Raw genomic sequence first — 61,570 nt, 5'->3', positions numbered from 1 at the left:
CTATTAAGAGGAAACCCGCAGTTTTCTTAATTTCTTGATGTCTGAAGAATATTGGGAAAGATAATGTGTTCTAAAGTTCTTTTAATTGCTCATATTTATCCTTTGTTAGGCGAGGTATCCAACCAAAATGCATCTCAAAGGAGCTATTTTTGAACTGACACGGTGCCAGTTCAAAATCTAATACTTTCTTCATGTAGTTAATTGTTCCCAAAACAGTAAACAGATAAGGAAGCTGAGACAGCAACAGCATAGGAATCTGAGCCCTGAATTTTCAGTTCATTTGCTTTATTTTTTAGTGCTACAATGTATGAGATTAAGGCAAACACAATGCCTGTATTTAATCAATACCAATTCCTTTTTTTTTTTTTTTGGTCTCTTGGGCCACCAATTCTTTGTTTTGTTTTGGGGGCACACCCAGTAACACTGGGGTTACTTTTGGTTCTGCACTCAGAAATTACTCCTGGCAGGCTCAGGGACCATATGGGATGCTAGAGATCAAACCTGGTTCAGCCATGTGTAAATTAAACACCTACCGGCTGTACTGCTCCAGCCCTTCAATACCAATTCTAATATAATACATAAACTATTTCTTCAAATACTTTTTCTTGGTTTTGGTGCCTGGGGTCAAACCCAGGGTTTCACGCATGCAAAGCAAATACTTAGCTTCTAAGTTACCTCCCAGTACTTCAAATATTCATTATTTAAAACCTAACTGGGGGAGAGAATAAGAGAGAAAAAAGAGATATGACGTTTATAGGCCACATTACAACAGTTGGCTGTTACTTATCAGATTCCCCCATGGTCTTGAACCTAATAAGAGAACTAAGAGATAAAAAAAGGTCTGGACAGTTAAAAATCTGTATTTAAAAAATCAAGTTGGATCTCTTGGTAGATGCCATATTATTCAAATAACTCATGAGCGTGGGAAATTGTATGTGCTGTCTTCATTAAAAATATAGCATTGGTTTTGAAAAAAAGAGGGAAATGATCAATTGTCAAGGCATTAGTGAATAGTTTATACAATGAAAATTTTTAAGTGTATATGTATTTTTATTAGCATGTATATATTATAGGTTTATATATTATATGTGTTATAATATATAACATAATTATATATTATATAATGGTTATACCATTATTTCTCCTATCAGCAAATCAATTTTCAGTTACAATGATAGTAAGAAAAGGTTGAGCCCCTAATACAAGAAAACCAAATATTTTTATGGGGGTTAGAGAACGAGGGGAGAGTTTAGGCCATAACTAGAGGTGCTCTAGCTATTTCTGGCTATGTGCTCAGGGATTTCTCCTGGCAGCATATGGAAGACCAAATATGTGATACTAGATCCTTTCAGAAGCTGAGTTACATGGAACATCCCTTCCCCATATAGATAGTGACTCTCTCATATGTGATAAATAATAAATACATATTTGAACCTACCACTTGTCAATAGCTCTGAGAAGGCTAAGAGAGCATCTGAGCCCATAGAGTAGAGATTACTAAAAGGAAATGATGGAGTCAAAGGAAAGGAGGTAATTTGAAAAAGAAAAGAGAGAGATTTCACTACAGGGAAAACAAGAAAGAGGGCCAACACTTTGGAAAGAGAAATAAAAATAGGTTTCTGAGTAATATGAAGCTGATGAGATTTTCAATGCCTTCTGACTCTGTAGGCATCTCTAGATCCTGTTACCCCAGGAAAACCAGAGTAATGGCAATCAGAGAGCTACAAATAGGCCAAAAGTACAGCAAAGAAAATAATGGCCAGCATAAACCTGCCCATTGTGATGACTGAATTTGTAGAAGTACTGCATTCAATTTTTCTTGTCATCATAGGCTTCTTGATCCGTTCATATGTGGTGAGAATAGCTTTTCGGGCTCCAGACCATTTTCCAGGACCTTGCAGACGATAATGCATTGGAGTACAGGGTCCAATAAATAATTCTAATGCTAATTTGGGGTCGGTGAAGGCTAGAGATAGGATGTTGGGCTTGGCACCCACCAACTCAGCAAGATCTTCCATGGTAGTTATATAATCAACCTGGATGGTGTGTCGTTGGGTGCCCACATACCTGAAGCAGAGAAGACAAAGCCACAGATTAGCTTCAATTCAATGAGTCATTCAACTATTCAGTACTTTTTGAGCATGTTATAGTCTCACTGTTAGGCTAGAAACTGTGGAAAATAGGAAAGATAATACATGACTACTCTTCTGAACAGACTAACATTCACAAGGAGATAAACTAGATACATATGAAACAGAGAATAATAATATTTATAGTAGAGTATGTGGCTTTAGGCTGCTAAGTAGACATATAGAAGAGGGTAAATAGAGCTATCATAAGTCCTCTGGGACTTAATAGAAATAAAATATAGGGGCCGGGCGGTGGCGCTGGAGGTAAGGTGCCTGCCTTGCCTGCGCTAGCCTAGGACGGACCGCGGTTCGATCCCCCGGCGTCCCATATGGTCCCCCAAGCCAGGAGCGACTTCTGAGCGCATAGCCAGGAGTAACCCCTGAGCATCAAATGGGTGTGGCCCAAAAACCAAAAAAAAAAAAAAAAAAAAGAAATAAAATATATAAATAAAATGAGAACAAAGAGGAAAGTATTACAAATAAAAGTAAAGGAATAGAACAAGAATGGTTGGAATATGAACAACAATAACAACAAAACTGTAAGCAATGTCTTCAGGAGATTCTAGAAATCAAGAATAGGCTGGAGAGGAGTGGAAGAGATAGCATAGTGGTAGGGCATTTGCCTTGCATGTGGCCAACCCAAGAGACAGTGGTTCTATTCTGGGCATTTCATATGGTCCCCCGAGCCTGCTAGGGGCAATTTCTGAGCTCAGAGCCAGGAGTACCCCTGAGTTCTGTTGGGTGTGACCCCCAAAATTAAAAAAACAAAACAAAACAAAAAAGAGAATAGGCTGGAGAGCTAGTATAGTGGGTAAGATGCTTGACCAGTATGCAGTCAACTTTGTTTGATTCTCTGTACTGCATATGGTCACTTGAGCAATGTCAGGAGCAATCTTTAAGCAATGAGCCAGAAAGAAACCCTGAGTCCCACAGGGAAGGCCAAAAGAGCTAGGAAGCAAAGATAGATTACAGAGAGAAAGGAGTACAAACAAGGATACTTGAGGAGTCTGATGCCACCACAAGTTTTCTCAAGTTCGGGAGTCTTGCTTGTTTGATCAGGGCAGGGGTGAGTTAGTTATACAGCACAGAGCATCTTAGAATCACTGAAATCCTAAAGTAAAAGAATAGTAATTTACCACCATAAGATTCTTCCAAATAGTCAGATGGAATGATTTTACTACATATAGATTTGAAACATCAAAAGGATTTTTTTCTGGGGAGTGGGGAGGAATATGGTCCCTATGATACCTGCCTGGATATAGTGGGATTTAAAAAGATAACAGCATAGGTGGACTTACTAGAGAAATCTAAAAAGCAAGATGAATGTCTAAAGAAACTGTGGTACATATACACAATGGAATATTATGCAGCCATCAGGAAAGATGAAGTTATGAAATTTTCCTATACATGGATGTACATGGAATCTATTATGCTGAGTGAAGTAAGTCAGAGGGTGAGAGACAGACACAGAATAGTCTCACTCATCTATGGTTTTTTTTTTTTTAAATTAAAGACATTACTGTAATAAGGCCCAGAGACAATAGAGTTAAGGGCTGGAAGGGCGAGAAGGACCGTCTCACAATTTGAATCTCACCACAAAGAGTGGTGAACGCTGTTAAGGAAATAACTACACTAACAGCTAGCATGACAATGTTAAAGAATGAGAGAAGTAGAATACCTTTCGTGAATACTGGCAGGGGCGGGGGAGAAGGGGTGCATTGGTGGTGAAAATGTTGCACTGGTGAAGGGGGGTATTCTGTTTATGACTGAAATCCACCTACAAACATGCTTGTAATTATGGTGCTTAAATAAAAATTTATACTTAAAAATTATTTAAAAGCAAGAACAGGAACAAAAAAAAATGATAGACAAATTTGAGGTAGAGCTTGTGAGACACAATTCCAGAGGAACTGACAGATGGTCAAATAGGAATGTTTTGAGATGGAACTGAAATTTGCAAGAGAAGACAAGACAATAAAGGATTTGAGATCTTCTCCTCTGGACCATAGGCTGACCCTATGCTGGTTCAAGAGCTTTGTGGCATTCATGATGGTTGCACAAAAGAGGACTTGCCTGGTAGGATTCTTGCAAGGATTTAATAAATGCATGCATATACTTAGTGTGTGAACAAAGATGACCCTCCATAAAGGTTAACTTATATCCTTGGGGACTGCCCATAACAAGAAGGTGGATTAGACAAAAATGAGGCAAAGGAAAAAGAAGAAAGTGGGAATAGGAGAATTAATGCCAGACAAACAAGGAGTTGAAGCACTCTCAGAAGAAATATTTAAAAATACCAACTCAAGATCTGAGGGAAAGGAGAATAAAATTGGTTAGGGATGATTGATCCTCAAGAACATTTTCAAAAGTAAGCATGAACACTGCACTGTAAAGAAACTTAGAAAGAAGGAAAGTCAAGAAGCATGCACTGTTTTCCCTATATGCTTTAGTTTGCAGAGGTTGGTAGCAAAAGTAAAGAGGAACATAAGAGAATATCTAGAAGGAATAATGGTTCAATAGAAAGCTCTCAGAAAGAGGGGTGTTATGGTTGGTAAAATTTGAAGAAAAATCACCTACCCCTTTAGGCTCAGAATTACTGTACCCCTGACTTTTCCATATATATTTAGAGACTTACCATTAGTATTCTTTTTTTTTTTTTACATGATTTTGTTTTTGAGTGGTGTTTAGGGTTTACCCTTGGCTCTGTGCTTAAGCATTACTCCTGGCAGACTCAGGGGATCATATGGGATGCCAAGGATTAAACCTGGGTTGGTCACATACAAGGCAATCACCCTATTCATTGTGATATTGCTCTGGCCCCCATTAGTATTCAATTAAATACTGAATATATTTAATTGTCCCAACTAAATGTTACCAAGAGATTTTCCCACAGTGCTAAATAAATACTTTCCACCTCACATAGACTGTGATGCTTTCACTAGCTGTGTTCTGAGGGGGTGTCATGTAGGCACAGTGCCCTCTGGCCATACACCCACAGATCTGTGATCACCCATGTATACCTTGCACCAGCTTCATTACAGCATGTTCTCTCTGCCAGCTTTATTAGCATTCAAAGAAATTCTCCCTTAAACTTTTTTTTTCTTTTTGGTTTTTTGGGTCATACCTGGTGGCACTCAGGAGTCACTCCTGGCTTTGCGCTCAGAAGTCACTCCTGGCAAGCTCTGGGGACTATATGGGATGCCAGGATTTGAACTGGGGTCTGTCCTGTGTGGCCTTAGTGCTCTAGCCCCTAAACTGGTTTACTTTACAAGTGATTTGCTTTACCTTGCTTATCTGGTAGGACAATAAATTCTCTTTTTATAAAGCCCTTTCTAGAATTCTTATTTACACCACTTGGTGCTATCTCTTTTTCCTTGAAAGTGTAATCTAAATCCTTTAGCTGAAGGAAGAGAAATACAGTACATGGTTGCTCTCACTAAAAGCTAAGTAAGTACACAACCACTATCTTACCTTTTTGAAAGTTCCTCTTGAACCTTAGCTATTTCTGACATCATTTCACTTTTGGAGGGCAACTTTTTTATCCCTAAAGAGAAAAATAAAAATGTTAAGTATAAAATCAACTCAGCAGGAATAACAATCCTATTAATAGTCACTATGCTGTGGAGATTCAAAGAAGTGCAGTAAAACTTTCTGGGCTTAGAGTGGTTCCATTGGCAACAATGATTTCCTCTACCACAAAAAAATGATAGTAGCATCAATATCTTACTCTGTTTAATTTGTCTTTGAAAGGTATTTTTCCTGTTCTCAGCCAACATCTTCCTCCACACTACAGAACACTTCAATTGCTAAATGAAATACAGGGTGAAGAAATGATGTGTTCTTAAAAAGGTATGTGGAAAAAGAGATAGGAAGGAAAAGGGAGATCTGGTAGAAAAAGGTACCCACACTTGTATAACAACAAAGAAGCCTATGTCACAGGGAGAAGGAGGTAAAGTCTTTTGGAAAACAACGTTCACAAAATCTTTATTTGGACAAATGCAGTCGCCATGTCTGAACCTATCAGCTCCATAGACTCACTCTGCTCTTGAAAAAGATGTAAACCAAGCCATGAAAAATTATGGGTACATTGGCCAAGCAGCAGAAAGCTGGCAATCTCAGGAGTGAGAGATCCAAGTCCCTGCCTTGACAAGGCCATGCCTGTTGCATCCATTACCCATAATCACCACTTTGCCAATGGCTCTGCATCACCACTTCTCTATAGCTCTATACAGAGAGACCAATCTGACCTAAACTCCAGATATGCTGTATTTGAGAAGATATCACCAGGACTTTTTTGGAGTCAGTGCAGGTATCATACCCCCACCATCTCATATTTCTGGATGCATATGACCTAAGCAAATGATTCCTTTATTATGACTAGAATTAAGCCAACTTAATGGTTACTTGTATTTGACTGTTGGTATTTATTTTTCAAGGAATATTGACTGGGGGTAGAGTGGTGGCACAGTGGTAGGGTGTTTGCCTTTCATGCGGCTGACCCAGGACAAACCTTGGTTCTATCCCTGGCGTCCCATATGGTCCCCCAAGCCAGGAGTGATTTTTGAGTGATAGCCAGGAGTAACCCCTGAGTGTCATCGGGTGTGCCCCCCCAAAAAAATAAAGAAATACCGACTGAATAGAATAGAAAGGAATTGAGAAAACATGGAAAACTGAAAGGTTTTTTTTTTTTTTTGATATTTTAAGTGTCATAATGTTATCATAAAGATGTTCATTAGAGGAGAAGAAACTGCAACTGACAATAACTCTGTGGGGCTTATCACATATTAGTAGTGACAGAAACTTTTATGCCATTTGATTTCTCTCTCTTTTAAGGCTTAAATCTACTGTACATTACCTGGTCAAAGAGCCATTCATTCATTTATGTAATTTTTTTTGTTTGTTTTTGGGTAACACCTGGTGGTACTCAGGGATTATTCCTGTTTCTGCATTCAGTGATCATTCCTGGTAGGACATGGGGACCATGTGTAGCGCTGGGAATCAAATCAGGGTTACTGTGTGCAAGGCATTTTCTTCTCTTTTTTCTTTTCTTTTTTAGGGTTACACTTGGCAGTGCTCAAGGGTTACTCCTGGCTCATGCTCAGAAATTACTCCTGGCAGGCTCAGGGACCATATGGGATGCTGGGGATCGAACCCATGTCGGCTGCCTGCAAGGTAAATCCCCTACTTGTTGTGCAATCGCTCTAGCCCCTCTGACCTCATTGTCATCTTTTTCTGTTCTGCTTGACCTTCATAATTTCAAAAGTAGTCTATTCCATTTTGAAATGGTTACCAACTGGCAGAAAAAGAATTGGTCTTTAATGTGAAACTAATAATGTACAGTTCTCAAAGTTTCATTCCTTGGTTCTTGTTCAACTCATTTATGAAATGATACATATGAACAAACTGAATTCTTCTGACATGGCAGATCTCCTCAAATAACTGAAGGGAACTCATATTTCCAATGAATCATCTTTTTGCGCTAGACCTCTTCTGCTCCTTCAGTTGTACTTCTTATAGCACTTTTTCAAACCTTTTATCATTCTGTCTCTCTCCTTTTCAACATGTCCAGCTTCATTTCCCCCATCCTGGTTTTTTAGATACACTTGGCCATACTTAGGGGTCATTCCTGGTAGGACTCAGGAGACAATATATGGTGTTGGGCATTGGACTCAGGTCATACATGTGTAAGCAAAGCACCTTAGCCATTAAACTATCTCTTTGGTCCCTCAGCTTCATTCTTTAAATGGGCCTGACCAGTTTAGAGAACAACTGTAAATTTGAGGACATTATACTTTTTTTTGGTTTTTGGTCACACCCGGCAGCGCTCAGGGGTCACTCCTGGCTCCACGCCCAGAAATCGCTCCTGGCAGGCTTGGGGGACCATATGGGATGCCGGGATTTGAACCACCGAGCTTCTACATGCAAGGCAAATGCCTTACCTCCATGCTATCTCTCCGGCCCCTACATTATACTTTTTAAAAAGTCAAGTATATTTAAGCCTTTGGAAAATGGTATCCTTCCACTGACTCATTAATCTAATATCCAAAACCATTAATTTTTTTTATGTATTCCTAGTTAAAAATAAAAGAGAAAATGTAAGTGTGATAGGAAAAACCTTAGTAATAATTGCATTCTGGACTAGATCATACCAAATCTTAAATTTTGGCAAAATCAAATCATATTCATTTTATTTTCTCTGCTCATAACGGAAGAAGATGAATTTTTTCAAATATATATCAACTATTTAAAATCTAATTCAAAGGATCTCGAACTTCTTTAAATTACTGCCCTTTTTTTAGAAAAAATTTACTAAGTGGCCTTTGGAAATCTATCTTCTTTAAGTCAACAAATAGTAAATGCTCCCATATCACCCTAAACCCTGAACTCAACTACTACCACCTTCCTGGATTGTTCTAATGTCTCCAGGGAAAATATTACCATGCCAATATAGATGAATATATTCTAATTTGGGGTGTACATTGAAATCATCCAAGAATATTTCCTCAAAAATGTCTGCTCTAAGAATGTTTCCTGGCACCAGAAAAAGACCTTGGAGTTTGACAATGAACATGTCTGAAGCCTGTAGTTATTCCCATGACAGTAAACTTCAAGGGTGAAGAATTAGTACAAGGGAATTCCCTTTATAATAATCAGACCTAAATATCAACTAAAAGTTAACAACAATAGAATCAAGAGACTCAAACTGCAGCAAGCTATACATAAAAGAGACCTGTTACACTAGCAGTTCAAGGGGGCAAAGGGTGGGGATATGGGATGCATGTTGGGAACAGGGGTGGAGGGAGGACAACACTGGTGGTAGGGATTGCCCTAATTCACTGTCACTATGTACCTTAAATATAACTGTGAAACACTTGTAATTAACATTGGTCACAATAAAAAGTATTAAAAAAAGTCTGCTTTATAAGAAACTTCCTAAATATCATCACTAGGGATAAGGTCAAATGGTGCCTATTTTAGGAAAATTTACCAAAGTACTTTGGTCGTGTCTTTGATTAGAAATCATTACTTTATATTCACTCAAAAATAAAGTTTGAGGGGCTGGAGTGGTGGTGCAAGCTCATGCTAGCCTAGGACAGACTGCGATTCGATCCCCTTGCGTCCCATATGATCCTCCAAGCCAGAAGTGATTTCTGAGTGCATAGCCAGGAGTAAACCCTGAGCGTCACTGAATGTGGCCCAAAAACTAACCAACTAACTAACTAACTAAAGTTTGACTATTTATGCCATGCACTATTTCAGTTACATATGTTGTATCAATTATTTGAAAGCAAGACCATACGTATAATTAAGCATTTTCACATATAAGTTCATTGAACTTGTATTTTCACTTACCTTTAAATACTTGAGTGGCCCAGCGTCCTTGGAGCTCTGAAATAGGCATAATGGCACCCAAGGGTTGGATCAAGCCTATGATTGCAAGAGTTGGCTTTTCTAGGTTAGGAGGGAAGACATTTTTGTATAGAGATATCTTGTTTTCGACTACTTTGACAGAATCTTCAAGAAATGGAAAGGCAAAGCTATAGCCTGTGGCAAAGACAACGGCATCTATGTCATCCTCTCTGGAGTCATCATCAAAGATGGCAGCCGTTTCTGTGAATTCTTTCACATTTCCTTTCACTTTTACCCTCCCAGAAATGATACGATTTGGCAGGTCATCATTTACTGTTGGATGTTGACTCAGAACTCTGTGAGTGGTGATAAAGATCAAGAGGAGAAGTGAGGTAATAGAAAGAATAAAGAGAGTGTGGGAAGATAGGGAAGAAGGGGCGGGGAAGAGAAAGAAAATGGAGAAAAGAGGGAGGGGGAGAGAGGGGGGTATCCTTGTAAGTAAAATTTTATTTCAATAGAGGCAGTACAACAATGACATTAATTTCCTTCTTTGGAATGGAAATGTTTAACATGCTAGCTTTGCACAGATCAGGAGCTCAGAGAGGAAGCTGAACTTTGATGATGTTGAAAGGGAAGATGTTCAAGTGAAGAAAGGGTCTTATTTCAGCAATTTATCATAGTTACTCATGGAATGGTCATGTTACCAGTGATATGATAAGATCATAGACCAATAGTTTCTATCTACTTATCTAGGAGTCTGACAAAACTAGATGATCTGCATTCTACTGAGCCCCATTTTCAGTTCAGAGATGGAAAAGATAGACATAGATAATAATTCCCCAAGCTCTATAATAAATTATATTTGCATAGTTATGCATGAAGTTTATATACATGAATATATTACGCCCACACAGTGATGAGAAAACTGGAGGCCTAAACATAATGTAATGCCCAACATTACAGAGCCTAGAATTGTAGAATTTATGTCAAAATTATTTTCTGTGTATTTCTTTGGGATCCTCTAAGCCTGTTAAATAGAGTATCTAGAGGTAACATAAAATAAGGGTGCCAAAAATAAGGTGGAGCTACTATCTTTTTAAAAAGCAGAAAGAATCCTTGGATCCAAAATTAACAGGCAACTGTTTTCTTTGAGGAAGGGGAGCCTCACCTTTTAATACTCAGGTGTTACTTCTGGCTTTGCCTTTAGTTATTGCTAGGGGGACCATATGGGATGCTGGGGATTTAAGCCAGGTCAGCCATGTACAAAGCAATCATTCTACCTGCTGTACTATTACTGTGGAGGACTCCTCCCCCAACTGGGCTGAGAATTGTTAACTCATCATTTTTACCTCCACAGCGGGTAGGGAGTTTGTCTTGCACATGGAAAACCCAGGTTCAATCTCCTGCATCTCCACATGGACCCCAAACCTGTGAGGAGTTATTCCTGAGTGAAGCGCCAAGGAGTACACTGAGTACTACCAGTTGTGACCCTATTAAAAAAAAAAAAAAAACCTGTCCCAGTCTCAGAAACATGTTTATGCAATTGTTGTGGGCTTATTCTATTTGTTTATGCTTGATTCTAATCCGTAGGCACAGTTTATTTCTGTTCTCTGTTTCATGATTTCATCTTCTCTCCTATATTTCTCCTTTTCACTGACAACAGAACTAGCCACATAGTTTCTAACCCACGGAACTCTGAGCTTTGTATCTGATCACCAAGCCTTCTCCCTTTCTCCCTTTAACATCTTTAGACTAGTTTTTTTTTTCTTCCACTTTTTGGGCCACACCTGGTGATGCTCAACTGTTACTTCTGGCTCTGTGCTCAGAAATCACTCCTGGCTTGGGGGACCATATGGGATGCCAGGGAATCAAACCTCGGTCTGTCCTAGGTTAATGTGTGCAAGGCAAACACCCCACTGTTCAAGCCACTGCTCCGGCCCCTTTAGACTAGTTTGTTGATTCTCTCACCTGAACTATTGCAATTGTTCTTAACACCTATTACTCTATCCTTCTTTGATCTAGCTTCAATATTTTTTGTGAGTGACCATTCTAAAATCTATTTATATCATTTATTTTAAATTGTTATTTAATTTACTTGCTTATATTTCTTCAATAGCTCTAGACTATCTGCACTTAAAGTTTTTTTCAATATAAGCATATGATTTTTATGTTCCTGTCTAATGAGCCAGTTTGCTGATCCATCTTGGTCAATAGTCAGGCATTACTCAGAGAATAATGTAGACTTGTTATTCCAAAACCATAATTAGAATGTTACTTCCTTATCCTTCCTATTATCTACTACTACATAAAATTTATAATCATCAAAGATATAGATATTTCTCTGTAGTTTCCAATAAGAGGGTGAAAATTAGGTGAAAGATTGCCAGAGAATATAATATCAAATATCACTTCACTGATTAATTATATATTTTTATTTTTCTCCTTTCCCTCCTCCTTTTCTTCCTCCTCCTCCTTTTAAAAACAGGCTTTATTTGAAGGTACTGAGGAAGGGAAGGGAGAGGGTAAAGAACAGGAGAATAACAAGCTCAGGAGAGAGCATGGATTACTCCAAAGTCCACTGATTAATTTTAAAAGTAAAAGATACTTGTAAGGGAGAAACCCAAGTAGAAACCTCCTTATCAAAGTGATCAAATTTAATATCATGATATGGGATAATATAACATTGTATTATGTTATATTCTTCATATAATCCACAAGAGGAAATATAACCTATGATTTCTGTTGCCAAAAATGTTAGTCCTTTTGCAAAACAATTTGTATTCTTTTTTCAAAAGTTCATGCCAGGAGCAATAGTACAGTAGGCTGGGCACTTGTCTTGCATGCATTCAACCTGGGTTCTATTTTTGGCATCCCATATAGTCTCTTGAGCCCCACCAAAAGTGGTCCCTGAACACAGAACCAGAAGTAAGCCAGATGTGGCAAAAAATAAGTCCATAACAAAAATATAGATTTCAGATAAAAATAGAATAAAGATATATAATAATCTGGACTAGAGAGATAGTATGTACAGCTCTTCCCTTGCACGTGGTCAACCCAAGTTCAATTCCCAGTATCCCAGCTGCTCTCCCAAGTCTACAAGGAATAATTCCTAAGTATAGTCAGGAGTAATCCCTGAGCTCTGTCACGTGTGCTCCCAAAACAGAATACAAGATATATAATAATCCATTGTAATATAATATCTGATAATTTCCTGAATTTTAAGATGAAAAATGTATATTAAATATCACTGAGACAAATTGGGAACTAAGCATATGTAATATTATAGCTAATGGGTTTTATCAATGCTGAATTTCCCAAATGTGATAACTATGTTTATACATGGTAGAATTTTTTTTGTTTGTTTTGTTTTTTTGGGGCCACACCTGGTGTTGCTCAGGGGTTACTCCTGGCTGTCTACTCAGAAATAGCTCCTGGCAGGCACGGGGGACCCTATGGGACACCGGGATTCGAACCAACCACCTTTGGTCCTGGATTGGCTGCTTGCAAGGCAAATGCCACTGTGCTATCTCTCCGGGCCCTACATGGTAGAATTTAATGACTGCATTTTTCTCAAATGGCTCAGAAAAATATCTGATATGTATGCACATGCGTTTTCTATAGTTGTATGGATCTATTTTTAGAGACAGAAAAAATATAGCAAACTACTAAAAAAGGTAATAAGTTAAAGGGTATCCAGATGCTCAATGTTTTGTAGTGAGTTAATCTGAACATTAAGAAAAGGAATTGGATAAAAGTAATTATGGGAATAAAATAGAAATATAATCTTGGATTCTGTGGATTTATTTTGGTTAAAATGTTATTTTTGTTTGGTCCCTCTTATTGTGTAGGCTACTCCTAATGCTCTTCAGGGACTGGGAGTCATATGTAGCAGTGCTGGAGGCGGAGGAGAGGTAAAGGATGGGCAGCACATGATGCTGGCATTGAACTCAAACCTGACACAGTCACAGCATATACTCTACAACTTAAGCCCTGTCTCTGGCCCTCTGTGGATTTTCTTACTACATGAGCAGAGCTAGTTCAATAATTGGCTTAGTGAACAGTTCTTATTCTTGTGCTTCAAAATCATTACTAATCCCCTCCTGTGTTGGAAACAGACCTACCTGTGTTTAGGCTTCAGGCCAAACATTGCATGGTCAAACCTTTTGTTCAGCCTTTTTTCCAGTACAGAGTTTGCGACTGAGTCACCAAAAATATTCTTCAGAAAATAAAGAAATCGAGAAGACAGCAACACATCAGTAGGATAGCCATTGTCTCCCACACGATTCAGGATCCAAGACCCTCTCCTAGTGCTAAGAAAAACCTGAGACACAGAAAAAATAGTTTGCCATTTTTTTTTCTTGTTCATTGTCCTTTATTATTATTTTGGGGGTGTTATACCTGGTGGTGCTCGGGGCTGACTCTTGGCTCTATGCTCAGATATTACTCCTTGGTGGGGTTGAAGTGGTAGAGTTCTGGGGATCAAATCTGGATTGGTCATGAGCAAGGCAAAAGTCCTATCTGCCCTGATATTCTTATTTTGTTTTTTCCTACTATCATTCTTGCCCCATTTGGTTCATAGGTCTTCAAAAGCACCCCATTTTTCTCCAGATTAAGCTCAAAACTCACTAATTTGGCCTTACCAGCTGAGCAATAGTATAGTGGGGAAAATGCCTGTCTTGCATGTGGCAGGCCTGGGTTCAATCTCTGGCACTATGTCTAGTTCCCCCAAGTCCTGCCAAAAGTGATCTCTGAGCTTAGAGACAGGAGGAGTAAGCCCTGAGCACTGCTGAGAGTGGCACAAACCATCACTACCACAAAAAAGTTTCATCTTTCAGTTTCTGTACAATTTTCTTTTTATTTCCTACTATCTTTCTTCTAGTACACTAAGCTTTCAATTACATTAGTATGTTCATTGACCCTGAATATGTCTTGCTCTGAGTCAATATTGTATTTCTGTGGAACTTCATTATGCTTCCATAAAAAGCCCCCTATCCTCATAATTCCCCCCCCCCACTTTTTTTTTTAACTTTTAGAGTCTTGTCTCTTCTGGGTAGATACCACTGTCATTTTGTTTGTTTGTTTTTTGGGTCACACCTGGCAGCGCTCAGGGGTTCCTCCTGGTTCTATGCTCAGAAATTGCTCCTGGCAGGGTCGGGGGACCATATGGGATGCTGGGATTCGAACCACTGTCCTTCTGCATGCAAGGCAAATGTGCTACCTCCCTGTAATCTCTCTGGCCCCACCACAGACATTTTTGATGAACAATTTTCCTCTAGAATTCTCTAGCAATTTCATTCAGATTTAGGAGATGGAAAGTTGAAAGCAACAGATTTCGTAATACAAAACCTAGTCGTTTCTTGTCCTTGACACCGGATTACTGCAAAACTAATCATAATCTGTACTGACATAAAAACCTTTTACAGGCATTATCTATCTCTCCAAGTATATTTTCTCCAGGATGGGAGGTATAACACACATGACTTTTAGTTTTCTTATCATATATATCACCAACATGGCCATTTTCATTTATTAAAAACAGGACATGTATAGGCCTGAGTAATAGCACAGTGGGTGGGGTATTTGTCTTGCACACAGCCGACCCGGGACTGACCCGAATTTGATTCCTGGCATCCCAGATGGTTCCCCGCGAGTCTGCCAGGAGCGATTTCTGAGTGCAAAGCCAGGAGTAATCAATCCACTGAATGCTACAGAGTGTAGCCCCAACTTCCTCCCCAAATAGTGATATGTGGGGCTGGAGCGAGAGTAAAGTAGTCAGGGCTTTTTATCTGTGCTGGATTCCTGGCACTCCATATTGTGACCCAAGCACCTCAGAAGTTATTTTAGAGCACAGAGCCAAAAGCAAGCCCTGAATACTGCCAGGTGTGGCCCAAACAAAGAAACAAAAATTGTGATATGTAAAGTTGTGGTATTAGGTTCTTATGTTATTATTTAGATGAATTTAAGACAACAATCTCTTGGAATAAATATTATTTCCATGTTATGGATGAATAGCATGGTGAGGGAGAATAATAGCTTGCCCAAAATCAAACAAGCTAATAAGTGGCTGACTGAATTCAAACTGTGTTATTAAGAAATGTTTCAGACATTGAATAAGCTTGATAAGAGAGCAACAGGAAGTTGGCCAATCTTTCTGTGTCCTTGAAGGCTAAAATGTTCATGTTCAGAATTAATAAAGGTATTTAATTACTGAAAAAGTAATTTTCTATATGCTACATTTCTCTATATTATAGAACTCTTTGGAGATAGTTTCCATAGCTTTAATACAAATACATTATTTTATTTGTGTTTATTTACTTACTTTAGGGCCATACCTGGTGGGGCTCAGGGGTTAGTTAGTTTCTGACTCTGCACTCAGAAATTACTCCTGGCAGAGTTAAGATACTATATGGGATGCTGGGGATCAAAATTGGGTTGGCTGCGTGTAAGGCAAATGCCCTACCTGCTGTACTGTCTCTCTGGCTACTGTTCTATGTTTTCTTTTTTTAATCTTAAATGCTGATTAAAGAAGTTGAAACTTCTACAAAGGATAATCACATACTTCATTCATATTATTTACCAGTTACTTCAGGCACTACTATAACTAAGTGTTTTAAGAAGTTACAGAACAAGTGTATGCACAGGTTTAAGATTAAAAGACATATATAAAAACTTTTATTTTAAGAGAATATGAATAATATAAATGCTCAGTCTCAAAAGTTTTCTTATATATTTCCTATGATAATATATACTTCACAAGAATGAGAATTAAACTATATTATGTAAAGGAATGGTTTTCAGAAAACAATAATGAATATTGTACTTTTTAACTAATTTTTTTTAAAAAGTCTATATCTTGTAAGCAAACAGCATATTAGGATTTAGAATTAAAAATAAGCAAACTTACTTTTTGAAGAAAGTGATGTATATATTTTTTAAAAGGAAGTGATTATTCTCTTTACAAAAAACATTTACCACAAGATTTTATTCTAAACCTTCCATAATAGAGTTGGAGGGATTTTTTTTTGGGGGGGGTTGGAGTTTCTTTTGAAGGGGGCAAAAACTGGCAGTGCTCAGGTTTTCTCTTGGCTTCTCTGTACTTAGAGATCACACTTAGTGCATTTGGGGGTCTATACGGGGTGTTAGGGATTGAATACATGTCAGCCATAGAAGAGACCTGCCTGCTTTATTGCTCACTGTACTATCACTCTGGCCAGGCACAAACTATGTCTCAGAAGAAGAAGAAAATATGAAAAAAAAAAAAAGATGTCAAAATGTGTTCATTGAGTTTGTACAGCCTCTCTCAGCAGTGGACTGAGGCATCTCTATGGTACAAAACGAGATTGGTTGGGCATTTTCTGGGACAGCCACTTCCTTTTAATCACTCAGGCAATCTAAAGTTCCAGAACATACACCAGCTCCCTAAAATGCCCTATCTGACAAGCCAGTGATATTAAAGAAGGCTTCTGCCATGGGTTCCTACCATCAGAGCCACACTCCTTTTCTCCTAAAAGTTAGTCATATTTGTGTCCTTTCTAGTTTCTATCCAATTTCTGAAAATGCTTGTTAAATGACTTCATGAAATAACATGTGGTATCATGTTTGTGGTGACTAAGGGGAACTTTCCTGAAGTGCTATGGAGTATTAGGTAACAAAGTCTGTCTTTTTTTTTGGGGGGGGGGATCACACCCGGCTTCGCCCAGAGGTTACTCCTGGCTCTAGACCCAGAAATCTCTCCGGTCAGGCTCAGTGGACCATATGGGATGCCGGGATTCAAACCACTGTCCTTCTGCATCTAAGGTAAACGCCCTACCGCTGTGCTATCTCTTCGATCTCATGTAACAAAATCTTAAGTTTTGGCATTAAGCTTCTAGTTTACCTCATAATTTAAAATATATTTGTGAATAAACACAGCTTACTTTTCTCCTAAAGAGCAACCAGGCATTATTTACCTCTGATCCAAAAAATTAAGTAAACACAGTAAAGCTATGAAGAACAAAATTCAGGTTTTTTTTTCCTAGTTCAAAATCCCTGATAACCCAAATCAAAAGAAAACCAACCCCAAATTCAAGAACATCTACATTGCTTCAGTTAGAGTAAATGCTATTCTTTGTTACCTAACTGAATGCAAGGCTGAGACTTCTACCTGGCATATGTTCTACTTTTCATACCAATATCCACATTACCTTTGGAAAGAGAAGACTAATCTTATTGTCCACATGAAGAGAAAATAATTTACCTCTATGAAAGAGATTTTTCACATATTTTTTGTTTGTTTGGGGCCATAACCAACTGCTCTCAGAGCTTACTCCTGGCTCTGACCTCTTCAATCACTCCTGGTGATGCTGAAACTGAACCCAGGTCTGCCACATGCAAATCAAGCACCCTATCCTACTTTATCATCTCTTTGGCTGATGAAAAGTTGATGATTCACCTAAGAGCATTCTACTTGTCAACAGAAGATCCTCACTCTGATAGCTTCATTTCAATAAGTCAAAGACAAATTAGAAATAGCTGATGAGGATTATGAACACAGTCTGTGGTCATGAAATTAGAAAGGGGCTTAATTTGTAGTATGATTAAAGTTTACTGGCAAACTTACTAGATTTGGGGGCCATACCCATTTGTGGCACAAATGCATCTGAGTCACATCTATGGCCCTGGAGGAAACAAGCCCTATTTTAACAATAGGCTCTAAGAGACGATGAGAAAGCCTCCACACCCTCTGATGGGTCCATCTGCAGCTGCCTGGGTTAAATAAAATTAAAAATTGACAGATCCAAACCTGTTTGGCTGTATGGCTGATCTCCACAGCCAGATCACCTCCAGAATTCCCAATGCCAATGACAATAACTCTCTTCCCAGTGAAACGCTGTGGGTTCTTATATTCTCGACTATGGAGGTACACTCCCTTGAACTTCTCTATCCCTGAAAGAGAAGTGGAGATACTTATTGGGTGATAGTTTGCCTGATATTCCTTGCTCAGTCACTTCCCCTTCTCCAAGAATGTGGAGTTCATATCTAAGTTCTCACTAAGTTTTTCTACGCAGCTGTTCTGCCTACCTGAAGTTTTGTTGTAGATTAAATCTCTTTGTGAATTCCTTATCTAAAGTCATTTGCTTAACACAGATTCTATTTGTCTTTTGGATCTATAGACTCACAAATTCAGACTGCCTCAGAAATCTTCATTTCCTTAGTCTTTACCTTTTCTTTAAATACCTACTACCATTTCAATAAGTTGAAACATTTCAATGTTTCTAGGCAAACAAAAATGCTATTATATTTTCCAAAATAAAAACTCAGGCCTAGGCATGTAAGTAATTTCTTCCTTGAAGCTTTAATTTCTTCATTAGCAATGCAATACCTTTGTTTTCTTTTCTTTCTTTTTTTTTTTCAGGCCACACCCAGTGACGCTCAGGTGTTGCTCCTGGCTATGTGCTCAGAAATCACTCCTGGCTTGGGGGACCATATGGGATGCCAGGGGACCGGACCTTGGTCTGCCCTAGGCTAATGTGCCTTATACCCTGCGCCACTGCTCCGGCCCCTACCTTTGTTTTCTTAATGATTAAAAAGCCCACAGTTAGCTTAATGTGGACTACTATCACATACTTTTGATCCTTAGAAAAGCTAAAGTCACTGTAAAGTTAAATAGACAGCTCCATAAGTTACCTCCAGTCACTAAAGTACCATTATCTCCAAAAGGCAGTAATACAAATTACCCCAATATCTTTCAGAGAAACCGAAGATTTATGGAAATGAATGATTTCATTCCTATGAAGGGTGCACTTAGACCATGATCCTCCCATTCCTCAGGGTCAGGTCAAGGGCACGGTTCAAGGATCTTCATTCCCATTGGCTGCTCACCAGGAAAGGTATTCAAGGGTAAATGAGCATTGGTATGATGGCCAGTGCAAACCATGACTCCATCGAAGACGTTTTTCTCTTTTTTCCCTTCACATTCTGTTACCACTTCCCATTGACCTGATGTGGAGAAATCGGGTCTCTTCTTCACACTAGACACAGAAGTCTGCAAAGAAAGTGATGACAGCAGAGGACTGTAAGAACTGCCCTGACAGTGGACATCCTTCCTGACTTGTCTTGCACAGAAATATTCCATATCAGGGGACATGAAAGGGTAACTTGATTTCCATGAGCCATAAGAAGAAGGGTTGTGTTAGTGTGAGATATTTCTTTGAAGCAGCTACCTGGCTTATGTTGCATTATTCTCCTCCTCCAAATGACTAGAACTCTTGGACCATAACATAAAGCAATTTGACAGCTGAATGAAGTTTGAACTTCCTTTTGTGCTTATAAGACACTCCATGCACTAATTGTTTGTCTTCTGAACTCTCTAGACTTCCTGAAGGCTTTTGATAATTTCTTTTTTTCTTTTCCTTTCTTGTGTGTGAATGTAGAGTGCTGGGAGTTAAGCCCAGATTCTCACACATGTGAACTATATACTATACCACTGAGCTACATCCCTGGCACTTCTCTGATGTCTTGTTACCCTAAAAACTGTTCTTATCATCTAACCTTAAACATGGGGGTGAGTTATGAGACTGTCTTTTCCATAGGAATGGAAAAGAATCTCAGTGGTTCATTTTTGGGGGTAGGAACACTCAAAAACAATGCTCATGGGTTACTCTTGGCACTGATCTCAGACATCACTCCTGGCAACCATATAGAATTCCAGGGATCGAATCCAGTCAGCCACACTAGAGATAAGTGCCCCATCTGCTGTATTATTTCTCTGACCCCTTAGTAACTCTGGCTTTATGTAAATTAACCTTTATTTGGCACCAAAATGTCCCCTTTTCAGTTAGCTACAAAGAAAGACATGAAGAAGAAAACTAACTCCTAGACTTTCAAAAATGATGGTACAATATAGTGAGAAAGGTTACAATATTAGACAAGTGCAGGGATCTTTCTGGTAGTAGAATGTCTCTGAAGATTTAGTGGTGGGTGCGTGGACTCCTATACACACAAGAGAAGTGTTAAGATAGACCCCTAAAAATTCTATAATGTGAATCAGTGATAAATCAATAATAAAGGATTTTTCAATGTGAAAAACTATTTTTCTATTGATAAAAAAGGGAATTTTAGATGGGATTGTGACTGCTGTCACTTTTAGCTTTATAAAAACATTAGTAAATATGGTTACTCTAACGATCTTAAGAAAACATTGAGAACAAGTATTGTCCAGGGTTTAGAGAAAATAAATATTCCCCGAACTGTTGGTGGGAATAAAATAATTTTGAAACACTTTATGGAACTTCGTTAAGGAGCTAAAATAGAACTACCTTAACATCTATTAATCCCATTATGAACATCTAAACATCTGAAAATATGAACATAAAAACTTAGTCCCACCCCATTGTTTATGCCAGTAGCAAACAAGCTGTGGAACTATAGGGTTTTAAAATTCCCATTCCAGTTGATTTCTCTCTGTAACTAGGAAAATATTCCTCTCATCTGGTTTATTAAATCAAATAGTATAAAATAAAGAAGATAAAATCTTCTAGTAAGTGACTTTTCAGTTCTGCAACCAAAAGCAAGGAGGAATATTTTTGATTTATTTTTGTCTTTGGGGACACCTGGGGGTCTTCAGGGGGTTACTCCTAGCTCTGCACTCAGAAATCACTCCTGGAAGACTCAGGGTTGACAGTATACAAGGCAAGTGCCCAACCCACTATTGTCTAACTTTGCAAAAACAACATCAACAAACAAACAAAACAAACAAAACTTTTTATGAGTATGTTCAGGCACAAAGAAAAGAAAGAGTGGACTCTTTATCTGGCTAGGAGAGGTACATGAACCTATTAAACCCATCTTTACATGTGAACACGGGCAAACAACCTTAAACACAAATATAACAAATAATGCTCCTTACCTTAAAATGGATATACTTGAGAAGGCCAAATTCTTTTGCATACATCCTAAAATACTCCATGACCTGGGAGTTGGGCATGAAGTTAGGGAAATGATCAGGGATGGGGTAGTCACTGAAGCACATCATCTCTTTTGATGTGTTGATGATCACTGATTTGTAAATACTGCCCCTTCCTTCCTCAGGATTTTCCTGCAACAAGTGAGAAGTGTTTATCATGACTTGAGAAGCAACTTCATGGTCAGCAAGGAGCTAATTGGTGTTTGGAAAGGTTTTCTAAAAGAAGTAGGCATTTAAAATAAATTAGTTATGGGCCCGGAGAGAGTGGCGATTGCCAGGACCAAAGGTGGTTGGTTCGAATCCCGGTGTCCCATATGGTCCCCCGTGCCTGCCAGGAGCTATTTTCTGAGCAGACAGCCAGGAGTAACCCCTGAGCACCGCCGGGTGTGACCCAAAAAACCAAAAAAAAAAAATTTAGTTTCCAGGGGCCACAGAGATAGTACAGTGGTAGGGCGTTTGCCTTGTACTTGGCCAACAGAGGACGGAAGGTGGTTCAATTCCTGGTTTCCCAGGTGATTTCCTGAGTCTGCCAGGACCAATTTCTGAGCCAGGAATAACCAACCCTCAGTGCCACCACTGGGTGTGACCCCAAACAAACAAACTCCCAACATTTGTGCCTGAGTGTAGGCCCTATCCTTAGAGTCTGAGTTGTCAGTAAGACCAACAGCATGAAGTTGAAACAGAATAGAAGCCACAGTCTTGAAGCTTCTGTCTGGATATCTTAGAAAGCTTGCCTGGTGGAAGCTGGTCACTATGCAAGAAATTCAACTACTCTGGAACCAGCAGACTATAAGGAACCTCAGGAAGAGAATGTTGGTGCAGAAAGAAGCACATTTTGCCCAAATGAAGAGAACGTTTGGTGCAAAAAGACATACAACTCTGCCCTCAGACATTCTAGCCAAAATTATTATTATTATTTTAACTTAACTGATGTGGTTACATATAGTTGTGCTAGGAGCTACTATCAGCTCTGTGTTCAGGGATCTTACTAAAAATGCTCAGGTACTATGTGGTATAGGGGATGGAACCAAAGATGCAATTAAGTACTTTACCGCTGGTACTATCTTTCTGGCTTCCAGCCCAAAATTTATTTATTTTTTTTAAAAATAATTTCTTTATTTAAGCACCATGATTAGAAACATATTTATAATTGGGTTTTAGTCATAAAATGCACACCCCTCTGCTTCACCAGTGCGACTTTTGTGCCACTGTGGTTCCCCCATTTTTCCTCCTTCCCCCACCACTGCCTGTCTTTGAGACAGGCATTGTGTTTCTCTATCATTGTCATGGTAGCTGTTAATGTAGTTATTTCTCTAACTGGGGACTTACCATTCTTTGTGATAAGCTTGTTATCATGGGCTGGTCCTTCTAGCACTCATCTCTATTGTCTCTGAGTGTTATTATTATACTGTCTTTTATTTTTCTTAAATTCCACACATGGGTGAGACTATCCTGTGCTTCTTTCTATCCCTCTGACTTATTTCACTCAACATAATAGTCTCCAAGTCCATTCATGTATAAGCAAATTTTGTGGCTTGCTTTTTTTTTTCCTAACAGCTGCACAGTATTCCATTGTATAGATATACCAGTTTCTTTAGCCACTCACTTGTTATTGGGCATCTGGGTTGCTTCCAGATTCTGGCTATTGTAAGCAGTCCAGCTCACAATTTAAATGTGAGTAAAGAGACCATATCAGCTGTCCTAGGTGTCACATACTTGCAAATAAGATTTGTCAAGCTGAATAATAGACTTTTAAGTATTTTATATATTTCAAAGTCTCAGCAAGTGTCTGTTATTCCTTCCCTCCTGCAGTGTCAAGGGCCTCACATGTGAAGCAGTGCTGAGCCCAACTTGCACCCCCAAGCCACGCCTCCTCTTTAATAAAGGCGTTAGAATAGATATAAACCAAATAAATAGATAATAACAACACGAAACAAAACCAACATAAAAAACCAACCCTAACATTTCAAGGTGTAGTACAAGTAGAGACACGCTTTCAAGAGTCATTAAACTAAATGAGTCATTATGATTGTACTCATATATTTCTATTATTTTCCAAGCCACCTATGTTATCTTGCACCAACTGAAACAACTGGATCCTTCTCAACACCTGGATCCTAAGCAAAGAGTTTAGCACTGTGTCAGCTTGCTGTTTTATAAAAGAAGTAGCAGAAAGACATTATTGGATCAGGGAGAGGGAAAAAAAACCTTATGCTCCTAAATTTGGGGGTGGGTGGGTCACACCAGCAGTGGTCAGGAGTTACTCCTGGCTTTATGCTCAGAAATCACTCCTGGGTGAGGGCAGGGGAAGAAGAAGAAGAAAAAAAAAGAAATCACTCCTGGCAGGCTCGGGGGACCATATGGAATGCTGGGATTCAAACCACCATCCTTCTGTATGCAAGGCAAATGCCCTATCTCATGCTATCTCTCAGCCCCACTGCTCCTGAATTTTTAATTTCCCCTGTTACCTGGATTATACTTCTTGTCTAGGCATGTGACTCACACATTTGAATGAGAAGTTCAGAGAGGAAAAGAGAGAGAAAAGGCTCTATTGGAGTTAAAGGAATTAGAGGCTGAAATAAGAACAAAAAGAAGGAGAAAATGTCTACACGTTTCAGTGACAGCAGGGAGGACAATATAGATCCTCTGGTCCCTTGTGAGAGTCTTTGAATCCCAAGGGATGGAAACTTTCATGGGACAATTCTCAACCTGTTTGCACAGGGATATCATCTGGGGAGTTCAGAAAATGCAAACGCCTGGTTTCTTTCCCCAGGTCTTATATTTTCACTCCTTAGCTAATGTATGGACTAGGTTGAGAAATCTGTAAACAGACATGCACTGAATCCAGAAAGCTTACAGAAACCCCAGTTAATCCTATTAACCTCAAAAGTTCTTTCCCCACACTTCTTTTTTTTTTTTGGTTTTTGGGCCACACCTGGCGGTGCTCAGGGATTACTCCTGGCTGTCTGCTCAGAAACAGCTCCTGGCAGGCACGGGGACCATATGGGACACCGGGATTCGAACCAACCACCTTTGGTCCTGGATCAGCTGCTTGCAAGGCAAACGCCGCTGTGCTATCTCTCCAGGCCCTCCCCACACTTCTTAGCTAAATGGTAAAGTGCCTAAGGACTGTGACAGGCAGTGCTATCATCATCTTTACAACATTGAACATAGACCAAGGTTAAATTTTTACTGTACAGAAATGTTCTATAATGTGTGTGTTTGGACATACCCAGTGGAGCTTTGTGATTACTCCTGATGGGGCTGGGGGAACTATATGGACGTTGGGAATAAGCCCTGAGCATAACCAGGTGTGGGCTCAAAAGAAACAAAACAATTTCAGCATTTTATAAAATATTTATCAGTAATCTATTCCATTATATCAGTATGTAAAAATCAAAGGAGAGGCATCATCTTAGCACCTATGTTCCACAGTCAGTCTGAGCAAACTTAAGTGAGGAGATCAAGAATGGATGGTGATCAAAAAAAAAAAAAAATCATAGAAAACCTGGGGAACCAGAATGATAGCACAGCAGGGCATTTGCCTTCTACAGAGCCAACCTGATTTTGGTCCCTGGCATTCCATATGGTTCCCCATATATGGTATGCCAGGATGATCCTTGAGCATAGAACCAGGAATCAGCCCTGAATACCACCACCAGCAGCTGTGGCCCATAAACCAAAAACAAACAAAAAGGAGACTGAAGTGATAGCACAGCAATAAGGCATTTGCCTTGCATGTGGCTAACCTGGGATGGACACACGTTCAATCCCCAGCATCCCATATGTTCCCCGAGCCTACCAGGAGGGAATTTTGAGTGCAGAATCAGGAGTAACCTCTGAGCACCGCTGGGTGTTGTTACCCTAATTCCCCATTCTTCCGGTGTAACCTTACCTGATGGTAAGACCAGCCCATTTCTGGGAGGGGTCCTTGGTAGGTAATAAAGGATTGCCTGAGGGGCAGGAAGGGATTTAGAGAGGATTCGGAGGGATTCAGCAAGAAGGAGCAGGAGAGATTGGTAAAATGGAGGAATAGAGACAGGTTGAGATGCTGGGCAGCTGAAGAGAGCATGCTTAAAAAGGTTTAAGATTATAGGTCACACATGTTGGCCAGAGTCTGAATAAAGCTGATGTCTTCTGAAACCTGATTGTTGTGAGTCTTTTCCTCAATGCTACCCTGAACCCTGCAGACCCAGTCGGCTGGAGGGGGTTGCAGGCACGTGGCCTGGGCCAGCAGAGAAAGGCCTCACCATCCATCCATCCCATCACCATCCAGAACTCCATAATTAACATGTTTTTCTACAGGTATGACCCAAAAACAACAACAACAACAACAACAACAACAACAAAAAGACAGAAAGAAAGAAAAGGAAAAGAATGGATGGTGATAATTGATTTGACAAAATGGGTAATTACTACTAGGAAGCAACAATAAGAAAGCAAGTGGTGATTGGCTTCTAATTATGGAGGAGAGAGTATAATAAAGAGAGGAACATGAGCATGAAACAGAACTGAGAAGAAAACACATTTACTGACTTCCTGGGACCTATCAAAGAGAAGAAAAGGGGAAGCCCTAAGTCCCAAGAAGCTCTGCTATTCCTGAGATGATATTTCAGCTATTAGCACATTTCAGGACTGGGTGTGCAGATTAAAGATAATCCCAGGTGTCAAGGCTCTTTGAAGGTATGATTTTGCTCAGGTGTTCAGAACACCTTCTGAATAGAAGTCAGAAATGTTGCCAAGCAGACAATTAGGAAAAAAAAATCCAGGTTAACTGTTTAGCATAGAACCAAATATAAATCACATGACAATGAAAGCCAGAAACTTGATGATCAGGTGGAACAGATGATACTTCCTTATGTCAACTGATTTCATACCTGAGCAGCAGTTGACAAATCAGCCCTGAGCAAATCAATAATGGCAACAAATGTATGGGCCCCACTCCAGCTACTGGGCAGGGACTGACATGAGTTTATTCTGGCATACAAATTGTTCACCCATTTCATTCCCACAATTGAATTGTGAATTGAGTAATACATGTATCTCCTTAAAGTTGAGGAAGCCAAAGCACAGAAGAATTTAGTGATTGTTCCCTCATTGGAGAAGATCCAGGATTTGGGCCAAACTACCATATTTTTTGTACCATAAGATACACTCTTCCCCCCAAAAGTGCATTTTATAGAGCAAATGCCACCTGGGGCTGAAGCCTGAATGCAGGGGAGGAGAGCATCTAAAAACTATGTGTGTCTTATGGTCAGGTGCTTCATATAGAGTGAAAAAGACAGTACATTCTTAACCTCTATAACTAGACTATTGTTAAATTTAAAAGAAGAATTTTTGGTTTCTGACTAGAAACGAGCAGCCTTCCAGTTAATGCCCAATACTGATTCTGACAAAAAGGCACAGGGTCTGAGAAAATGGGGTTCACTCTAGATCTGATTAAGAACTATTGTAGCTCTTTTCGAACTGGAACCATGGAGGGTGCAGAAGAAAAGAAAAAAGAAGGCTCCTGCTAAGCCAGAGAAGGCTCCTGCTAAGCCAGCAGCAGCAGCAAAATTAGAGAAGAAAAAGAAGCTTCCTGATGTTCCAGAAACCTTGAAGAAAAAGCGCAAGAATTTCGCAGAGCTGAAGATTAAGCGCCTGAGAAAGAAGTTTGCCCAAAAGATGCCTCGAAAGGCAAGGAGAAAGCTGATTTATGAAAAAGCTAAGCATTATCACAAGGAGTATAGACAGATGTACAGGACAGAGATTCGGATGGCTAGGATGGCAAAAAAAGCTGGCAACTTTTACGTTCCTGCTGAACCCAAATTGGCTTTTGTCATCAGGATCAGAGGTATCAATGGTGTGAGCCCTAAGGTCCGAAAGGTGCTGCAACTTCTTCGCCTTTGCCAGATCTTCAATGGCACCTTTGTTTAGCTCAACAAGGCTTCAATTAACATGCTGAGGATTGTAGAATCCTATATTGCATGGGGGTATCCAAACCTGAAGTCAGTAAATGAGTTGATCTATAAGCGTGGTTATGGCAAAATCCACAAGAAGGGAATTGCCCCAACAGATAATGCACTGATTGCCAGAACTCTTGGTAAATATGGCATTGTTTGCATGGAGGATCTGATTCATGAGATCTACACTGTTGGAAAACGCTTCAAAGAGGCAAACAACTTCCTCTGGCCTTTTAAGTTATTTTCTCCTCGAGGTGGGATGAAGAAAAAGACCACCCATTTTGTAGAAGGTGGAGATGCTGGCAACAGGGAAGACCAGATCAACCGGCTGATTAGACGAATGAACTAAGGTACCTACCATATTTTTGTAATCTGGTCAATTAATAAACAATTGCTTTCAAATTGAAAAAAAAAAAAAAAGAACTATTGTAAACAGTCCCCAAAGACAGAGCCAAGATGCAAAAAAATCATGAGACTGTTCAACAGAGGAATCTGTGAAGCTCTTGTCCCGAAACTGGTTTGAATTCACTACTGTTCATTTCTGCAAAATAGGAAACCTATTTGAATACTTTATTACCAAGCAATGGTTTTGAAAGAGAATTTAAAAGCAAACACAAAGTACTTCATTCTGGCAATCAGGTAAGGAGGTTGATATTTTAACATTTAAATTGCTTAACTGCCATTTATGTTGATATCTTTTGCAGGGGAGGGTTCCCAAGCACCAATCAGGAGGTTTAGTTGGGGCCCCTCCTGGTGCCAGGGGTTCAATGTGAGGTCCAAAGACTGGATGCTGGTTGGGTTGGGTTTGCCAGGAAGCTTCAGGACCACTCTGGTGGTGCTCAGGGGCCTTCAGGGCTGCTCCAGCAATGTTTGGAGGGGTGATGTGTGCAGGGGATTGAACCAGCTTTGGCTGCAAGCAAGGCAGACACCTTAAATCTTGTATCTATCATCTCTCCCATTCCTAAAGCGATAACTCAGCTATAAATACAGTTCAAGACTGGATGTGCAGATTAAGGACAATCTCAGTTTAAAACTGAGAATATGAAAGAACTAGGAAATCAATTGCAGTTGCCCTCTGCCCTCTACTGAAAACAGGACTTTGAACAATTGATTTTTCTCAGATGAAGGAAAACTTCAAAGCAAAAGTCAGCCAGATTTTATAATCTCTTCAAGGACTAGGGTTATTAGTGAATTATATAATGTGATCCAGAAAAAAATAGACAGAATGAATGAATGAACGAACGAATAAATGAATGAATAAATGAAAAGAAATACAGAAGGGGAAAGAGGAGGACCTGTTTGTTCCTTGAAAGGAACTGTAAACAGGGTCTTCTAGACCAGTTTCAAGAGTTTCTAACCACACTACTAGTTTTTAATATGTGTTATTTTGTCAGTCCAAGATGGCTATCCTCTTCTGGATAGCAGCAAATCCCAATGATCTCTGTGCCACTTCTGTGGGCGCAAGCAAAGGAAAATCAAAGGATATCATGGTCCCATTTTGCTGTCAGTCCCTAGAAAGAGGACCTGCAGAAATTCTGGAGTGAGAGGCAGCCCCTGGGAAGGGACGGGTTGATGGAAAGCTGTCTGTTAGGATCTTGGTGAAATCCATCCTCTCCTAGCAGAAGAGAAAGCCCGGTGGGTGCACTTGGTGACTTAAGGATTAAGGTGCCCTAAAGAACGTGATTTACCTCGAATCTCCAGAGCCCGCCTATGTCACCGGTTCTTTCAAAGCAGACGGGCTCCAAGCCGTCGTCCAAGCAGCACTTAATGGAACTCAGCCCGCTGACTCCTGCACCAATCACAGCAATTCTTTTCGGGGTCATGGTCTCTGGAGATCTTCCCCTCTGCGGCGACAGGGACAGTTTCTATAGAAGGGATGACAAAAGACAAGAAGCACACAATCCCTCAGCATCTTTCAAGGCTGATCTTGGCCAGAGAATGCAGATGGCTTGGCTGTCTTAGGGAAAACCCGATTTAATGACTTCAGGACATGGGAATAAGTTGCTAGCTAGGTGTTAGGGGAGACAGAAAACTTGCCTGGCTCGGAGCTGAGAGCTTTGGTGTGATCCGTTATCTCAGTCGCTGCAGCCTGAGCAAACCCAAGCGCAGCGGACTAGCAGCTCCGGGCACTTTTTATTGTTTTCTGTGAGGTTTAAAGCTCCAGTGTGTAAACAGCCAACGGGGAGGGGCTATTGTACTCCACCCCTTCCAGCGCCTCCCGTCCCCAGCTTCTCATTCCTCCCGGCAGTGACAGCCAAACACAGGTCCAACCTGCTTTGGAAACTGGAAACCCACAACTTCTGCTTTTCAGGGGCAGTTGCCAGTGACTTTAGTTGTAGATCAGCAGCCCAGGTCATCATCCCAGCCTAGCAACTCTCCTTTACCCAACTTCTCCTTCCTTGTTGTCACTTTGAACTTCCTGTTTTGGTCCTTAAAGGGACAAACTCCTACCGATGAAGGGAAACTCCCTAATCCCGAAGCAAATCTTGCTTGCTCCAAAAACTTCCTCATCTCAGTCCCCATCTTACACAATAGATCTTTGGCTCTATGCTATTGGGAACATTGTCTTGAAAATAGCCCTATGGGGGCTGGACAGAGAAAGATCAACAGGGTTGAGAGTATAGAAGACACCCCCCCCCCACACACACACACATACCAACATGGTTCCTGGACCGTGTAGGTGCAGACAAGTGGGAGTAACCTCTGAGCACTGACTGGTGTGACTCCCAAAAGAGATATAAAAGCAAATAAAATATCCATGTGGTACTGAGTAGCTTTTTAGGGTAAGGAAAAGGATGTGTTATTAACTTCTTTAGAGGTAGTGGAGAAAAACAAAATATAAGCAGATGATCTCAACCAAGTAAGAATACCTACTTCTATACCATGCAGTGATGTGTAATTAAAAAACACAAAAAGTTCACTTTTAAAATGTAATATAACCTTTCAAATATAAATTATGCAGAAACACAAGCATATTAGCTATAGCATTTCCCATACTGGATCACATTAGGACCCACCCAGCTCAGGACCTATTTTGATAGATTTAATGGAGGGGGGGTGAATTAAAGGCCCAGAAAGATAGTATAGCGGGTACGGTGGTTGTCTTGTATGTGTCAGGCCCATCTCATCTGGCCTCCTCAGCCCACCAGTAGTGATCCCTGAGTGCATAGCCAGGAGTAATGTCTGAGCACCACCTAGTATGACCTAAGTTCCCCTCCCAATAATGGAAGATTTTGAAATGGAGATTGTGGTTAATGTTATCAGTTAGCTCCCTGAGCCAACTTACTTCTTGATGGTTTGATGCCAATAAGAAGAGTTGGGTTTTTATTTCCTAGCTTTGCCTCTAAAAGTGTAGGTCTAGAAGTGAACAGACATATCCTCAAAGAAGAAATACAGATGGCCAAAAAGACAAATGAAAAATATTCCACATCATCAATCACTAGTGACATGTAAATCAAAGCAACTATGAGATATTATCTCATATCACAGAGATTGGCACACCTTAAAAAGAACAAGAACAACCAGTGTAAGTGCACAGTCAGGGAAAAAGAGATTCTCATTCACTGCAGGTGGAAATGTCAACTGGTTTTTGGAAAACAATATGGATATTCCTCAAAACACAAAACATTGAGCTTCCATATAACCCAGAAATACCACCCCAAGGACTATATCCTAGGAATGCAAAAACACAATGTAGAAAAGTCCTCTGCAATCCTATATTCATCACAGCACTATTCACAATAGTCAGAATCTGGAAACAACCCAAGTGCCTGAGAATGGATGAGTGGCTAAAGAAACTATGGTACATTTACACAATGGAATACTATGCCTCTGTTAGAAAAAATGAATCCATGAAATTTGCTTATTCATGGATGGATATATAAAACATAAAAAAGTAGTATGGTGGGCTGGAGAGATAGCACAGCGGTAGGGTGTTTGCTTTGCATGCAGCCAATCCAGAACAGATGGCAGTTTGAATCCTGGTATCCCATATGGTTCCCGAGCCTGCAAGGAGCCATTTCTGAGCCAGAGCCAGAAGTAACCCCTGAGCACTGCCGGATGTGACCCCCCCCACTAATAATCTGATAATAATATCCAAAGACAATAGAGAATGAGGGCCAGAAGGACTAGTCCACTGTAGGAAACTTGCCTCAAATAGCAGGGGAGTACAGATAGGGCAGAGAAGGGACCACTATGACAATGGTAGTTGGAAATGATCACTGTGGACAAGAACTGGGTGCTGAAGGAAGATAAAGTGATATACATAATACCCCTTCAGTAACAATATCGCAAACCACAGTGTCTAAAATAGAGTTAGAGAGTTAGAGAGAATGAGAGATGGACAGAGTGGGGGGAGGACGGAAGGGAAATTGGGGATATTGGCGGTGGGAAATGTGCACTAATGAAGGGAGCTGCGTATTGAGAATGAATCCTCAGGTTCCAAAAACAGGACCTGGAGAGATGCAGGTTTGGAAGCAAACATCAACACAGGAAATAATCCACACAGTGAAAAGGGGTAAGAATGGGTTCAGGAATTCTAAAACATAAGCCTTTCACTCCTAAGAAACAGGAAAAGTCCCTAAAGCTATAGCAACAATAAGTAATAACTTATAAGTTTACTCACCTTTTCCCCCCCGCCCTTCTCAGAAAATGCTCCCCCTCTCATTCTTGGGCCAATTATGAGAAAATGAGATGTCAGCATGTATCATATAGTGGCCAAGACCTTCTTGTTATGAAGGTTGTTTTGTTTTTCAGCTCAAAAGGCATCACACCATATAAGAAGGGGAGGCAGGAGTTAGGACATCTGTGACACATCAGTGTAAGGCAGGGATCTCAAACTCAATTTACCTGGGGGCCGTAGGAGGCAAAGTCGGGGTGAGGCAGGGCCGCATAAGGGATTTCGCTTACCGAATATTCGCAATAAAAAATTGCATTAGTAAAAAAAATCGCATTAAACATTTGCATACCCCAAACGGAATGGCTACCAATGCGATTTTTATTGCGATTATTTGGTAAGCAAATAATAGCGAATACTGCGATATTTGAAGGCCGGCCGCGGGCCACAAAATGTTGTACGGAGGGCCGCAAACGGCCCGCGGGCTGCGAGTTTGAGACCCCTGGTGTAAGGGATTGAATCAGGGAGTGAAAAACCAATCATATATACTTTGAAAGTTAAACTGTTTGTATTAACCAATGAAATGCTTAGCCTGCTAAAGCCTGTTAACCCTATATAAACTGCTTGTTAGTTTTACTCTGGGGTCCTTGTCATGTTCTACTGGTTGGACGAGACTTGGGCCTCAGCTAGCAGAATAAATTCCTTTTGCATCTTACATGATCAGAGGTAGTATTTGACTCTCAGCACCGATTGGGTAGTCTACTCGAACCCTAACATTCTGGGGGCTCGTCTGGGATAGACAACCTCAGCTTGGGGTCTTACAACACTGATAAAGGGAGGATCAAAAACCTGAAGGTAGTCAGGGGTGGTTTGAGGATTGAACCGAAGTGCCTGACTTAAGGAACAGCACCAAAATGGAGCAGGTTGTGAGCTTGGCAGGGAGCTCCTTGCTGAGTGCTCAGGAAGGCATTCCTGGCACCCTGGGTCCCCTCTGAATAGTGGACTCTGTTTGGTAAGATCAAGAGGGAAGGAAGGGAAAAGGCCTTGAATTATCATGAATACTATTCTAGTGTCTGGGCCCAGCTGTACATAACTCAATGTCTGTCTACCCTGTGTCACATTCTGTGTTTTGCGTGCACATGTATGTTGTTTGTGATGTTAGTGTATAGTATGTTTCTTGTCTATAATCTAATTCAAAATATGGGCAGGATCATTCTACACCTCTGACCTTCCTCTTAGATTGTTTTCTTGCTGTTAAGACCAAGGGACAGAACGCAGGCCTGATGGTGAAGAAAAGTAAATTTTAGACTTACCTTCAGAGTGACCTACGTTCTAAGTTGGGTGGCCACTAGTAGGCACCTTTGATTTGATAATCATTTAGGGGTGGTAAGAAACAACATGGCCAAAGTACGAGAAGGACTCACAAAAAGAAAGAAAGAGAGGGAGGCTCAAGAAGGTTGGTTTGAGGGATGGTTTAATAGAACACCATGGCTCACCACCTTGACTTCCACACACATTTGACCATTAATAGCTTTTACTAATCTTTGATCTGTGCATTTTCAATAAGATAATAGCGTTTTTCAAGGATCATATTAATAAGGTCCAAATTATGGTGTTGTAGCAACAATATTTGCTTTTAAACATGCAGGTTAGGGAGGATGATTCCTCCCTGTGAACTAGAAAAAGGGGGAGATTGTTAAGGCCCTGAGACCCTGAAGCTATAGCCACATGAGCAATAGGCTTACCTGAAGAAGTTTGTAAGTTTACTCACCCCTTCCCCTACCCTTCTCAGAAAATGCTTCCCCTTCCTTTCTCAGACCAATTCAGAGAAAATGAGATGTCAGCATGTACCATAGAGTGGTCAAGGACTTCTTGTTATGAAGGCCATTCCGTTTTTTAGCCCAAATGGTATCAGACCAGATAAGTGGGGGTGGGGGCAGAAGTTAGGACATCTGTGAGACATTTGTGTAAGGGATTAAATCAGGGAGTGAAAAACCAATCATGTATACTTTGGAAGTTAAACTGTTTGTATAACCAATGAAATGCTTAGCCTGCTAAAGCCTGTTTTTTTTTTTTTTTATATATAAACTGCTTGTTAGTTTCACTTGTGGTCCTTGTCATGTTCTACTGGTTGAATGAGAATTGAGCCTTGGCTAGCTGAATAAACTTTCTTTTTGCTTCTTACATGTTCAGAGATGGTATTTGACTCTCAGCGCCGATTGGGTGGTCTGTAGACCCTAACAAAGGAATACCAGAGAATAAATGTACTGCCTTCCTGAGACCCAGGATTTTTATTATCAAGAACCAGACCGCAAAATAATATGGAGAACAAATACTAAGTAGTAGGGACCCTGTAGTATAATACACTCTGGGATGGAGAACAAATATTGAGTAGTCTAGGACCCAGTAATCCAACATCTTCCCCTACTTTATAGAAAAACAAAGTAATCCCATGGTCCTAAGAAAAGGGTGAATGCCTCTAACTAAAAGATAAAGAGGTTGGCAATATTTTGCATTTTTGGGGGGAGTCACACCCAGCAGCGCTCAAGAGTTACTCCTGGATTTGCATTTAGAAATCGCTCCTGGCTGGCTCAGGGGGATCATATGGGATGCCGGGTTTTGAATAACCATCTGTCCTGGATCGACTGTGTGCAAGGCAAATGCCCTACTGCTGTGCTATCTCTTTGACCCAATATTTTGCACTTTTGGCTCCAAATTTGAGATCTGTCTCACAAAGATCACCAAGGAGAAGAATGGCAAAGCAAATACAAGGGAGTTTTATTACCCAGCATGCTAGAGTCACCCCTTGTTAGACAACTGTGACAATAGCTTACAAGTCATTTTTAATTGGGAGTCTAGGGGGGTTTCCACATAGTCATAATTGACTTTTAAAACTATTGCATCAGATCTTATCTTTGCAGATGCAGTGTTCCATTCTTTTATTCTATTGCTATCTGAAGCCATTTTATACTTTGTGGTCGGCCATCTGGACCTGGTATGTACTCAGAAGATCAAGTTCTAGAGACTGGTTGTCCTTCTGGGACTTGTTCAGTTTACACACTCTGAGTTTGTAATAATGGATATACTTAGGTTCACAACAAAGCTAGGTTACAGTTAATTCTAAGTCAAACTTTAGATCCTAACATTAGAGGTACAGCAAAAGTTGGGAAAAATAGATTTTGGCCGAAAAAACAAGGTATTCCTACCCATGAAGCATTCTGCCATAAGACCAACTACAGGCTCCAGGCACACTAATTTGTCTAACCCCAAAGCCTTTCTTCAAGATCTCAGGAAAGGTTTTTCTCAATCACAGTTTTCACTGTCAGGTTTTATTAATTGGAGATATTGGTGTTAGTACATATGCTATGTCAAAGTCAGGATGTCTTGATGCATCTACTGGTTTCATCCCACCCTTATGTGGCAAAGCAGGGAAATCAGCCTTCAAAGTAAGTCATTGCTGATTTCCAAGCCATAGTCAGGTTATCGTGTTAGTCCACCCCAGGCCAAATATGCACCAAGGCAGCTCCATTCACTCCTAGATGACCTCCAATTTTCCTAGGCTAATCTGCATTTATGGTCTCCCCATCACATCAGGGTTGCCTCGGCCTTTCTGGTTCTGTAAAGATGAGAAAGTCAAGTCAATATGATGAGCCAGAAAGTAGCTTTGGGTCTCTCATCCTCTGTAGGAATGTCCTGGTAGGAGGGGGTCTATCTTATCCCTCTCTAGGGTTGGGAGAGACTCTGATCTCTGGAACCTTTCTTGATGTTGAAAGCAAAGCCCAGATTGTGGCCAGTCAGTGCAGATCCAGGATCTGTCCTAGTAAATGGTTGATCCTTGGTGTAGTGCAGATAACTGTGCTGGACCCAAGGCTCAGGGGTAATCAGCCAATGTCCAAGCAACTAAATCCCAAGTCAAGTCACTATGGAAAAGTTCAGGGTGGAAGGTCCCTTGTAACAAGAAATTACTGAGTTCTCATCCCTAATGAATAATAACTCCTATTAGTACCTAATATTTTCTTTTTTATCTTAATTTTCTTTATTTAAACATCTTGATTACAAATATGATTGTGATTGGGTTTTAGTCATGTAAAGAACACCCCCCTTCACTAGTGCAACATTCCCATCACCAATGTCCCAAATCTCCCTCCATCCCACCCCACCCCCACCTGTACTCTAGACAGGCTTTCCAGTTCCTTCATTCATTCACATAATTATAGTACCTAATATTTTCTGATTTTAAAGCATTAATGCAAAAGGAATGGTGACATAGGGTATATTCTATAATAATAAACCAAATAATCTCTAACCTGGTTTTATCAAAAGCACAAAACTTCAAGGGTACTATCCATACTATCTTGTAAGAATTTCTAATAGCAATCTAAAGAGAAGGGGGTAATATGTAACTACATAATGAAATATACAATAAAGAATATACATGTTGAATAAATACACTCATGTATACAAAGGAGGCATACATATCCCCTATAAGACTTTTTGAGATAGTCTGAGGAGAAGATAAATTCTGGATGCATGCTGGAAACTATGGAAGAGAGAGGTCAACACTGATGGTGGGAAAGGCCCTAATTAACTGATCCAGCATACATCCCGTACCTCCACCCTTTTGGCTCCATACACAATCACAATTTCAGACAGCAACATAATCTTGTGGAGTCTGAAAAAACAGCTTGTAGCAGTCACAGATCCATTTTTTGTTTAGCTTGTTATAGTTTGGGTCTCTTGATTCTATTGTCATTGACTTTGGTTTAGATATTTAGATCTAACCTATTTTTTTTTTATTAACTCAATGCTCCTGAGAACACTTGGCCCCTGGGTCCCATCTGCTTTTTATTTCCTTTTCTCAATTTGTAGAAAGCTATAGAAATATGAGGCAGAACAAAATGATTCAAGTTTTAAGGTTCTCTTAAAAGGCAGGAGCCCATATCTAGAAGATATAAATAAAATTAAATGAAACCAAAAAAAAAAAAAAAAAAAACAAAGAGAAAGAGGGAGACACATGTGGCAAGTTTGTTTGTTTTTTGCATAGATGCAGTAAATGTTGGGAGAAATTAGAAAGGAAATTTTCTTGGACTTATAGATACAGGGTGTCTCTACCCATGAAGGATACTGTCATAAGACTTATTACAGGCTCTGAGCATGTTGATTGTCCAACCTTAAGGTCTTTATGGCCCCAGTTGCTGCAGACGTCTTGCGTCCCTAAGCAAAACCTTAGTGGGGTCAGAACACCTTCACGGGAAGAAAGCAGGTACACGAGCGAACGAATATGAAAATGAAATAATTGAGACCACACAAAATGCATTGTATGGGGCCCACATCTATGAGACAAGAGACAACTTTACTTTTCAGCTGATGACATTTTAAGTACAACTCTGGTATGCAAGGTATTTCCAGGGGAACAAAGGGCAGAGAATAAAGAAAGGCTAATTTCTTACATATCAAAGTAGTACCTGGCCCTAGGAGTCATTACTGATGTAAATTAAGGGATAGCAGGAAATCCTGGTTTTCTCCTGATAACAAATATTCTTAACCTGAGGGAAATAGTATTCTAGCTAAGGGCTAAGACCCACTTCCTATGATCTGGTAATAGAAAGAGATAAAACTAAAGAAAGGGGTACAGAATTAAACCTAGTAAAATAGCCTAATTCTACACTGGCCAAACCTGTTTATAAGCAGGTATTCAAAGTGACAGGGAAAGTCCTTGAGGCAGTCATTCTATGGTGGTGCTCAAAGGCAGGGAGAGAAGACCATTGTCTTGAAGATTCTATGTTTTGACTTGGCCTTTGGAAGTAAATAGGCTGACAGAAAGAGAGGTAGCTGGCTGAACTTGGAGTTGCAAATATAGGAAGCCAGCAGAGAACTTCTAGCAGTTTTCTTTGGTACTGAAATTTCTTTATGACTGCAGGATAACTAAGGCCTAATTTCTGTAGTAGAAAAGGAGACAAAAATCAAATAAAAGGAAAAGAGAAATATGATGTCACAGCCATGTCAGAAATATAGCCAGTAATCCACACAGGGGTCATGATTGACTTCTCCAATGGGCCTTCTGGCTGAAATATTTCTTGGGAGGAAAATTAAGCACTGCACCAGGAAAGCCAAAAGCCATGTCTGGTGCGTGCTTCCCTAATAATGGAAACATGCATGCTTCATGCCTTGACACCCAGGAGAAGTTCTCTTCAGTGGCAGTTGTTATAGTTAGTCTTTTGTAACTAAAGATCTTAGTTTTTGCACAGATCCTAGGATGAGTGCTTCTTATTTCATCTCACCATTAGGTAATGAGGTAGGGCAATCTGTTCTTTAAGGAGTTTTTTTTCCCTCATCATCAGGGTGTCATATAAACTTACCCTGGAGCAAGTTGGTGCCAGAGCGGTACTAGGGCTTTTCCTGGAGGGAGTTTGATTCCTGGAGCTGGTACAGGAAACTGTGCCAGATCTAAGATTGGGATCTGGGGTTTAGAGTGGATGGTTGATGTCCAATTGATTAGTCCCCATGACTAATGTTCAATGTGGAAAGTGCCCCTGCAATATAAAATTTATGGGTTCTTATCCCTATTAGGTAAGAACTTTTTCCTATACATATGATTTCCCCATTTTAATGTACCGACACAAAAAAAGGAACAATGCCATATTATATTACTGGTGCATTTGGAGTTAAAAATAACAAGCTACGCTATGGTTTTGACCTGACCTTGCATCTCAAGCAAGACTTTTCTACTAGAATTTCCTTCTAAGCAAAAAATAAATAAATAAATAAATAAATAAATAAATAAATAAATAAATAAAATAAAAGGGGGTGGGTAGCTACTTCTACATATGAAAATAAAAATTGAGAGTTATAACTATTAAGGAAATGTGTCTACAGAAACATACAAAGAAAATACAGATATCCCCTTTAAGCCTTTAAGATAGTCTGAGGGGGGATAAAATTCAGTGCACATTTTCATCCTACACTATGGTCTTGTGGAGTCTGAGAAATGGTTTGTAGGGATTGGGTAGTGTCATTGAGCTGGGGGGGTCCCTCTAAAGTCGAATCCAGTAGCAGGCAACAGTCCACAGTGAGGGGAGGTAGGAGAAAAAAGAGACACATAGAATGCGTCAGCAGGAGCTGTGTCTGCAGCTTCTTTCTGGAGGGCTGAGAGCATGTCCTTTAACTTTTTGCCTATCATTTCGTTTTTTTTTTTTTTTTTTTTTTTTTTTTTTGGTTTTTGGGTCACACCCGGCAGTGCTCAGGGGTTACTCCTGGCTCCATGCTCAGAAATTGCTCCTGGCAGGCACGGGGGACCATATGGGACGCCGGGATTTGAACCGATGACCTTCTGCATGAAAGGCAAACGCCTTACCTCCATGCTATCTCTCCGGCCCCTGCCTATCATTTCTTAAGAAATTTCCCAATATGGTTCAGGAAAAAATGGAGCCATGCTCAACAATGTGGAAAGTACTGACATACCTTTGGAAAGTAGAAACACAGGTTAGGTAACACTCTGAAGACTTTGCAGGGAAATATAGCAAGGCATTCCTTTCCGCCTAACTCCTGTTTTCAGTTACTACATTTTTGTTGAGCTACTTTTAGTTGAGTTGTACTTTAATTATTTTAACTGCTTTAAAATATTATTGTAAATATTTTAAATGTATTTTAAAATTATATAAAAATGTGTAATTCTTATGAATTATTGTAAATTTTTTTTTTTTTGGTTTTTCGGGCCACACCTGTTTGATGCTCAGGGGTTACTACTGGCTAAACACTCAGAAATTGCCCCTGGCTTGGGGACCATATGGGATGCTGGGGGATCGAACCGCGGTCCTTCCATGGCTAGCGCTTGCAAGGCAGACACTTTACCTCTAGTGCCACCTCACTGGCCCCAAATTATTGTAAATATTTTAAAATAATATAAATAATGTGTAATTCTTATGAACTAGAAACATCAGTCAAATATGAAAGGAGGAGATAAAAGAAGGAAAACCTTCCTAAGAAGTTAGCTGGGCTGCAGTGTGAGACACCTGAAGTGACAACAGACAATCTCTAATAGCAATGGTTCTAAGGCTGGCTGGAAGAACAAATGTTTGCAGATTGGCGTTCTCTTGAGGCCTCCTATAGGCCATGAGGAACTCATTTCTCTTGTTGGTTTTTTACACGATCTTTCTTCTGATCATGCTGTCTCTTGCTGTCTGGATTCCCTCATTTTATTAGAAAAACAGTCTTTTGGACTAAGGCCCATCTTCAAGGCTTTATTTCTGCCTCCTTTCTTTCTTTTTAGTTTTGTTGTGTTATAAAGTAGGTAACACAGTTACTCTAGTATTAATGTTATATTATTGATGTGCAAAATTATTGACATTGATGTCTGCCCTCCGCCCCAAGAACTCCAATGTCCTATGATACTTTTGGCTTTCCTCTCCATTCCTCCTACTATCTCTTCTCCCCTTGTTCCCTTCATCACCTCTTTAAAGGTATTTTTTTCATTCACACTCCCCTTTAGTTTCTGGGGCTGAGTACTTTTGTGTTTCAATTGTGAGGCACATAATTCACATAATTCAGGAAGGGGGAATCTGTGTAGCCCTCAAGGAACAATGTTGTGTATTCAAAGACAAAACTGGGGTAGTAAGAAATAGTGTTCAGCGTATTGGTAATGGAATACAGGAATTTCAGTAACGTTTTAACCAAGAACCATATTGGTACCAGACCTGGTTTTCCTCCTCTCCTTGGCTCAATACATTTTTGACCTCTATTTTGGGTCCTTTTCTCAGCCTTATGCTGCTCCTTTCCTTTGGCCCATGGGCTTTTCGCAAACTTTGCGAACAAACTGCCTTTGTTAAAAATCAGGCAAGCGAGGTTGCAAAAAACTCTGTTCAGGTTCACTTCCAACAGCTCTATACGTGACTCCTGTGCAAACTTGGCTATCAACACTGAGCCACCCTTCCAGCCTTTAAGTTTCCAGGAGATTGAGCGCATTGCTAACAAACGGAAATCGCTCTGGTCCTTGTGCTCTCGGCTGTGGAGACGCCTATGACGGGATTAGCAGGGTCCCAGCTAGGATATAGCTTCAAACGGCTATGGCAAACAATTCGAACCTAGCGCTACTCCCACTCTGCCTATAGCCACTTTTAATTCGCGGCTTATTGCTATGTCCAACCTGGTCAAACCCTGTGGCCTAAGACAGGCTCTTCCACCCACTCACGACTTCCCTTCTTCTATTAGAGAAGAAAGGGGGAGATGTTGGCTACCGCGACTGACTCAGTGGTTACTTTTGCAAAACTCCCTGCCATTTTTTCAGTGCTAAGTGCTGTTTGCTATAAGCCCATATACCAACAGGAAAAAGGCAACCTTCAAGTAATAAGTAACTTCTCAGCCTAGGGGAGGAAGACACTGCCTGATACCATGGAGCCAAGTCTCCCCTTAAACTACATTCCTGAGTTAAAAGCTAAATGCAACAAAGCTTGCCCCACCATAAACCTGCTGAGAGTTTCGGAAAGTGGTCTACAAACCCTACTTTAGGGTCATAGGGCAATTCCTTGAAAACTGCTGACTTAGGAATGATTGTAAAATTGTCACTGCTTCTCCCTCCCTTCTGGAAAATGATTTACTGCCTTTGTTTCATGGCTTTCGCGCCAAAATGTATGATTGACACCATCTTTTACCTGCCCCCTTCTCCTTCTCTATATAAGAGATGCAGGACCCTAATAAAGTCACCTTTGAACGGTCTGATCGCCAAAGGTCATTATTACTAACCTCTCTCAGATTTTTTTTTTTGTTTTTGGGCCACACCCAGTAACGCTCAGGGGTTACTCCTGGCTATGTGCTCAGAAGTTGCTCCTGGCTTGGGGGACCATATGGGACACCGGGGGATCGAACCGTGGTCCGTCCAAGGCTAGCGCAGGCAAGGCAGGCACCTTACCTTTAGCGCCACCGCCCGGCCCCCTCTCTCAGATTTTTTACAGGTGTGGTTGTGCTTCTAGCCCTGCTAAATAAAGGTGTGGTCGTCCGTGAGCCTCTCGACTAATTCCTGCTGGCCGGGCCCCTCCGGGGGGCTTGCAGGACCCCGCATATTTACATAATTTTTGCAAATGCAGCAAACAAACACTAAATAAAAACACTCTAGCTTCCTTTCTATCTGAACAAATTGATAGAATGGCAAAGCAAAAAGGTCTGGATTCCTGGGCTCTCTAGTGTTTCTTGCCAAAAAATAGAAGTGAGGGTCCCTTTTCATCTTACTGGGCTTATCCACACCAAATGGGCTTCCTGCACATCTGTATGGAGATTCAAATCAGCATTAAAATGTGTTTTCAAATAGTTCTTTCACTGGGGAATCATTTGGCTCCATCAGGGAGAGCTTGACTCAGTATGTGCTCAAAATGATAGGAGCATATTTTAAGACATGTCTGGCACAGAGTGGAAAGCAAAAGCAACATTAGAGAATGAAGGAGAAGTGGCTAAAATGTGGATTTTGTATCTATTTCTAGTTTCTATGATGACTATCATAAACTATAATAGAAAAGGGTTTTGCTTTGTAACATGTTTCTGACATGATTCTTACTTATCAAAATGTCACTTAGGTCTCATTTATCCAGTAGATTTGATGGAAGATCAAGATGGCTTAACCATAAAACCACTCCTGTTTTTATCTGAAACTCTTTTTTTTTTTTGGTTTTTGGGCCACACCCGGTGACGCTCAGGGGTTACTCCTGGCTATGCGCTCAGAAGTCGCTCCTGGCTTGGGGGACCATATGGGATGCCGGGGGATCGAACCGCGGTCCGTCCAAGGCTAGCGCAGGCAAGGCAGGTACCTTACCTCTAGCGCCACCGCCCGGCCCCAGAAACTCTTTTTTTTTTATTTGGTACTGAAGAAGTTAAAAATTTCCTCTCAATTAGTATGTTAGATTGTAAGAAGTCACACCTGAATTTTGGGAGTTAATTACAAGTTCTCCAAAGTTCCCAAACCTAGAACTGGGTGTAGTGAATGGAGAGATTTAGATCTATCTCCCTTGGTCTAGAATGAAGAAGAGGGATAAATAGACTCTTAGTAGCTAATGGGGTGGCCGACATTAGACATTTATTATTATTATTTATCTTCATATATTCTTAGATGAGTCACTTAAACAAGAACTGCACTTCCCTGTCTTCCTTTGTAGGAACATGAGACCATCTAAATTCTCACAAAGGAACTAAGAAGAGGTGAGGCACATAACTTCTTTCTAAAAATGTGCAAAAAAGAAGGGACTTGATCTAAAAGCTCATTTTTCTTTCCTATAGACTGAAATACTGATAAACCAGAAAGAGTTATAATTTTGAGAGTTATATGTTGAAGACCACATAGGCCCTCATTAAAATGGACTCATCAAGTCTCACCCTTCTAATCTCATTGACCAAACTCAGATTGCTTATGAGAGAGAAGTAAAGTTCTTTCACACTTTTGCCATTGAGCTTTAAGTTTTGCTTATTTATAGCAATTAAGCTAATTCCAGGTAGTATGATACTCTTTGGATGTTCAGGTAGTTTCACCACAAGCATTTTTTCCCCATAACTGGTTGAGTTTAAGGCAATTTTGCTGTAGAAAGATAATATATCTGGCAACCTGTTTTCAATTTTTGTTTCAACAGCTATTGTACTTCCATCTCACTATTATATGTGATGGTCTATATAGTGAAGACGGACATGGTACCTTAAAATATTGGATAATGATTGTATACAGACTAGATAGAAATTTCGCTGATACTAAATATTGAAAATGTGAAGAAAAAGTATTAGCCAGATTGCATATTATATTAGAAAATGCTAACATACTAATTTGCAAATTCTTTGAGGAGAACCTGTTCATCCATGGAACCAAAGGTCACCATAAAATGTCAATATAAAATGGGTAGCTGATAATTCACATGTCTTTGGCAACATTAATGAATGGTTCTTTTTTTTTTTTTTTTTTTTTGGTTTTTGGGTCACACCCGGCGTTGCTCAGGGGTTACTCCTGGCTGTCTGCTCAGAAATAGCTTCTGGCAGGCACGGGGACCGTATGAGACGCCGGAATTCTGGATCGGCTGCTTGCAAGGCAAACGCCGCTGTGCTATCTCTCCGGGCCCAATGAATGATTCTTAAGTTAATTTAGGTATGAGTTTGTACTCTTACAAATTTTAAATGACTTTACCAAATTTGCCATACATTATTAACAGTTGGAGACAAAATAAGAATAGTCTCCTTGTAACCTAAAAAAAAAGGTTATGTGATTCTTAAAGGATATCAAACAAAAAAATGCTTACAACATAAATGCTTATGGCAAAGAATTTATATCTATTAATTGTGCTTTGAACTTGTAATCTTTAAGATTTTTATCTTTTTATTATTGAGATGAGTTCACAAATGTCTTAATGCTTATGCTTTTTGGAGTACAGGTCAGAGGGAACTATGTGACTTATAGGAGAAAATGGGTTTATCAATAGGAATTTTCTCTAGGGGAAGTAGCAGAGATAAAGGGTTACAACTTTATCCCAACTTCTAAGCAGATTACCATCTATGACAAGGGCGCTCTGGGATTAAAGGTTTCATACACCACTTTATCCAGCCTTTCACCTCATTCTACAAACTTAAACTCTTGTGTTCAACAAGGGTACATGTTTCTCTCCTCAGATTAGGTAAATTCTGGGCTAGTATTTTCATTGATGAGAATGAATTCCTTCATTACAAAGATGGGTGGGTGGGCCTCTTACTACCTAGTAGTGCTTTGCAAGATTGGTTCTTCATGCTAGCCTTGAATTTGTTGATTTGTCAATCCATTGTTATCTCTTTCCCTGGTCAGGATTGGCAGAGCTCTTAGCCTGAATGGCTGGGCCCCTAGCAACTATGCCCTTGGCAGCTCAGATATAAGAATTTAACTCCCTACCCTAGTTTCCCTGACCTGAGTGACCAGCTTGGCATCTGATAAGCACAGGCAGTAAAACGTATCCTAGAAATGTTTCTAAAATATGACTACTTTATTATTTACTCCTATTCCCAAACATACATTCAGACATCTATATACATTTATAGATATATGTACACACACACACGCACACACATATTGGTTTTAGGTCCCCTCCCTGCGGTGCTCAAGGCTTACTACTAGATTTGTGCTCAGGGATCACTTATGGTAGTACTTGGCACCCATATGGGGTGACAGGGATAGAACCCTGATTAGTCATGTAGAAGGCAAGTGTCCTATTACTCTGGTCCCATGCTGGATTTTGTTTTTGTTTTTAATAAGAATCATTTTTGAGGTGGAGCAGGGGGAAAAAAGCAGTTTTGCAGCTACTTTAAGATCCACCAGGGCCCGGAGAGATAGCACAGCGGTGTTTGCCTTGCAAGCAGCCGATCCGGGACCAAAGGTGGTTGGTTCGAATCCCGGTGTCCCATATGGTTCCCCGTGCCTGCCAGGAGCTATTTCTGAGCAGACAGCCAGGAGTCACCCCTGAGCACCGCCGGGTGTGGCCCAAAAACCAAAAAAAAAAAAAAAAAAAAAAAAAAAAAGATCCACCCAGATCACTGATAGTGATTGCATCTGCTCTGAGACTAGGGAACACACCCTTTTCAGTAGAAGGGTCAATAACAGGGGGGGTGCTGTTACTCATAGAGGTACTGGTGGCAGCAAGTTCTCGAGGGTCTGTGTGTAGTGCTCACAGGTGGTCTATGTATTCAGTGTTGCCAATTAAGGAAAAATAGCTGCTTGCAGTAAAGCTTAGAAAAAGACCAGATGGGATAGGTATGTTCCAGGGATGGCCTTGGTTTGACACTAGCAAATTAAGGAGGTCAGCACTCTTTTCAGTTTCCCTGTATTCCTTCCCTTTATGTGACTCATTCACCTGAACAAGCAACACATTACTTATGCTTCCGGAAAGTCCTTGGAGTGCTGAGTTTCTGCACTTTCTGCCAACATCCCCACTGAAAGGAATGAAAAACATATTTTCCCCTACACATTCCTGATGGGAGTTGTCTGTCTCTTTCTCATGCAATGTAATGTTCCCCCCCCTCACCCTCCCCTCTGTGTTAATTATCTGCTTGTCTCTTATCTACTGAGCTACAGGTGCTGATCCATTTGCTGGCTCCCCATGGTTTTACAGACCCTGCATTAATCGTCCTGAAGACATCTTGGAGACTTAATGTCTGAGTCCCGCTCACTTGGAGACTTGAAGTCTGATCCCTGCTCACACCTACCCCCAAAACCTCCGGATTCCCCCATATCAAAGCCCATTCCTGTTTCCGCTGTAAAAATAACTCAGCCCACCTGAAAACTGTATAAAAACCCCCTGATTTCAGACCTCGGGGTTCGCAACCTCTGCTCTGCTCTGAGCACGTTTCGAACCTCTGATCGATCAGATTAAAATTGGAACTTGCCTGCAATTTGCTGAGCACGTGCCTTTTTCACTATTCTGTGCTGGTCAACTGGGGGGGTCGGGTCGTCCAGACTTTTCACCACTATCTTGTGGTTTTGCAATACCACTTTCCTAGCTTGTGTTTCTTTCTTGATAAGGAGGGTGAAAGCATATATATATATATATATATATATATATATATATATATATATATATATGTATATATATGTATATATATATATGTATATACATATATATGCTTGGATAAACAATATATATGTATAGATACATGTATATATAGTTTTGTTTTTGGGCTACACCCGGTGGTGCTCAGGGTTTACTCCTTAACCTGTGCTCAGAAATCATTCCTGGCAGGCTCAGGGGGACCATGATGTCCCCCTGATTGGATGTTGGGGATCCAATTGTGATCAGTTGCATGCAAGACAAATGCACTGTTCATTGTGTTATTGCTCTGGTCCCTGAAAGCATATTTGAATTGACTCAGAGCAGTGGCTATATGCTTGGTTCGGGCTTAAATCTGTAATTGGAACTCAATGATCACACATGGGGGGGGGCTAAAAAAAAGCTAGTGGAGAGAATCAGCAGTCTGGCTGGCAGGCATGATGTCTGCTTGTGCCCTTCCCAGTTGGAGGTTGTATTGCACTGATGCCCTAGAGCTCCTCCTGGTTCATAGTGGCATTTTCAGATATATTTTCTTGTCCAATTACATATTTTTTTTTATCTAAGCAGGATTAGCTACATAAACTATACAACAATATAGTTCCCCAAGAGACTAAGTGGGTGCCAGTATATAAGAAATAATTTTCATAACCTCTTCAATGGGTAAAGATTAAATGACCATCATATTAGCCTTCAGGAATCCATCTAAGTGGAACATCTCCTTTCTTATTCCATATTATTTTTCTAACACTGGGATCCTTGACAGAGTTTAACAACTATTCCTGATTCCCATTCCTATTTCCTCCTCTCTATTATGGAATGTCACCCAAAGCTAGGTACTGCCAGGGACCAGCCCTAGGTGATCAGGTCTGAAGCAGGGCACAAAAAGGATTAAGGAAAAAAAAAAAAACCAAAAAACAGACATAAGAGAGAAAAGCAGCATGGGGTCAGGGAGCTCACAGACTTGTTAACTAAATGAGCCTCAATTCTCCATTATATTCTGTATTTATTGTCTTAAAGTATGTATGAATTGTCTTAAAGTCAAAGGAAGAGCAAAGGTAATCATTTACAGTTATCCGATTATCTGCGATAACCTTACCAGTATAAGCTAATACAAGTCAGGTGTTACATGACTGAGGGAGCAATGGGGTTATGCGATTGAAGGTCTCTAAAGTAGATTATTTCTAAGGAATCTCTTCTCGAAGTGGTATCAGAGATAAGAGCAGTTATAGGACCCCCATTGAGGGAGATGTCTTCCTTTTGATGCCAACTTTCTGGGAAGTCAAGATCCCATCTCCTTAGTCTATCAAGCACCTCTCATTATTCTATCTCTTTAACCAAGTTTAATTTGTCTGTTTTTGACATGGTGCAATTAATTTGTTCTTATACTAACTAGTACATTGGTGGCATTATAGGTGATCCATCCAGTGACCGGCACTTCAGGCACACAGCTATTATTAATCTGAGGAGTTTATGGATACCAGTCACTAGGGAAGACTAATATGCAATAAAATAGAAAGTTGGGGAGCTTGAGCAATAGCACAGATGTAGGGCATTTGCCTTGCACACAACTGACCTGGGATGAACACTGGGTTTGATCCCCTTGAGCCTGCCAGGAGCAATTTCTGAGTGCAGAGCCAGGAGTAAACCTGAGCATCACTGAGTATGGCCCAAAACCCAAAAATAAATAAACAAATAAATAAAATAGGGAATTGTGGGCCCCCCAGTAGTCGTTACAGTTCTGCAATTGAGTTAACATACCTGCCCAGCTCTTGTAGGTGTTACATACATACATTGTGTTATCATACATCAATCTAGGATGGTAAGATAGGTAGCTAATGCCTATCATAGCTATCAAGGTTTACCAAGGCTAAATCTTGTTTATTAGATAAGGTACATTCAATAGTTTTGTTTTGGGACAAGATCATTACAGCTATAGGTATGATTTTTTTTTGGTGGAGGCCACACCCAATGACTCCCAGGGGTTACTCCTAGCTATGCACTCAGAAATCACTCCTGGCTTGGGGGACCATATGGGACTCTGGGGGATCGAACCACGATTTGTCCTAGGCTAACGTGCACATGGCAGACACCCTACCACTTGTGCCACCATTCAGGCCCTATAGATGCGATTTTTATGGGTCAGGCTCATCAGGCTTTTTTCTTGCTACCTGTGAGTAATCTTTTGTAGACATGGACAGAAGTGGGTTCACAACTGTTAACAGAGAGAAGCAACAAGTACAAAGTCTGCTACCAAGAATGCCAGTGGAGTTTGGCGGCAATGAATTAAATCATTGTTCTGTGACTATCATAAATCTAATTTGTTTCTGCTATAAGTGGAATCAATTTTGCAATATAATTCATTAAGTTTCTATTCAGACTAACTTGTAATTATAATTAGAGTGCAAATTATAACAGTATCAGCAGAAACAAAGCTTTTATTTGAAGTCTTTCTACATTTGGAGTTTGATTTTGTTTTTGTTTTTGTTTTTGAGACACACCCAGTGAGTGACACTCAGGGGTTATTCCTGGCTATGCACTCAGAAATCGCTCCTGGCTTGGGGGAACATAGGGGACGCTGGGGATTGAACCGAGATTCGTCCTGGGTCAGTTGTGTGCAAGACAAACACCCTACCTCTGTGCTATTTTTAGATTTTGAATGAATAGAGGAGGCAGACAAATAAGGAATAGGAAATTGGAGCATAACCTTAATTAAAAGCAGGACAAGGAGAAAATTATTGTAAAAGGCACTCCAATTTTCCAGTTTTAAAATGGTCAGACATCCCAGTTCCACCAACACTGCAACTAATACCTCAAAATACTCTTGATTCCAAAGGAAGTAGAATTGCTCTAAGTGGTGAAATTTGGGTCCTCATGAGCCATCTGATCCCAAAGGAAAAAAGTACGGAGGATGATTGTATAGTTTTCTAGACACAAAGTACTGTAATAAGGTAGTGGTTGCCTTTTCATTATTAATCTTATCTTTATTTTATTAATTTTTTATTTTTATTGATATAAGATTATTAATTAATAATCTTATTTCTACTTCCACCAAGGTTTACAATTATTAGGCTTTTGTGAATAATCCATTGTAGCTTATTTGAAAGTTCCTATGCAAAGAGGTTTAAATGGCTTTTGTTGCTAAAAAAATTATATTCTATTTGCACAAATATGCTTTCTATCTATGAATAAATTTTATGTGGAAAATACTTTGCAATAGTTATTAGAACTTCATTGTAAACCAGATCTCTGAAAACCTTATATATGACATTACATATATAGATTATTTTATATATAATTTAATTTTTTCAACAATTTAAGTCATAGTTAATAAAATTATTACTGCTTGTAACTACCAGCACTGCAGAAAGAAATGAGGGGGGAAAAAAGAAGTTGTTAATTATGGGATTAACCAGAGTCTTATTAGGAAGGGCCCAGGGCTGACTCTTCAGCTGAGTACTGTGGGTCCCAGGGAAGGATGGACAGGATGGAGAGGAGAGTTTAGGATAGGGTGAAGATATCATCCATGTCTCTGTACTCAGAGAAAGGTTGTGGTTAACACACCCAACAATCCCAGTCAGTCCCAGTACCATCAGCTCTGGTTCATCTAAGGGTGACTTGTAGATAGATTTAAATATGGCTACGTGTAAAGAGATCACCCACTCCAAAGAGGCCTTAAGGACATCTGGTCTCAGGGAAATTCCAAGGGTAAAGCTTTAGCACACATGGAAATGGGGAACAGAAGGAGGTGGCTGCAAAGAGCTGATCTTGGGAAAGGTGCCACAGGTTTATTTGATAACAAACAGGACCTGCTACTCACTCCCCCTGCTTCCTGAACATTTTATCTCCACTCTGGAAAATGACTCAGTTACTGATGGTTTGCATATCTCTAGGAACATGAGTAGCTGATTCATGACTGAGGGAGGTTTCATTTCAAGAAGGCTCACTTCCTTGTATCTCCTTTGCTCAGTGGCATAAGCACTTTATCTTCTCTTCACCTCTGTACTAAGTACGGCAATGAACCTGTGTGCATATTCTTTTGAATTAATTATTTGTGTGTGTTTTGGGGAGGTGAATGCTAAGAAGTGGCATTGCTGGGTCTTATGGGAGTTCTACCATTTTTGGGAGAGATCTCCATATTGTTTTCCACAGCAGCTAAATCAGATCTGCCAACTTTCATGCACAGGTGATGGGTCTCTTGTTGACCCTTAAGTCTTCTCATCTTCCCCAGTTTGCAACAAACAAAAAACATGGGCCAGAGAGATAGCACAGTGGTAGGGCATTTGCCTTGCAAGAGGCTGACCCAGGATAGATGTTGCTTTGAATCCCAGCATCCCATAAGGTCCTCGTGCCTGCCAGGAGTGATTTCTGAGCACAGAGCCAGGAGTAACCCCTGAGTGCTGCTGGGTGTGGCCCCCAAAACAAAACAAAACAAATTTGTTTTTGGGGCCAGAGCAGTAGCACAGTAGTAAGACCTTTGCCTTGTACACAGATGACCCAGGACGGACCTGGGTTTGATTCCTGGTGTCCCAGGTGGTCCCCCAAGCTAGGAATGATTTCTGAGTGCATAGTCACCATGTGTGGCCCAAAACCCAAAATAATAATCATAATAAAAAACAAACAAACAAAATCAAAACAAAAACCCCCAACTAACCAAACAAACATTATTTTGAGCTCTACTTTCCCTGGGACACAGAAAGATTTGAGAGATGTTTACTCTTTCTGAAAATGATACTTTCATGTGACCAACCAACAATAGGACAATCCTAAGGGGCCCAATTTCTGTGATGATGTTAGCTTGGAGTCAGGATCTGTCTCACAAAGACCCTAGGAGACCAACAGTACTGCAAGTGCAAGGGAGCAGTTTATTACCAGCATGCTGGGGTTGATAGGTAATGATCCTTAGGCAAATTTCCAAATACCTTTTTATAGGATTACAAGGATTTTAAACCATCACAATTGACCTCTAAGTTGATTGGCTGTTGTCTAAGGTGTTTGTAGGGTGTTTCATCATGTCCATTATGGTTTATAGGGCGTTGGGGTCTGTGTCAACTGAAGTAGTGAGGAGGAGCTAGGGCACCTGGGTTCCTGTGACCTTGACATGCAGTTATTGCCTCCAGACCTCCAGGTGTTGCTATTTTAATCTAACAGTTCTTGTGAGTCTTCTCAAAGTTCCTGGGACTGGCTGTTCTGGCCTAGTCCCCTATGCCACATATCTGAGGCTTGTCAAGGCAGTCTTTATATCTAAAGCAAAGCCAGATTATATAAAAGCAAAACAGCAGTTAATTCTAAACTTACATTCTCTTCTAGCTTCTTACAATAAGACTGGGGTGCTCTGAAGGCTTCCAAAAATTGGAAGCGGGCAGTATTAGCCATCTTAGATGTGAACTATTTATTACTCTTACAATTATTCCCATGTGGCTAATTCTTGAGAAAAGATTTAAATACAAATCTTTATATCAGTTGGTCTTAGCAATGTGACAACGCCTCAAGAATACCTCTGCTTTTGGGTTTGGTTTAAAATCTTAAAATACTTGAAAAATGTTTGCCCGTAGGTCAGTGCTATTGACTTAGTTAGCTCTTGAAAAAGAGGCAAACCAAGCTGCAAAAACTTATGGGTATTTGATTTTACAGCTGATCATACTAGGGTCCTTTGGGAGGGAAGAAGGCCAAGTCTTCTGCCCTGCTGAAGCCTCGGTGGCTGCACACACAGATACATCCAACAAATGCTATTACACTAATGGCTCAGCTTCACTGCTTTTCCACTGTCTCTGCAGAGACACCTCAACCACCAAAAACTCCAGGTATGCCAGTTTTGTGGCTGATTTTTCTGGCACCAGGGTGGGCCAGTCCCCTATCCCCACCCCCCAAACCTCGCTTTCCCCTGCAAACCCCAAACCTCTGTACTTTCAGAAGTCCCAGCAGCCAGGCCCATAATCCATCACTGCAGCCATATGACCTCATCAGCTCAGTTCCACATATGTGAGTATGTAACCCTTCCATAGTTTTAATATCGATATTTCAGTAAAAACATGCCAAATTAGATGTGAAATTATCATAGAAACCACACAAGCCCAACAAATTATACCAACAACAGAAAATTCAACTAGCAGTCAAACTCAACTAGCTTAATAAACTTTGACAATGACCATAATGACCTCAGTGTGAGATACAACAATTTTCACTAACTTTCTTTTAATGAAGTATTATTTTGATAATTTCATTACCTTAGTTGTAATAAGCAATATTTTTTTTCACTTTTATTGTTTGTTTGTTTTGGGGCCACACCCGGTGCTGCTCAGGGGTTACTCCTGGTTATGCACTCAGAAATCACTCCTGGCTTGGGGGTCCATATGGGAGTCCAGGGGATGCTAGTCCATAGATGCCATATGGCTTGTTCCACTGCTCTGGCCCCTTTCTTCATTTTATTTAAAGAAAATGCACCACATAGTTGACATAGTTCACATTTGTTTCCAGATAAATGAAAGCAAAGTTATTAAAAACCAAAATAAAAAAGAAAAAAGGAAGAGAAGAAAGAAAATAAAAAAGAAGTACAGTAGTAGGTACATTTGTGAAAATTATTGTATCTCCAATGAAGTCATTAATACAATGGCAAAAGGTTTAGTAAGCTCTTGTTAGCTGTCCATTCTGTTATTTTTTTCTGCATAACAGTTTTATTTATAAAAATTTTTGTTTTAATAATATCTTTATTTAAACACTGTGATTACAATCGTTATGTAGTTGGGTTTTAGTCATAAAAAGAACACCTCTCTTCGGTGTATGTCCATTCTGTTCAATTGATGTGTTCCGACAGGTGATTGATAATTGCATCAAACAAATGAAGTTTTCAAAGAATTCAAAACACTATTACTGATACTGGGGCTTTTAGGGGTGTGCTCTCAGCTTCCAGACTTCCTGGAAGAAGGAGGATGGTGGGGGAGGGGAAGGGGGCAGGATGCCTGCACTCCTAGAAAAAAGCCCTGGTGATATGAGCCCAAATTCCAGTGTTCTTGAAGTTTGGTTAAATTGGTGTCAAGACATCTTGAAATGACAGTTCTTTCACCCCATTTTAATCATTTTTTACTTGGTTTGTGGGCAGAAACAAAACAAAAAGCTAGAAGGGTCAGGGACCACAGGAACATTCCTTACATGTGTAGGCCCCAGGTTGGATCCCTGGGACCACTTGATCCTTCCTCATGCATGTCCATAATGGTCCTGGTGATTCTCTTTCCTGTAGGTCCCAAGAAGCACCACGTTGCCAGACCTGAGCTTTGAACTGTCTAGTCTAGATGGCCAAATGTTACTAGGAACAGCCCAGGTAGCCTTCAATCACCACATAGGTAGAAGTATGGTAATTCTGTGACTTCATGGGACATGTACAACCTCAACTTCTTTGCAAGTGTAGAAATAAACACCAAAGTTGTTTTGCTCCTTGAGTGTTCACTGTGAAACTTGAAGTCCATAAAATGGCTGTATTAAGTATGTCTTTAATGGTTCCTATATGTATTTAAAAATACAGACTGGAGTGAAAATATAGTAGGTATGGTGCTTGTCTTGTATGTGACTAATAATCTGGGTCCAATCCCTGCCACCCCATATGGTTCCCTGATCCCATCAAGAGTGATCCCTGAGCACAGTCAGGAGTAAACCCTGAATACCGCTGAAGGTGGTACCAAAGTGAGCAAAATCAAAGTACATTCAAATAGCATGTATCTTAATATATCCTGACAAGAGATTATCATGAAATCTAAAGGGTCAAGATGCCCTTAGGTCAGTTATACTAGTCTGCAACTTTCCATACACTGGAACTATTTAATGATAAAAATTAAATTATAAAATGCCAGCTCTAGCTTATGTCAATAACTTTAAGCTAACCCTAAAGGAAAGTATGGTTGCTATTGCTATTGCATTGTTGGGAAGAGAGATACGCTTTTGCATGCAGAGCCAGAGGCTTAATACTGGCTGTGGAACTTTCACACCATTGTGTGCAGTATACTGACATTGTGCTTGGCAATGTCAATATAGCAATATGTGTCAATTTAGCAACATGGAATTAAATTGGGGTTTGAACTTGGACACCATAAGTGCAATAATAGATGTTATGTCTCTGGGCCTCCAAAAGGAAAATATTAATCCTTAGTAGGAGAAACTTTTTTTGGGTCACACCTGGCAGTACTCAGGAGTTACTTCTGACTCTGCATTCAGAAATTACTCCTAGCAGGCATGGGACCATATGTGATTCTGGGATTTGAATTACCATCTGTTCTGGTTCGACTGCATGCAAGGCAAACACCCTACCACTGTACTATCTCTCCGGCCCCCAAATATATTAATTTTTATTTATTGGACTATTACGAGTTTCCAGTAGTGCTTAAACTTTTGGTGTACAATGCTATTGCATCACAAATGTGACCAAAGTATTTTAAAACAACTCCAGCACTGTTCCTAGGAGTAAAATAAAAAAAGGTTCACAAGTTGGTGAGACCACCCCAGACACTGTGTTTCTCACCCCTTAGGCAGATGGGTCTGATGAGGCAGGGTAGCAGCAAAGAAATAATACCAAGCCAGTCAGGACAAGGTTTATTGGAGTCAGCCTGCTTTTTGCCTTATGGCCGCTCTCTGCCCTGTGCTGTTTCTGCACCTGCCAAAGGCCAGAACTGCCCTCTCTTTATTCTCCAGAACCAAATCCACCAGGGTGGGGGAAGGTTCTGTAATCCAGGTGGGCTTTTACATACCAAAAGAAAAGGTTACTGAGAAGAGAAAGTAGGGGGAACACCTTTGTTGAGGGTTTTTAGCAAGTTTCACCTTACACCTAGGTACTTCTTGTCCATTTTATTCTTTCCTCTTTTCCTATGCCCCTGGGCTTGGAAACTTCAATTCATTAGTCTAAAGGTTAATTTTTATTGGACATTGTCCATTCCCTTGCTTGTTTATGTGTGACAGGTCAGTGATATATGCCACAGATGACATTTGTCTTTTTCCATATGACCTATTTTGTTTCCTATTATATTCTATAATTTCATCCAAGTTATAGCAACATATCATTTTCTCCTCCCCTATCCTCTCCATTCTACTGTTAAAGCTAACCAAAGCTGGCCTGGACCCGGGTTGGGGTCCGGGGTTGAAGATGGCCAAGCCCAGGGAGGCCAGGTCAGGGTGCCCAAGGTCCGAGGAAAGCCCACCACTCAATTTAGGAGACACAAACCTTGGAGGATGCAACCACACGTAGGTTTATTCTTTTCCCAGGATCCTGGGGTGTCACCACAAGCCGGGAATTCGGTCTGCAGTGAGACCCTGAGAATCCAAATTCACAAACATTTAAGGGAATTCATATGATAATGAGCATACAGGTCAAAGCATTTCATAGGTTTATACAGTTTGAATCATTCAATGATTTTTTACAGAAAAGGCGCAATTTTTTGTCTTTCAACCCCTTCATGACATCATTTACCCCCAACTCCTAGGCTGATGGCATGCAGAGATATAGGTTGAATCTTTCAGGTGGTCGCCTAATCTACAGGGTGAAGAATCCATTCTCTTGACAGCATAGTGACTGGAGCAATTAGGGGAAGGGAGCCTTGTTCATTATATCAAGCAAGCCAGGGACAGAATCGAGAATAGCATTAAACTAGATTTTACCCTTATTCTATACCTATGTGTTATTCTATCTATACCTATGTGTTATTCCTTTTTAGTGACTGTATGAAATTATTCCTCCCCAATCTTTAAGGGCCATCTGTTCTCTACAGGGATCTCCTTCTCGAGGTTCGAGGTGTTCCCCTGTTGGAATGTAAGATGGTTAGTTGGTTTTCCTTCCTTTCAAGGTGTCTGGTGGAAAATAAGATGTCCTTGCATTCCTTGGAATGTCCTTTGTGATTTATAACCTGGTCTCAGGAATCAGCTGTCTCCTTGGGCCTAGTCTCAAAAGTTACACACAGAAATCCAAAGTTAAAAGGCTACACCCCAAAATCAAGTCACCTCTTTTCCAGACTCAACACCACCACTCCTGTCCTACTCCTATAATCCTGCCCTCCTCTTTTCCGCTATGCTCTTCATGTGTAACACCCAGAAATGTTCCTGGCTCTGGGCTCAGGAATCACTTCTGGCAGGACTTGGGAGACCATACAGGATGCCAGGGATTGAAGCTAGGTTGGCCACATGCAATTTCTACCTGCTGTACTATTGCTTTGGCTCCTTCATTTCTTTCCTTTTTTTTTTTTTTTTTTTTTTGGTTTTTGGGTCCCACCAGGCAGTGCTCAGTGGTTACTCCTGTCTCTAAGCTCAGAAATTCCACCCCCGGCAGGCTCAGGGGACAATATGGGATGCCAGGATTTGAACCACTAACCTTCTACATGCAAGGCAAACACTTTACCTCCATGCTATCTCTCCAGCCCCTTCCTTTCTTTCCTTTCCTTTTTCTCCTTCTCCTGTTTTTGGGCCACATCTGGTGGTGCTCAGGACTTATTCTTGACCTTTGGTGATGTTAGGAGACCATATATGGTGCTGGGAATCAAATCTCGGTTTGCTGTGTGCAACGCATGCACCTTATCTGCTCTACTATCTCTCTGAAATTTTTTTCTTATAATTGAGAATAAGATATTTCATTGTGTATATATGACACAATTTATTTATTTACTCTTGTGTTATTAGGTATTTGAGTTGTTTCTAGATTTTGGTTATAATAAATAGCATTGCAGTGAACATAGGTATGCATCTATCTTTTGGATTTAATGTTTTCGCTTCTGAGATCAATGCCAATAAATTAAATTGCTGAATCATATGGTAGTTCTATTTTTTAATTTTTTGAGAAGACGCCATACTGCTTTGCATCAAATCTGAACTCATTTAAAATTCTCAAACATTCAGAAAAATCTTTTTTTTGGGGGGCACACCCAGTGACGCTCAGGGGTTACTCCTGGTTATGCACTCAGAAATCACTCCTGGCTTGGGGGACCATATGAGATGCCGGGGGATTAAACTGCGGTCTGTCCTAGGTTAGCACATGCAAAGCAAATGCCCTACTGCTTTCGCCACTGCTCCGGCCCCAGAAAAAAATGCCTTTAAAGAATCAACTTAGATATTCCTTTTTATGAGAAGGAAGTAGTTTATTTTTCAGTGTATCTGAACCCAATGTGTTGAAAAATTTCACAAAGTCTAATATTATTAGTTAAATTGAACTAAATATTTAGTTGGGTGTTTTTTGCTTTTTGGTTATTTTGGTTTTTGGGTCACACCCAACAGTACTCAGGAGTTACTCCTGGCTCTATGCTCAGAATAGCTCCTGGCAGGCTTAGGGGACCATATGTAATGCCGGGATTCGAACCACCGACCTTCAGCAAGGCAAATGCCTTACCTCCATGATATCTCTCTGGCTCCTAGTTGGTATTTTTTGTTTTGTTTTGTTTTTTGGGGGGAGGCCATATCCTGTGGTGCTCCAGGCTTACTCCTGACGCTGCACTCAGGGATCATTCCTGGCGGGCACAGTGGTTGCTATCCTCCAACCCCATGAACAACAGTATATTTTAAAGTTTGTCTTGGGCATAGCTGACAAACTTGATAATTCTCATTCCAAAAATACATTTATTTATTTCTCAAACTGTAAACAAAGTCCTAGAAGAGACATGCAGCACTATTCTTAAATATGTGGAAAAATTTGAATTAAAAATTTTAACCTAATGTGTATTAAAAAGATAGTCCAATTAAGAGTAGAATATGGGCTGGAGGGATAGTATGGTTGGTAGGGGGCTTGCCTGGCACGCGGACAACTGGGTTTGATTCTGGCATCCCATATGTGGCTCTAAGCACTGGCAAGAGTAACCCCCTAACATCTGTGGTGTAGTCCCAAAACAAAACAAAAGGATAGAATATATAAACAATAATTCTTTCCTAAGAAGAAATAAGAGTTTCTATTTTTTTTTTCTTTTTTTCTTTTTTTTTTTTTTTTACTTGAGGGATGACACGACTGGTGGCACTCAGGGGTTACTTACTCCTCTGGTTCTGTGCAGAACTTTTTTCTGGTTCCTGGCAGGCTTGGGGAATGTTGGAGATAGAAACCGGGTCAGCAAATGCCCTAAGTGCTGTGCTATCATTTGAATGCCATGAGCTCTATTAAGAATAGCAGAAAAACCAAAACATTTATTAATAATCGAAAGTAATGTGTAAAGTCTATATGAAAAATAACAAATCCTGATAGAAAGACATAAAATATAACTTGAACAAATATGTTGTCTCCAAATTGAGAATCTTGGTGTTGTGTTGTAAGTATTGTCATTGTTTCACACTCTCTTGGTTTGTTTGCTTGTTTTGGGGGCATACTGGTGCGACCCCCGGGACCCTGCCCGCAGGGTGAACTGAGGATCGCGAAGTAATTCGTGGGTCACGAGCAGGATCCGACCTAAAAAGGAGAGAAGAGGCTGGGAAAGAAATGAACTCAAGTCAAGCTTGCTGATCAAGAGCTAAAGTTTATTGAAAGGGGGCTAGCTTTTATAGCATGAGAAAAATATGGAAGTAACAGTCAGTACTTTTCCATGGCATCTATAGAAAAGTAGGGGGGTCGTGCAGGATGGACTTTCCAGTTTTACATTATCTTTATGGGGCACAAACATTCTCTCACAATGGTAGCTTAACAGGAAGTATGATCTTACCTTAGCAACTTGGGCGGTTTACTGGAACATCTTGTGACCTTTGCTAACTGAACTATATGGCTATTCTTTCCTTTAGTTCCATGGGGGAAATGCCACAGTGTCCGCCTGTCATGTACACAGGCCTTATGTTTCAGGCATCAGAGACTCCATTTTGCTCTCTAGCTCTAATAGCCTCCAACATACTGGCAGCGCTCAGGGGTTACTCCTGGCTCTGCGCTCAGAAATTGCCCCTGGTAGGCTCGGGAGACCATATAGTATGAACCACCATCTTCTGAGTGCAAGGCAAATGCCCTACCTATCTTTTCAGCCCCAGTTTCACACTCTCTTATTAGCTGATGTCAAGCAATCTAAAAAAAGAAATTTTTATTAAAATTGAAAAATAAAGTTATTAAAATTATTACTAAGTATTAAAAATTAAAAATTTAGATAAATAATAAAAATAAATAAATTATTAATCAACAAATTAATCATTAAAATTAAAATAAGACAAACATTGAAACGAAATACTTAAAACAAACCACAATGATGCAATGATTGAAAAGGATGGCCTCATTTATGTAAATCTAATTTACTATGCTATTATTATTATTATTATTATTAATTTATGTTATTAAAATCACTGGGAGAACAGAGGGATTATTTATCTAAGATATTTTCCGGGGCCGGCGAGGTGGTGCTAGAAGTAAGGTGTCTGCCTTGCCAGTGCTAGCCAAGGAAGGACCGCTGTTTGATCCCCCAGCGTCCCATATGGTACCCCCAAACCAGGGGCAATTTCTGAGCGCTTAGCCAGGAGTAACCCCTGAGCATCAAACATGTGTGACCCGAAAAACCAAAAAAAAAAAAAAAAAAAAAAAAAGATATCTAAGATATTTGCCACTCATTTGAGGAAGCAGTTAAAAGTTAGGTACTGATTTGACATTCTACAGAAAAATGAGTTCTGTAAATAAGTGTGAAATATAAAGTTAGATATTAGGAGAAAGGTTGGAAAATATTTATATATTCTGTGAAAATAAAACTAAAATCTAAAAAGTGTGAAAGTTTTCAAAATTGGAAATTTAAAACATGTATACAAGTAAACATAAAATGTAAGTTAAAAATAATAATGAAAAGGTATGAAGAAAGTACATAAAAGGAGCATATTGCCACAACAAAATATTGAAGTTCAAATTATAAGATAAATATAAAATTTAAATTATAAGTTTAAAGTTTATAATTTATAGCTTAAATTATAAGATAAAGATAAGATCAAAAATAAGGTTCCAAGTGACTATAAGAAAAAGACAAACTATATTATGGAAACAAACTAAGTGTAAAAAAGAAAAATATATTAAATGACTTATCAGTTTATGAAAGCTTTTCAATCTGACATCCAACCAAAGAATTTAGTCAGTAAGATATTTCTTTTCAGGGTCAGGAAACAGTTCAGGGGGTTGCTACTTGAGAGACCTCCCACCACCAAAGAAGATATTTCTTTTTTCTTTTCCTTTTTTTTTTTTTTTTGCTTTTGGGTCACACCTGTCAATAGTTAGGGGTTACTCCTAGCTCTGCACTCCTGGCTCTGTATTCCTGGGGATTACAGGAATCAAATCCAGGTCAGTCGTGTACAAGACAAATGCCTTACCAGCTGTATTATTGCTTCAGGTCCAGAAGATATTTATTTTCCACATCTTTTTGAAAACCCAAACAAAATTGGTGTTTAGAATTTGAAAAGTAATGAATACTTTTATACCATGGGTGAAAGGGATTTTGAATTCAGATCAAGAGGAGCAGAAAGAAATTTTCAAGATCCCAACTTCTGGAAACAAGTCTGAGGAAATACTTCAGTGTTGACTTGGGAAGCCTATTGACCTCATAATTTTGTTATTGAAATATCCTGTTCGTTTCATGGAAATGCACCACAGAATTTAAATGCCAGAAATTGGCAGATTGAAAAGTTTCCTGGGTTTAGCTAGGTGGACTGCGTAAGAATCTCATTATTGAGTAGAGAACAGAAAGAGGGAAATCACATGTAACTAATGTGGTGACAAGACACAAGGGTCTTCAAAAGAAGGAAAAGAGGAGGAGTTGGGTTAATATTGCTGCAGAGAGCAATCAGAATGTGCCTGCAGAGCCCAAACCAAGAGCATGCAACACTGAAGTCGACACAATCTCTATCATGAGACCTTGCAGACAAAACCACCTGCAGAGATTAATGGCTATGGAATAAGATGCTGAGGGAAGAGTTGAAAGCACAAGGACACAAGATCAAGGATGGGGAAGGGGTAGTGTGGAGATATCAAAGGTACAGAACCTTGCCTGAGGGGCAAGCAGAAAACCTGTGCTCTTTTCTTTAAAGCTCTACCATTGCAAAATCCTGGGCAGGCCTCAACATCTATGGCAGGCAAGACATTTGGGCTCTCAGTAGCCTTGGCAAACTGGCAG

The 61,570-nt window shown here is 40.1% G+C and overlaps 1 protein-coding gene and 1 pseudogene across 1 annotated transcript; one reads left to right on the top strand and one right to left on the bottom strand.

Moving 5' to 3' along the window:
- Window positions 1-1,373: 1,373 nt before the first annotated feature.
- On the bottom strand, window positions 1,374-29,722 carry FMO5 (flavin containing dimethylaniline monoxygenase 5). Its single transcript, XM_049782261.1, has 9 exons — window positions 29,403-29,722; window positions 29,054-29,230; window positions 21,367-21,555; window positions 19,341-19,503; window positions 18,262-18,404; window positions 13,601-13,800; window positions 9,483-9,835; window positions 5,601-5,673; window positions 1,374-2,067 (listed from the first exon to the last, which is right to left on the bottom strand). The coding sequence occupies exons 2-9, from the start codon at window positions 29,186-29,188 to the stop codon at window positions 1,722-1,724; spliced, it is 1,602 nt and encodes a 533-aa protein (XP_049638218.1). The 5' UTR covers window positions 29,189-29,230; window positions 29,403-29,722; the 3' UTR covers window positions 1,374-1,721.
- LOC126020761 (60S ribosomal protein L7-like) lies at window positions 26,925-27,788 on the top strand (annotated as a pseudogene).
- Window positions 29,723-61,570: the final 31,848 nt, after the last annotated feature.

The sequence above is a fragment of the Suncus etruscus genome, chromosome 10 (assembly GCF_024139225.1).
Source record: "Suncus etruscus isolate mSunEtr1 chromosome 10, mSunEtr1.pri.cur, whole genome shotgun sequence".
Taxonomy (NCBI): domain Eukaryota; kingdom Metazoa; phylum Chordata; class Mammalia; order Eulipotyphla; family Soricidae; genus Suncus; species Suncus etruscus.
This window is presented reverse-complemented; position numbering and strand designations above follow the sequence as displayed.

Bases quoted from the DNA above. Each gene is read 5' to 3' on its own strand.
- FMO5 (XM_049782261.1), bottom strand. From the start codon at position 29,188: ATGACCCCGAAAAGAATTGCTGTGATTGGTGCAGGAGTCAGCGGGCTG. The intron at 13,801-18,261 runs GTTTGGATCTGT...TCTGTGTCTCAG, and splicing joins TCAGCCATACAGCCAAACAG to GTTTTTCTTAGCACTAGGAG. The intron at 9,836-13,600 runs GTAGGTCTGTTT...CACCACTCACAG, and splicing joins GGCCTGAAGCCTAAACACAG to AGTTCTGAGTCAACATCCAA.